Source organism: Natrix helvetica (genome assembly GCF_964273705.1).
Source record: "Natrix helvetica genome assembly, chromosome: 2".
NCBI lineage: Eukaryota > Metazoa > Chordata > Lepidosauria > Squamata > Natricidae > Natrix > Natrix helvetica.
The window spans coordinates 175,070,325-175,142,311 of NC_138552.1; the positions used below are offsets into that span (position 1 = coordinate 175,070,325).

The window sequence follows — 71,987 nt, forward strand, 5'->3', positions numbered from 1 at the left end:
AGTTTGAAGTATGCTGGGATTTGTCTAATAGATTATAAATAAAACCAGCTAACTACTCTCCGAAAATCATGCGTGGTTTTATTTATGACTACTGCAACAAAAAGCAGTGAATCTCGAGGATTACTACTTTCTCCAGAGATTTACCTTAATTTTCAAATGAAAAATTACTAGACCGTTCATTCGAGATTCTACAGCCAACTTTTATTAAGAAAAAAACTTTCTCAAGAAACAGCTTGCTTTAAGCTAGAATTAGCAGCTCTAGAAGCTCCCAGCTACAGTTCTTATTTTCATCTGCATACTGAATATTCCGAGTGAACTCAATGCTGCTTCTCACATTCTGTTCCTTGTGTGTGTGAGAGAGAGAGTATTGCTGAAGCTCCCAGCACAGGAAGGAACAGAAATTATTCCTGGAATTGTTAATGCAATCAAAACCGATACATATGATACACTGCTGGGCAGAGAATTGCACATGATGGATCAATGCTTGTGGGAGGCATCGCCTCCTGGAAGCATTAAAAAGGGAAGGAAAAAAAAAGACTTTGTAGACTGCATGAACCCAGTGTAACAACCAGCCAGGCACCTAACTACCTAGGTGATTTGGTCCAGGCTGCATACTGATTAATTGATTAAAGTAAAATACATTGAAGAGATACACGATTCTTGCATTGTTTCCCTGTACTGTCACGGGAGTTACAAATCTCATTAGTTTCAGCCTGGAGTCAGCTATATTTATGTAAGGTATTTTTTTTTTATGATGAGATTCATTTTAATGATTTACTGTTGCTTTATTAGATTTAGGAAGGATTTTCCATTTTCACCTCGCAGATTCAGTTTCCCCCTCCCTGGCTTCCTTGTGAGGCATCAAAGATATTTACAGCCAAAAGAGGATAAGTAGGTTTGAGGCCTTTTGCTAAAGAAGGCAGAGGAGTCATTTTCAGGCAATCTTAGCTAACAAATTATGACTTTCATGAGCTGATGGATTCCTCAGATCAGATCGATGGCCTTCAGGACTGAGTTCTGCCTTATTTTGCAACACAGAGGATTCATCTCGCGTACGTTGGATGCTTCTGTATAAGCAGTACTGAAACCTGCTGACATACAGACATTTTATGAATATCTAACAATTAAAAATGCAGTCCAAGAAGCAACAATGTATAACCAATCATAATTAATAGCTTTTTTAGAAATATGCAAAGAAGCAAAAACCTTCCTTTATAAATATTTGATTTGTTATTTATAAAACAAGAGGCAGAAGCTGTTTTGGTGCTAAGGAAACTATACTTAGCCTTTGAGCAGAATGCCAAGGGAGTGGATTAGAGTTAAGACTTGGGCTTGCCTAGGTCAATAAAGAATGGTTGTTGGAACTGGGTATGTCTAGTTTAATGAAAAGAAGGACTAGGGGAGACATGATAGCAGTGTTCCAATATCTCAGAGGCTGCCACAAAGAAGAGGGAGTCAAGCTATCTCCAAAGCACTTGAGAGCAGGACAAGAAGCAATGGGTGGAAGCTAATCAAGGAGAGAAGCAACTTAGAACTGAGGAGAAATTTCCTGACAGTTAGAACAATTAATCAGTGGAACAACTTGCTTCCAGAAGTTGTGAATGCTCCAACCCTGGAAGTTTTAAAAAAGATGTTAGATAACCATCTGTCTGAAGTAGTGTAGGGTTTCCTGCCTAGGCAGGGGGTTGGACTAGAAGACCTCCAGGTTCCCTTCCAATTCTATTCTATTCTAAAAGTGAAATTACATTTATTTGAACTAAATGAAATAATATGAATATAGTCACTGTCCAACATTTAATTTTTTTTTCAGTTTGACATTTTAAATTACAATTTGGTGGTCAAAGCTTGATAGAAAGGCATTTGGTGCTGAGGCTTCCAGCTACATTTCTCCTCTAAAATGTATGCACTGCAAAGGACAAAGCCTTTCTGTGTGCTGAATATATCCTCTAATGAAAGGTGACAGCCCAAAATCCCATTTAGGCATTTGTTTCCTCACAAATCCCCTAAGTGTTTGAGGGAGATTGTTTTCCCTGGGATTCCTAGAAACCTCTAGATGTATCTATCAACTACCAGAGGACCTTTAGGTTTTTTTCCCCTTCCCAAAACTGCATAATTTGGAGTTTCTAGAGTGATAACCAGAATAATGGCTTTGTAAGGCAATAGCAACTGAAACAAAATTCACAGTCTCTAGGTTTGGCATGCTGTGCCAGGCAGCTGAGTAATGCTTGCCTGCTTCAGAGCGATGAATTTACAAGTGTCTACAAAGCACTCTGCCAGGACCTGTTGTAAGGTGTTATATGAGAGAAAAATAACAAAATTCATCTGCCTCTCAGGAGTGATAAGAGGAAGCAGTCTGCCTTTAAAAGAGAAGCAATATGCGGATTCTCTTGAGAAAAGGAGAAGTGCTGCATTAAAAAGTAAAGGAAATAATTTTGTATTAAGTTCAGAGAAAAGAGAGACTTTAGGTTTGTCTGAAATAAGAGTGACCAAACATTATGATTGGATATATGGAAACAAGATTTTTTAAAAAAGATAATTGAATTTATACATGCATATGGGTTCCTCCTTACTTTTCAAGGTCACTATGAATCTTAGTGTGAACATTTCCCCCAGTACTGTCTAACATACCCATCTTTCATCTCTACATTTATGATATAAATCCTGAGAGATGACAAAATAATTGCTAAAGGTAATTCAATTGCGGATTTCTAGTTTGAGTCACGCAGTGTCCAAAAGATCAAAGAGAAAGGGAGAGGAAAATGTTGCATTGCTCGCTACACTATGCCACTGCCAACCAAAACACATTTAGGAAGTCCTCTGCTTTCATGGAGGTTTTGGATATGCTAATAATGTATCTGAACAAAAGCTTGTTCATCAAAGCAGAAGCCAGATTAACAATGTTTATATGGGATTTTCCATTATATGTTACTGTACTTAATTTGGTGCTCATGTACTGTATCTGTAGCCACAAATCCCCTTAGCCCAAGTCCAGGAGGAATAACCCAATTCTTGTATTATTTATCATCTTTCCCTTCCAAAGAGGTGCAAGATAGGAAATAATTTATCAGAAACCTTGATCATTTGGAAGCAGAAGGTAGTAACTAATATTATTTACCAATTGTTTTGCCTTTTTTATCTTTAAATGAATGGTTCTTGTTAGGTAAGTAAGCTCCCCGTTAGGAGAGCGAGTGTGCAGAGAAGTGTAATGAGATTGGTGTGGAAGAACACGCACAAATCAGCATGCAGGGACACCGAATAGTAAAAGTAATAGTATTTTACTTATGTAGAAAATAGAGGTATTCAGAGTTCATCAAACAGTCCAATTTACACACGGTTCAGTCAGTCAGTTATCAATGTTCTCAGTTAAGGAGTGGTCCTTCGAACACAGTCCAGTATCATATAATCAGTTCAGCACACAAAGTCGCTAACAGTATAGAAACTCACAGTAACTCACCATACGTCTAACAAGCAGTATTCACTGATCAGCATCTAACCAACAGAGAGCTAACAGCCATTCTGGCTCCATCTTATGGCTGCTTGAGGTAACAGCAACCAATCACATTATAGCAGTACTTAAAGAAACAGTACCACCATCATGGTTTATATATTGTTGACCCAACCGTTAGCCTCCATTCCTAACATTCTCCCCTTTGGGTAAGCAATATATATAACCTTACAGTCTGAGTCCGTATTCATCACAATAATGTTTGTGTTTTACAGTACCTTGGGCTTTGGTAAAAGGATCTGCTATGTTTTCTTCAGACATACAATACTCTAGTGTAACCATTTTACTACTAACATTTTGCCATACATTTAAATATCTTAAGTCAGTATGCTTTGTCCTTGTCTTTATGTATTGCTGACCCAACCGTTAACCTACATTCCTAACAGTTCTGTTCAAACAGGATGCCTACCCTGGGTGTGGCATTAATTAATTTTTGGGACTGATGCAATATATCAAACCAGAAACAGAGCAGATTGGCTGAATTCATACAGTAGATTTTCCTCCTTCCCAAATCTAAATAGTTTATAACATTAACCAAGTTTACTATATTTTGCCAATGCTGACACTTGGTCTTTGTCAGATTGAACATGTTGGAACACAGCCCCTGTGTATATGATGATAATTCTAGGATCATTTTATGATGGATAGGAAATAGGGAATATAAGAGGGGGGGTTGGTTTGGTAAAAATAGAAGAACCAATCTTTCTTTCAAGAATTGCCTATACTAAAATATTTTACGCTGGTGATATTCTAAATCCTATTGCTTTTTGAAACACATGTTTTCATTAAGATGATTTTTCTTCTTAATAATTCTAAAGCTTTAAACCTACTGATAAGTATTATGCTGGCATTATATTACTTGAATAAAGGTAAACGAAAGAAGATAACATCCTAACTCAATCTTGGAAATCTGTCATTTTCAAAATACTTCGAATTTGTGTTAAACTGTAGATAAATATTACCGTATTTTTTAGAGTATAAGACACACCTTTTTCCCTCAAAAAAGAGGGTGAAAATCTGGGTGTATCTTATACACTGAATACAGCATTTTTGGCCTCCTGAAACCCTACCTCCTTTGCAAAAATGCCCATGCATAGCCTTTAGGAGACTTTCAGAGTGCTCGTGGGGGCTGGGGAGGGCAAAAATGAGTGAAAAATGGGTCATTTTTTTCTCCCCGGCCCCTAGAAGCACTCCATAAGCCTCCTAAAAGCTATGCATGCCCTTTAAAGGTCCCGTTTTGCCAAAAATGGGACACCTTTTGCTCATTTTTGCCCCTCCCCAGCCCAGGAGCACTCTGCAAGTCTCCTAAAGGCTATGCATGCCCTTTTTTTTGACAAAAAATGGGGCGTTTTTGGGAGGTCTGCAGAGTGCAAAAACTTTTTTTTAATTTGCCTCTTCAAAATCTTAGTCTTATACTCCGGTGCGTCTTATATTCTGAAAAATACGGTATGTACAATTGTAAAATTTTATTAGCTTACCTTGTCCTACAAAATGCACATGGTAGAGGCTCTCTCTGAACAGTTATTGTCTATTGATTTACATTATAAATTGCCTACAGTATATGACAGATAGAGAAGATACAGTATGTGACCAGGCAGTGACAAAAGGAGAAGACTGAGGTTGTATCTCTAAACATTGGCAATGGATCGCCCTACTAGGCTGCTGTGATGACTTGGGCTGTGGCACAAAGGCAACACATCCAGAGAACCGATATGAGTCCCTTTATTAACACCAACTGTGCCCCCAACGTCCCTTTCAACTCTCCGGCCTGGAGAAAAACTCCTCCAGAAACCTTTGGCTGAAAATACTTCAGTTCAAATGTTATAAGCAGAAAATTTCCAACTATAAATCCAACAAGGCAAGATGAGATAATTAATCCGGCAAGGCAAGCAGGGATAGGGAGTTCCCGAAGTGAAGTAGCATGGCAGTAAATCAAACCAGTTGGGAGGATGCTATGAACTCAGATAAGTAGTTAACACCAGATGATCTCAGGACTTGTTCCCGACAACCGTTCCTCCCATTTGCCTCTCCTTTAAACTCCATCCCCAGGTATGTCTTGTGAAGGGAATCAGGGCCCTTTCCTCCCTCGTAAGCAATGCAACCCACCTTGCTCTCTTCGCCATTCTTCCCTGCGTGCCCTAGGATGAAGAGGGGATGGGCCTTGGTCTTCATCAGAACCTCCTCTCCCTTGATCTACCTCTCCCCTGCTCTGTGCAGCCTGACTTTGCCCTTCCCCAGTTTCCTCCACAGCCAATGGAGACACTTTCTTGCTCTCTGTCAGCTGTTTGTCTTCCATCTCAGTCAGACTGGACAGAGGCCTGACAGCTGTAGACCTCATGTACCCAGCAGGGCCCATCTTTAACACCAGCCTTGCTTGGCAGTAAAGTGTCTTAATTCTAAATTCTAAAACTCAAGTGAAGCTTAATTTCTATTAGAAGCATTCTAATAGCTATGTAGGAATCCTTTCTAAAGAGCTAAAATGTCCTTTTAAGAATAATAAAGAACATGGTTGCATAATCAAACACATTTATGAAAGAAATATTGAATCTTCTCATCTGTATATTATTATTGCTGACTTTTCTTGATCAAAGTTGCTTACTACTTTGGATAATATAAAGCTTGTTGGAACAAGATATGAAATGACCAATCAATAGAAGGGAATATTGGTAGCTCAGGGTTGAACTGTGGAAATTTTTGGCATTCTCTGAGCTTGGTTGTTTGCTTGCACAGCTTTCACTGGTTTAGTTTTAATGTGGGTCCATTTGCTGAGGTAGGAATGGAGAAGTTAAGGCATTAGACACTATCCAGAGGAGTCTGTGAGTTTGGAGAGGAACAGCATCATTTTGCTTTCTGGTAAATTGGCTACTTTGTAAATAGCCACTCCCACTGTGATGACAGTTTTACACATGCACATACAGTTTTCTTTTGGGATGCCCAGCATATGCCCTCCAAATTTCAAGAAGTCTTAGATTTCTTATTGCAAACAAAACTGAGTGTTAATGTCTACAATACCCTCAGCTTTTCTATTTGCTAGTAATTCTCAAAACTTAGGAATGAAACTAGATCTTGTCCATATTGGCTTTCCCATTAGTTAATCAAAAGGACATTTAATATGGCATTTTCTGTATGTTTATGAACTTGGAGGTCACAGAGAAAAACTTTCACCCAATATTGTTCAGATTTGGACAACTTGGGCAAAAGCTGAGTGCATAGAATTATGTACTCACTTTCCTTGTTTCAGGCTGTCCAATCAGTGAGTGAATGCTTTTCTATGCTTTTTGAAATGACATCTGTTCACACCCACCAATAGACTTGTATCGCACCCAAGTCTCTATCATATATGCTGTTCTTTATGTTTGTTCATGTATACATTGGTAGTTTGCAAAGCAGTCATCTCAAAGCCTTGTTTGATAAGTTGTTGCAGGGGAAGATATATATTTTAAAACTAGTGCCTCAAAAGTTTTATCCTGGCTGGTTCTGTATTGTGAAAGTAGCATTCTAACTAATAATATTGCAATGCAGCATGCTTGAAAAATTGGTCTTGCCACAGTGACATCCCAATCTGATTGGGTAATCTGTTAGGGGCGTAATTAAAAATAAGAGCTAAAAATATTTGTTAACACTGATTTCATCTAATGACACAGAGAGATAATTACTGCTCTTTAATCAGGACAGGATTCTGTTTAATTAGAATCAATTTAGCTAATGCTACAGCTATGCCAGTCATTAAAAAAACAACCCTAATGTTGGAAACTGGCAACCAAGCCTTGAGGGTTTAGTAACTGGCAGAAGGGCACTCACCATCTATCTTCTGGAATATGCACCACCCTCTCAGCTTTTCTTCAGGTAACTCTTATCTCATGTTGATTTTCCAGCCAAATTTGCAAGTTGATGGTGTGGAAGAGCAAACTGCTAGAGAAGATTGCAGACACCTATGCGCAGTGGTGGGATTCAAAATTTTTTACTACTGGTTCTGTGGCCGTGGCTTGGTGGATGTGGCAAGGGAAGGATACTGCAAAATCTCCATTCCCACTCCATTCCTGGGGGAAGGATATTGCAAAATCTCTTCCCACCCCACTCTGGGGCCAACCAGAAGAGGTATTTGCCAGTTCTCCAAATTACTCAAAATTTCCGCTACCGGTTCTCCAGAATCTGTCAGAACCTGCTGAATTTCACCCCCGCCTATGCACTTTCCTTTATCTCCCATTTGAGCCTTTCCCCAACATCAACAAGCAGAGTTGCCAATAAAGAAGCAAACTTGACACAAGTGTATCCTGCCCTGGCCTATTTTTGGAGCTCTGCAGCCACCAGTGAATGGCAAAGCCAAAAGAAATGAACTGTTATTTTCATTCAGAGAAGCTGGACAGTCTGAAGAAAAAAAGAAGAAGTATAAAGGCCCAGCAAGGAATAGCAGAATTTGGAAATGTGCAGGAACTCTACAGTACATGCTGGCCATTAAAAAGCATCAACACAGAAGAAGAAAAATTAGAATAAATCCTAGAAAGACAGAACAGGCTCTGTTTGAAGAAGAAGAAAAAATGTAATTGTATAGAAATAATGTAGTACAGGATACAGGAAGTCCTCATAAACAGACTTTTAACTTTTACATATCACAGTTGTAAAATACTGTTTTACAAAATAAAAAGTCTCTCCGTCCCTTATAGGGTGATATTTAGGTCCAATGTTTTTGTGTCTCTCTCTTGAGTCTGGGTCAACCTAATTTGGTATGGGTTAAAAAAAACTGTGACAGATGGATACTGAGATGAGATTGGCTGTCCGGCTGTCTTATATGGACTAAGATAATAGACTTATTCTTGTATTTTTTATTATATGTGACCAATTTTGATGCTAATATGTATAATGTGAAAAAGTATGTATTTAAAAAAAAAGATATTTAAATGCGGTCTTTGTTTATGTCTCATCAAATAACTGCATCAAGGTAATCATGAGGAAAAGACTTTGTTTATAAAGACATCAAAGTTTGCAGGCAGCTTAATAGGTTAGCCAGAAGATGCTCGCCTCCTACTCGGAAGGTTGAGAATTCAATCCTAGATAGTAGCAGATGTTTCTCTCCTAGAGCACAAAGAGAAAATATCTGCTACAAACTCCATGTGGTGTCAGGAAAGGCATCTGGTCAGTAAATCCATCCAGTCCACTGACTCTCCCTTGAATTAAGGGATTACAGGGTCATAAAAAGGGAGTTTATATCAGAAATTATTTAGTGACTAAACTTACCTTTCTAACAAACTTTAGTGCAACTATAAAAACATAGTTGATCTTTCACTAGTTATGCAATTGTACCATATTCAAAAGCTAGGAATTTATTCTACATAATTTATATATTTTTAATAATATGACAGCTGAGAAAAAAATATTCAATACATGGGTTGAATGGGTAATATATTAACTGTGTTTAGATCATCAAATTAACATTTAATTGAATGGAAATTAAATGGAAATTAGCTTTTGTTTTGCTCTGCCCCCTTTCTTCCTGGCCTACCCAATCTTCAGGCTGCAGAATCAGCATACTAAATGAAATTCAAGTGTGGCTTTTAGACTGAAAAAATAACTGGCTTAATCAAGCTTCTTTAAATGCAACTGGAGCCATCCTAAAAGCAGGCAAACATGAAGGCACCATGGAATACCCTGCCCCGAGAGCCAGCACAGTAAAGTTTATAAGGTGTTATCCAGATTAGTGAAATTCCAGTCCAGATAATCAATTGATCATCCACCTCACTCAGTAACTTTGGGCCAATCATTGTCTCAACCCAATCTCTCTTTTAAGGTTACTGACAGAATAAGATGGGAGACCAAGTTCTCAAAGAATAAGAGATAGACATATTTTTTAGAAATATACAGGTAGAAAAATGAAATATATCTTCTAATCAAAATCTAGGAAATATACTTACATATTCAGAATTTCAAGCCTCAATAATACGGTACCCAGAACTGTTGAAAGGATGGTGGTTTAGTCTTCCAACTTATACAATCGGCTTATACAGTACATTTTGGGGATATTTGAAGAAGCTTGTTCAGCATTTATTAATGTCTAGATTGTCCAGAAATCCTTTCTTTTAAAGAAATGTTTAATTGATTTGATAGATGTTTCCTTTTAAAGGATGGAGCTTTGCTAGCATGCCTCTTTTGGGCGTGTTGGAAGTTGAAGAGTTCTGTGTGTGCAAATGAGGATTCCAAAGGGGATTCTAATCTAAGCAAAGATTTTGTAGCAGAAAGGAAATTTATTTACAGAACATGCGTCTATAGGCAAACCTATCACCTAGCTAGCTACATCTTGTCAGAAGAGTCAATGGGTGGGTACTTTTCAGATTTGCAACCTCATAGAGAAACAGCAGGCAGAGGGACAATGAAGGAACACTAGTAAACCTTTAACTCTCTATCTGCAGCCTTTTGTCTATATATCCTGTAGATCCTGCCATAATGAAGACATAGTGTTATTAAATTTCAACCTCCAATATAATGACCAATGTTTTGATGCTGGATTAATATTGTTTTATTTGCTTCTAGGAATTATGATTATCCCTTTCATGGGAAGAATCTATAAATAGATACAATAAGTTTGACCTAGGTATGTTTGCTTCCAGGAGAGAAGATTAAGAAGGGACATGACAACTGTTTTCAAATATCTGAAGGGCTGTCACATTGTAGAGAGTTTGGGCTTACTCTCACTTGATCCAGATGGTAAGACTACAACAAGTGGGTGAAACTTCAAGGATCTAGAACAGGGATGTCAAACCCAATTTCACTGAGGGCTGCATCAGGATTGTGTTTGACCTTGGGGTGGGGGGCAGAGTGGGCATAGCCAGGGGGGGCATGGCCAGCTCAACGTCATTCATGTCAAGGGCGCTTGTGGCGGCCTGAGTGCTCTGCCAGCAAAAATTGTCTCCTGAGCTCCATTTTTGGTGCAACGGCTTCCTGCAAAACTCTGACAGCGAAAACAGAACTGTGTTTTTGCTGGCAGAGGCACTGCGGACCAGTCCTTTGCTGTTTCCAGGGCAGGCCTGCAGGCCAGATCTAAGCAGATCTAACTGATGTAGGGTTTCCTGCCTGAGGAGGAGATTGGACTAGAAGACTTCCAAGGTCCCTCCAATCTCTTGTTATTCTGTATTCTGTTTACATAGAGGTCAGTCATTAGGAAGTACTTCTTGATTGTAAGAAATCTCAATCAAGGGAAAAGGTTGCTGCAAGGAGACATGTCTTCCTCTTCACCTGAAGTTTTCAAAAGGAGGCTGGATGGGAGATGGTGTAGTAAATCCTACAGTATGAAGGGGACTGGATTTGGAGGCATCTTAAATCCATTCCAACTGGTGGTGGGATTCAAATTTTTTTTACTACCAGTTCTGTGGGTGTGGCTTTGTGGGTGTGTTGTGGCTTTGTGGGGGTGACTTTGTGGGCATGGCAGGGGAAAGATGCTGTAAAATCTCCATTCCCTCCCAATCAGCTGGGACTTGGGAGGCAGAGAATAGATGGGGGCAGGGCCAGTCAGAGGTGGCATTTACTGGTGCTCTGAACTACTCAAAATTTCCGCTACTGGTTCTCCAGAACTGTTCAGAACCTGCTGAATACCACCTCTGATTCCAATTCTATGATTCTGGGAATGATCAAATAAAAAATCTTTGCTAGCCCAAAAGAAAAAAGTGTGCATTTTCTTTTGATAGTTTTGAACCAGAAGGAAAAGATGCTTCTTTTAATGAATATATATTAGGTGGTATGTGGGATAGTGCATACCAGAAATAACATTTTAATATTATATTCCATATATATATATATATTAAATGGAACTTACACTAGAGTATTCAGTAATTCTCTGCCTCATTTTTCTGCTAGATTAATTCTATCATTGGGGAAATAGTTCAGTTCGGATACCATGGACAGTTCTTTTTGAAATCTCTATATTGCTGAAAACAGCTTTATTCTTTAAAGAGTACTTGAAATATAGTTAATTCATTTATGTGGCTTGAAGTTTAGTGATAAAACTACAGTTCAGTTGTTTAGATTTCAGAGGGGAGAAATGATTTCTTTTGGTAGGGCATATGTGCTATTCAATATTACACGAGGATGGAGGATGAGCAAATGTGCAGAAAGGTTTTAACTACTATTACTATCAAAACATTTCTATCAAGAGGCACTCAACATGCAGAGAAAGGTTAATTTCATTTAAAAAGAGGGCAATTCCTTCCATGAGTCACAAGGAAAGTCAGTTTGTGGCACTTTTAAAGAATGTCAAATGGTTCATTTAAATATTTTAATCGGAAGAGTAGAGAGTGATTTGAAGATTTCTGCACTTCAGGCTTTAACACTTCCTTGCCTGCGGAGGCAATGAACCAAAAAGAGAGAAGTACTGCATTAAAAGGGGGGGGGGGAAGACACTTCATGATACAAAAAAAAAATCTAAGAAGTGTCAATCATTCTGGACAAATCCAGTGCTTGGAGACCATCTCCCTCCCCCTAAATGTAGGGACAAAAGCTTTTTTTTAATTGAATAGTTGCCTTGAGCCAGGAATTCAGCTTGAAAATATTGGGCTTGCATTAAAAAAAAAACCCAGGAACTGCCTAGGAAAGGAATTATTATTAGGTTTTTGTAATAATCTCTCTGATGGTAGTAATTATCTCTGCCCAGATGTGCACCCATACCTTACAATATTTTAGCTGCTATTTCAGCCATTTCAATGATACCATTTGTATCCCACGCCTTAAAAAATGCAGCAACAGAGCTGAACCATGGTTGCACTTGGGGTGTTGGAAGGTTGCACGTTTGATGGAAAGATCTCAGACTGCTGGGGATTGGACCCATGTGTATATCCTTACTATAGCATGGATAAAACACTGTCTTCAGTAGTTGAGCTGCTAGGATCAGACCATATGATGCAGATTCAGAGCCCTGAAGCTGAAACGATCCCCCATAGTTTTGATGCTTCTTTTTAAAATCAAGAAAAATATTGTCTTGTTTCCTCCTCAGCTCTCTGTCTTCTCTAGAGGCCCTAAGGATAAGAAGGTGGGGAGGGGGGAAATCACAGTGCATGTGAGAGGATGCCCATGTAACTGGAGGGTGAGAGAAACCAGCAGGGAGCAGCCACAATATGTGTTTCCCTCTGAAAGCCTCTTGGCTGTGCATCCTCAACTCTAGCAGGCCCAAGGGCCACAAGTGCTGGTTGATAGACTCATAATACGATATTAAATTTGAAGAGTTCTGATGGAGATCAGTGTGCAAAAAAATGCATAGGGAGGTGGTAAGATTCATTTATAGACCTCCTCGTGAAAAAAGGAGGCCAGTGATTCACTGTATTCCTCCGATTTAAGGAACAAGTAAACAGATCTTGGCAAGGGTTGTTGCTTGAAAGGGAGGGAACTGTCATCTCCTGAGGCTGAGGATATTCTGAAACGAACGTGTGCTTCAATCTCAAGTACACAACTGGTGTGGGGGGGGGAGTACACTCATTCCAAGCATCAGGAAGGTGTAGAACATGCTCCCACCAGGACTAAATTTAAAAAGATGTGCTTGGCAGAGAAGAACATATGCCTAGCATATGGACACAGCTGACAGAAGGGCTTCTGCACAAGTGTTCAAGATGAACACTTACATCTCGGCTGAACCACGGCAAATTTCAGAAATCTACGTCACTTCCTTGCCACGAAGCCTGCATTTAGTCATCTGTTGTCAGAATGTGATAGCAAGCTAGCTTCACTGTTGCCGAAGACTGAGACGTTTAGGTTCAGAGCCATCCATTTTAAATGCATCTCACGGCAAGCAGAACTTATCTGCTCTTTTCCACTTGAAAGGCATAAGTAAGAGGGTAAATAATATGATATCCTTTAAACTCTGCTGATAAAAAACACTACCTGATAAACTCTGCTCAGCAGGTGTCATTTCATTTGGGTCTCTCTCTCTCTCAGTGTGTGTGTGTGTGTGTGTGTGTGTGTGTGTGTCTGTCTGTCTGTCTCTGTCTCTCTGTGTGCATGTGCATGTGTGTTTATGCATTAGAGAGCATACAAGCTTCTGCTCAGTACTTGTTTGCACTGAGATAATGCAGTAGCATTTGATACTACTAAATAAAACACTTGCTGGAGAAGGATAAAGATTAAGTATAACCATATGGTAAGTACTGTAACGCAGTTGGCTCTGTTCTATAAAGATGAAATAGAATTTTTGTGAATATTCTTTAATTCTGTATTTAAAAAACCCAGTAGTGGGAGGAGCCAACGTTGTTAGGAGGCGGACATGCAATCTCAACGCTCTGAGATCGCTGCTGAAACTTTTGCCGCTGGGTGGTCCAATTGGACCTAAACTTTATCGCAGAGACGGCGAACGGGAAGGATATGTCCTGCTGATCTCAGGGACACCGCAAAATCCCTGATCGACCCAGGAGAAGTTCTTCTAACTGGTGATAAAATCACAGCCCCTAGGTTGATGAAGTTGGGACGGCTCCAAATGGAAGGAAATGGAAAGAGAAAGTGTTTACAGCTGGTAAGGAATTTTTACCGTTTTAAAAGAGACTGCCTACAAAAAACTTAAAATTAATTTAAATCTGAGAACAGAAGAAATAAGCAGCGGAATTAAGCTTTGAATGGTTTTGGTCAGTGTGTTATCTTGCTCTTAAATGCTATTTTTATGGATGGAATTTATGCAAGCCTTTTAAAACGAATGGATTAAGTTTTCTTTTTCTATCTTTTATTATTATTATTATTGTAACCTATGGACTAAAATTCTCCTTCCTCATTACTATGTGTGTTTTCCTATTTTCCTCCTCTATTTTACTCAAGAATTTGATTTTTATTTTTTTTAACTTGGAATATATATATATATATGAAGGAAACAAAGAAAATTCTAACAACAGAAGGAAAGTTAGTGCTGCTGCTCGGAGGCCGGAGGCTTGTGTATTGGGAACAAAGCACTTTCACTTTCCTCACTGAACAGTCTGTCTTGGCAATTCAGTCTCACAGTTTGTTTATGTGATAAGAACCAAAGTATGAATTGTTTACACAGGTATCCTTTTGAACTATATCTCTAACCAGAGAAAGTGAAAAGAAGATTTTACTGTGAATTTATGTTTAACCTTGTAAAAATCCTTCAAGTCAGAGCAGCAGTATTTGTCAGCTGGAAATTATGGCACAACTTCAACAGCAAAAAGAAGCTTTAAGTTTGCAAAAGATAATGTTTTAAATTCAGAAATTATCAAACACATTTGAGAGGGCGGAGAAGAAGTTGGAAAATCTAGAGCATCTAACAGTAAAATATGATGAAGAAGAGGGAGATGTTTATCAAGTGGAAAAAGTGGAGGTTAGAGTCCTAAAAACCAAAGAGAAAAATGATCACAAAAAATCAAATCCGCTGATATCTATGGTGATTGGTTTGTGTCTGGAAATGGAAAGAGTGGAATACAGAAAGAGGAATTAAATGGAGGGGAACTCTATCCCACATGACAAGATACAGAAGAAGAAAAAACAAAAGAATTTATGGATTTAAAGAGAGAAATTTTATTAGCAACATCATTGATAACACCACTGACAATTAAAGATAAGTTGATCAAGGAAACAGAAGGGCATCGAAATTACATGAGAGACTCAATAAGCAATGAGTTGTAAAGAGGAGTCCATGCAAATTTGATTAAGGAGTTGATTAGAGGACTGATACCACAAATGGCAGAAGACATGAAATTGTTTCGCTACTGGAAAGATACAGGTTGATAGATGAAAGTGTATAATCTAAAACTAGTGAAATTTAGTGAAATTTAGTGACAATAAATATGGTTAAATAAACAACTGATAATGATAATAATGTATATGTATGTTTTGGTATGACAAGTAGTAATTGGATATGAATATTGAATGGTACCTATGAAAGGAAGATTAGAAATTATTTTGTTATATATAAAGGATAATAAAAAAGAACTAAGTTGAATTTAGCTAAGTTTTTATTAGGGGTGAAAAAATGCTATGATAATGGATAGAGTTAAATGAAGGAGGGATAATAATAATAATAATAATAATAATAATAATAATAATAATAATAATAACAATAATAATAATAATAATAATAATAATAATCTTTAATTTATAGACCGCACCCTTTCCTAAACAGGACTTATAATGATAACAATGTATATATATATGTATGGGTACAACATAAGGAAATTGGATGTAAATTGTAAACAGTGACTTGGAAAGGAGGATTAGAAATTTTTGTTACTAAATATTATTGATGTTTAGTCAGAATAGGCCATAAGGATGTACATAGTGTTATTGGAGGATATTAGAAATAACAAATGAAATGCCAGTATGTGGTCAGGTTTTAAATCTTGGTACATTTTATGATGAAGGATGTTTAAACAATTATAGTCAAATGAAAATGAAGGTATGATGATGGTAATATATATAAAAATATCTGATTTAAAATACTTGAGTTAATACGAATTTTGTGATGACAGTGGAAGAAATGCACGAAACCTTTTTGTAACCAACTGATACACTTTCTACAGTATGTAAAGAAGGAAGATTCTTTACGTTGCGTTTGTTTTGAAAATTTAAAAAAAATTTAATAACACCCCCCCCCCGAGTATTCTACATCATACCTTGTGAGGACTGTAACAGCCGCCATGTAGGACAGACAGACAGACAGAGAGATATAAGTCAATGGAAACCATGCTGCTATTCAATATTTGTTTGTGGTAACCTTCTTATGACATATAATCATCAAGAAAAAGATGTGCCATAGGAAATAGAGCAATATTTTTGTTAGCGTATTTAGAATGTTGACATAATAGAAAATGTCTTCTAGGGAAGGCTTTTCTCGTTTATAAAATGGTTGCCATGATGGACATAGCTTAACTATAAGATCCACCTAAGCCCAAGGTATGGGTGGGGTTTGAATTAGGCTCAAGGTAGTAATATACATATTGAGATTCAAGACCCAAGTTCAGGTGTGTTCCCCCTAATGAGAAGGTGCTACCTCTTCAGGGCCAGAAGTTCTTGGAGGTTGGAGAATCATACCTTAGCACCTGTTAGGAAGAGCTGAAGGTAATACTTCTTCAGAAACAGGAACAGCTGGATGTGAGGCAGTGATAATATTACCCACACCATGTTGCCACTGGACCTGCCATGGTTGAGAATGCACAGGCAAGAAGCTCTCAGGGGAAATAATATTTTGGAGTTCCTGCCACCCCTCCCCCTCCCCAATATGAGCATCCTCTTAAATATACTCTCACTTGTCCATTTTATGACACAAGATGCTTATAATCGGCAAGCATGATTTTTAGCAGACTGCACCCCTGCCCTAGCCTTATCACCTTATTTCAAAGTTGGCTTCGGATATGACACTTTTCACAGGAAAAAAATTAGCTAACAATATACCTATGAATAAGAAGCATTACACACTACACATGCACACACCTACTTTGTACTTTATCCAAGTAATAAAAAGCCTGGCAATAAGAAATTACATTTCCCTTGGAGAGTAGTTTTGCAAGTCAGTTTTGAATTCCGGTTGCTTAGGAAAAAAAAAACCCTGATATTCACACCAGTTATGCTAATTCTATAGGAAATACAAGCTTCTGTTCTATGCTGGGATGCATCACAATTTCCTTTTTCTGTTTTTGCCTTTGGAGATTTAGCTAATTGGAGGTGCCTGTCTTTGTGATATTTAAACACCTGCTGCATCTAGTAATCCAGATAATATTATGCAAAGCAGGGAAGGGGGAAAGCAAGGAGTAAGTTGTGGATTTAATTACATTTGGTTGTATTTTTTTTCTTTTACACTCTGTTTCAAGATCAAGAGAAACTAAGAGATATCATGGGAAACTACATAGAAGATGCCGATTTGTTTGTTTCTAGATGCAGACAGATCAGGTTACTAATCCTCCCCCATCTTCTTGAGGTAAGGGAGCTCCTTGGAAATTTCACAAAATACACAATTTTAAAGAAGACAATGCAGGGATGAGGTCACTTCTTACTACCTTATTAAACTTCTTAAGATGTTCTCTGATCGACATTCAGCTTATCTTTCACTCTGGATAGGTGGGCATAGAACAAAGCACTGTCTCACCAAAGGAAACCAATTTATTTTCTAAAAAAAACCTGTTGAGTCTATGAGTCTAGTTTGTACTTTGCTTTGCAACAAGTCAGTGATATCCATGGAAGGTCAAAAAGGTTCAGATTGTATGACATGTAACCAAAGCTCCATCTCTTTATGTGTCTACAAAAGGGGCAGATCTTTGTGACTCTCATCTTGGCTTTTTTGTTTTATCCCTCTCCACAGACACTTCAGTGTTGAGCCACAAAATAATGCCTTTCTCTACAGTCTCTGCAATCTATCAGAGGACAGCAAGTCGAAAGATACAGATTGAGATCCAGTTCTCACAATGTCAAAAGCACACCGCTTGAAACTACCAGTTGGATGTTACCAAAATAAGGGACAACCAGAAACTGCTCCTCCCTCCACAGAGAGAGTTGTTTCAAGCCCTCTGTGGATGGAAGGGGAAAAAATGTGAGAACTGCAACATGGATTTTGTAGTTAATAGGGCTTACACTTGATGTGTATGCTGGAATTCTTTGTTTTCCAGCTTTTCTGCAGCTCTGCACCTCTGAATGCCTACTCCCAGTTTAAGCACTGTTGAGAAGCTGGATACTGCTCTTTTGATTCTCCAGTGAGAGAACATGGTACAACTAATGTACATGGAAGGTTTTCCTCATCTTCTAATAGATTTAGACAACTTGGCTATGCACAACTCTTCAACACTCCTTATTTCAGCCCTTCAAGTCTTAATAATGTGCCATTAACATTTAGTAGCAAAATGGCCATATTGCCACAATACAACCTAAACCATTTGAGGAGGTGGACAAATGTTAAGTGGCATCCTGCTGCCACTTGTAACATCCTTCAGAAAGCAAAAACAAGCAGACCCAAAATTCAGCCATAATTCTTCCGGTGCAATTATATCACTAGTGCCTTCTTAAAAAGTTGGGAAGTTGAGATGGGATCCCTACCTGTCAAACATTATTATGCCTACTCTATCATTTCAGAATATTTAGTGTTAAAACTCAGAAAGCAGGAAAATAGGTGATAAAAAACTGTTACCAAGAGCTTATCATTTTCTCCCAGCAGGCATGACAATTAGCCCTGAAAAGAGAGATTCATCTTCTGAGAGGCAATTCTACTTCAAAAACTTAACTATGGTCATGCTTACACTGGGGACTTGACAAAATGTTTTCGGTGAATTAAAGGATGCATTACTGCAAGCAGTTGGATAATGCAGTATGATTTAAAAGTATCCTTCCTAAAGAAAAATGTGGAAACTATTGCTGCTTGCCAGCCTAGTGAACTTTCTAAAGCCAGTGGAGAAAGGGAATGGAGAGAGGTTTAGAGTTTTTCAAGGATGGAAGAAAAAATGGCAAATTTCATGTGGAATCTCTCTCCTCCCCCCCCCCCCCAAAAAAAAACCCCAGCCCAATGAACAAAGCTCTGAGAAACTGGGTATTTTTCAGATAGAGTGAACTATTATTTTCATCCACCCAGGTATGATGGCTGAGGGGATGAGAATTATAATTTAATATGCAGATGGCAGTAGGTTGGAAAAAGCTGCTTTCAAGCAGTGTGGAAATAATCACTTTATCAGTGATAAATTATCAGTGATAATTTCCAGGCATCTCTGTTCGTCTGCCAGTCGAATACCCCACCTGAAAATGAGAAGCCATTTCTATCTGATGAATGAGACAATCCTGTTGCAATTTTCCCAAACTGTGAAAAGCCCATTTTTCCCCTATGATAATGTTACAAAATCGCTGAGAGGCTCTCTTGCATTTCAGCAGACTATGGAGATGATCTGTTTCCCTGAAGGGGATTTTCTCCATTTCCTGCCTCTAAGTGTACTTAGCTGAATCATTACATGTTTATGTGAAACCAATATTTTCTTCCTCCTGCCTCTCCCAAGAGATCTAAATGCTCTTCGATATGCTTCTAAGGTTTGGGTCTTTGTTTACAACAGAGTTTCTTCCTCTCATCCCTGCACAGTTATGCAGGATTGAGCATCAAGTCACCAACTTGTAGATATGTACCATCAAGATAGCAACAACAACAACAAAAAAAGGTTTCTGTATGCAGGTTTGTTACTGTTACTGGTTCTGCAGCAGACATCCATTTACCTATTGTCAATTAATGATCTATTCACCTTTCATACAGCAGTAGAAAAACTCAAAGGAGAATTTTCTTGCAACCAGGCAAACAAAGGTAGATAAAGCATGTGTGGAGAATTATGAGAAAATTCATAGCTCAGATCATTGGGAGGTAAAACCTGCTGTCAGGCTCAAAGGATATTTAGCTGTTAGAAACTAAAATGGAGGAAATTCGGGCTAACACATATGCTCTGCAAGCTCTATACTCACAAGAATATGGATTATCCATGGTTATAGTGCAATTAGTACTGACATAGGTCTGGATAAAATGAGATAGCTTATAGATAGACCAGATTTATTTAAATATGCATGGTATAGGTAGTCTTTGTTTAGTGATTGTCTTGGACAGCAACTAGTTGCTGTTACAACAGTAATAAAAAAGTAACTTGTGGCCAATCCTCATGTTTATTATCTTTGCGGCTCATATATATAGCAATGAAGTAAGATCATCAGCATCGTCAGTCACAGTTTCCTTTAGTGACTGTTTTGCCTAGTGTCTGAGTTGCTGACAATTGTGCTCACTGGGGACTGCCTGAAGAGATTTTAGAAACAGAAGACCTGGTAGTCTCAAACTGTTGGTTATACATTAATATACTTTAAAAACAAAAATTGAAAGCAGCACGGCAGTTAAAAATATTAAAACTTTGCAGAGAATCAGATACACAACACACATGGATGTACATGTATCACATGTGAAAAACTACTGTTTTCTTTCTACCCAAAATAACTATTTAATGCACACAACTATATTAAAAAATTCAAGGATAGGAACAAATATCAATTAGTGAAATGACTAGAGTGATATCTGATGTTCAGTGGCTGAGTACTGATACTTGTAATGTAGGGATATATAGAAACAAACAGAACATATATGACGAAGTCTCTGCTAAAGGGATAACTCCATATTAATGCAGCACAAACAGGCTTCTAAAAGATACCCTGAAAAAGATCAAATAGAAACAAGATTATTTCAAAACCCAGGAGAAATCATTGTTTCAGAAAGGTAAGAGTTTATGAAATCATAACATCTAATACTTTGGATTAAAATGATCCTATTTTAAAGGCTATCACAAAACCAGTTCCCAAAATTTCATGATATTACTGAATTTTCACATTGTATTTTGTGGGGTTGATCACCTTTCATTAAATATATCATCCTGCTTTACTTACTTGTTGAACTGAGTGCCCATTTTCGCAAGAGCAGGATTTTCATAAACAAAAGAATATAAATTGCTTTCAAAACATGAAAAATTCTATTGTATTTCCATTTTACTGCCAACAATTCTTTGGATAAAAATACGACAGCAAGAATTGCAGCTGTTCTTAAATGATCTGGAGTTAAAGGTGAGCAAGGAAGCAGAGTTTGTGCTGACAATATCAGATTATTTAGGATGGATCTAAATTAGGAGTAGCAAGTGTGCTTTGCATCCTGAGGCAAAAATACCCAAACCATACATACATTGATTGGATCTGAACTAGGAGTGACTGGAAAAGAAAAGAAAATTGGAGTTGAGGTCTGGAAGTATATCATTAATCACTCCGAGGGTTCCTGTTTCATATAAGAGATCTTAAGGAATGAAAAATTAAGCCACTGCTATAACAATGTCTTGGACAAATGTACAGTATTACCAGCTTGGAATAACAGATGACGTTAGAATTGTCTCTCAAAGAACAGTAGCATAGGATAACATTTCTCTGTTTAAATTCTGGAGGAAAAGTGGCTCTGTTTTTTTTCAGAGGTATGGATAGAAGGAAAGGTGTGGATTAAGTTTGAGTATCATAGTCCAAAGGTTGGCTCAGTGGCTAAGATGCTGAGCTTGTCGATCAGAAATGTCAGCAGTTCGGTGGTTCAAGTCCCTAGCGCCGTGTAACGGAGTGTGCTCCCGTTACTTGTCCCAGCTTCTGCCAACCTTGCAATTTGAAAGCATGTAAAAATGCAAGTAGAAAAACAGGAACCACCTTTAGTGGGAAGGTAACAGCATTCTGTGCGCCTTCAGCGTTTAGTCATGCCAGTCACATGACCAGAGAGACATCTTCGGACAGCGCTGGCTCTTGGGCTTTGAAACAGAGATGAGCACTGCCTCCTAGAGCTGGGAACGATTAGCACATATGTGCCAGGGGAACCTTTACCTCATCTTTACCTTATTATAGTCCAAGGAAAGGCTCTAAGAGTGACAGTATTAGCAATAGATACAGCTAGTCCTTGACTTACAACAGTTCATTTAGTGACCATCCAAAGTTACAACAGAATTTTAAAAAGTGACTTACGACCATTTTACAGTTACTTTTAGCATCCTCATTGTCATGTGATCGAAATTCAGATGTTGGCAACTGGTTCATATTTATGACCATTGTTGTATCCCAAGGTCACGTGATCCTTTTGAGATCGTCAGACAAGCAAAATTAATGGGGAAACCAGATTCTTAACTTCACAACTGGTTACTAACTTACCAACTGCAGTGACTCACTTAACAACTTTGGCAAGAAAAATCATAAAACTCACTTAACAGATATCTCACTTAACAACAGAAATTTGGGATTCCATGGTGGTCGTAAGTCAAAGACTACCTGTATTTATTGTCTGGAAAGATTAGTAGCCTATAGAGCTATAGAGAATACACCAACTCCTGTGTGAATTATCAGATACTAAATGTCATCATGCTGGAACAATTAAGAGAACAGTCCAAAAAAGTTAACCTATCTTGTACCATTAGGGAAACCTATGTACAGCTATTTATTAATTTGTTCAAAGAAAGAAAAAAAATGTTAAGAATGCCCACAACAGTTAGGGTATGTCATAAGGTTTCATCACATCTTAAAAGGCAGTTTAAAAGGGAGAAAGTTGAAAAAAAGACCAGGAATGGGGAAAAAAAATTCTAAAAATTGAATTGGGATGTTTTATTCCAAAGCCTGAAAATAAGATAAAAAGGTGACAAATATATACAACCAGACAAAACTGAAAGGTAGAGGTACTTCCTCCTCCTTGTAACTCTTGTCCACTGAAGTGTTTCAATAGTGAAATTTAGGGAATGAAAGTATCTTTTCACCCAGCAGATATTTTCGTACAAATAAACAAGACAGTAATATTGAATCAGTAATACTGAATCCTATTTTACAATGATTTTACGGTATATACTTCCAATAATCAGATCATGCGAACAGCAAACTATTTTTGATGTTTCACTTTTCTAAAAACTCCCATTTTTTAAAATCTTCATGAAACTAAGTTATTTTGTCTTCTCCTGCTTGTACTATGGAACAAAGCCATATTTCAACAAATTCTGTATTTGTGGGCATTTTCATTTTTACTAGAGATGATGCCTGATGTAGTCCCTGCTTTCCAACTATTTTTTATTCAGCCCAGCCTGGGGGGAAAGCTGCTGAATGCAGTATTGGCAGCACAATGATCTCAGTAGGTTTACTGCTATATATAACAAACCCCACATGCTAGACTGATCTAGCACCATGGAGAAAAGAAGGCATTTCAGGCTTCTCAATCCATATGCTAATAGTTCAAAAATTAGTCTTTACTTGCAAATAATCACTCTGAAAGGTTCTTTTGTAAATGAATACATTCCTACAAATACATGGGAGGATGGATCAGAAGCTAGAGATTTTTGCACAGCTTCTCTGTGAAAGAAAGCGAGGCCCATTTGTTCTTGAAAATCCTGAAAGAACAGGCAATAAACTCAGTGACTGTTAAGCCTGAAATGAGAACATGAACATTAATTGATGAGCGTTCATCAGCCATTGATTGGTTTAAATTAACCAATGACTGGCTGAAAATGCCCTCTGCAAGCTTCAGAAGCCAAATACAATGCCAAAGACGTTTTATAAAACCTGAAGATGGTAAGAAGAATAGATGGTTATGTGGCAGAACTCAAAACCATGATGTCTGTGTATTATTGTCTCCTGTCGGCATGGGACATAAGCAATGAGAGGTGCAATTTCAAACATAAATGAGAAATCCTGAAATGAAAAAGGCTTGGTCTGGCAAATGGGAAAACATAATTATGATTTTCAGAAGCTTATGTATCATTGGTTTAATAACAACGGAATGCAAACACAAAAACAAACACACACACACAAATCTTTTCATCAGGGGAAAAATGTATAGTTTTCCCCCTGATCACCAATTTTCAAATGTTTTGATTTTTCCAACTTTTAACTATTGTTTCATTGTTTTAAAAAGCTCTGAAAACGTTGGAATTCTTCAACTTCTGTCAGGTTTGTACGTCCTCTTGATCATCATGGTTCCAGAATGGAGACATTCTTATCCGAAAATATTGACTGAAAAAAGCTGCATGATAATACAGTAGAAATAATTAACTGATAATGAGAAGCTGTTCGCCGTTATCTGTACATCTCATTGACATAATTTAAGAAAATAGAGGAGTCATTGTTAACCAAAGCTGCACCCAGTTCAAACTGTTACAGTACATACTTATGCTTTTTTATAAGTAATCCTTAACTTATGACCACAATAAAATGTCCTGTCCCTCCTGCAGTCACATGAATGCATTTTGGGTGCTTGGCAACCAGCTGATATTTATGACTAATGCATGTCCCACAATTATGTGACGATGATTTTCTTTTTTTTCTTTTTTTGCCAGCTTCCAGCATTTTTTTTTTCTAGCTTCTGGCAAATTACTCACCCCATTATTCAGAAGTATGGATTCAGATTTACAATCATGTGATTTGCTTAATAACCAACCATAAAAATCATCTCAAAATTGAGTCCAGGCAGATAGGTACCTCATCTTATGACTGTTACAATTTTTGACCAAAATTCTGGTCAAATTGCAAGTCAAGGATTGACCCGTATGCAGAGGTAAGACCACCATGTTTAATCAGACTTAACAGAATTACACAGAACTTCCTATCAGATAAATGAATATAAGGCTGCATATAATATGAACAGACTGAAAATAACTGGCCTATTCCTTCCCCTTCAATTCCTTCCCCTCTCTTTTGTATTCAAGAACTATGGAGAGCTGAGGTGCTAGGGGCCCAAAGGGAGTGACCACTAAAATATAAAGATGAACAAATCACCATTCTTAAGCAAATTCCGAAAAAGATAAGAGAAAGAAGGAGGAAGTATTCCTCTTTATCAAAGAAATTATACAATAAAAGAGTTTGGTTTAGATGATTTTTGCCAGAGGGAATGTTGATTTTTTGGGAGGGAAATAGAATTAGAATTAATACAGTGCAGGAGGCTGAAGCCTTCATTAAAAAAACATTTTTCTATCCTAGAGGACAAACATAGTGAAAAGGGCAGCAAGGTACAAGATATGAAGGGGGAGGCTGTGGCTCCACCTGGGGACAGGGAGGAAGCAGCAATATCGAAAAGGCTCAGGTCACAAAAATAAAAGTATTTGAAATATTTGTAATTGTTGATATACTAAAAAGTGAGAAAGGAAAAGATGATTGAACACATGGTTGATACAATGTAGAATAAGATTCTGTTTTTTGCTTATCTTTTATACCTTGTTTTTAATATTGTAAAAATTGTGAGATTTGGAGGGATTTCTACCACTAGCGTGGGAGCTGCCAAAATTTTCTATGTACCCCTTTTACCTTTCCCCATAAATGTTTAAAAACCAATAAAATTCTTTTTAAAAAAAAGAACTATGGAGAGCAAATAAATTAAAAACAGTGGGGATAACCAGTATAAATGAACATTATAATTTTTTCTACTCTTTTAATTTGATATAAAGCACTACTCTGATAATTGCATAAAGTAATAAGGGCAGTATTTTTTGATACATCTAAATAGGTATTCTAAGATCTAATTAATTTTAGGAAGCACTTATAATTTAAACAATCAAACTAATTTGCTAGAAAAACAGAAGATTCAATTAAAAACAACCATTAATAGTACATTTAGAGGCCTTATTTCATTTTTTAAAAATTCAGCTGGCTTTCTCCATCTCATCATGCTAACAATTACATAACGTAAAGCATTATTTATTAAATGTGTGGGTTGAGTACAGATTTTACGAAGAGTCCAGAGAATTCTTAATTGCTCTTATCATTTTCTAAACACAGGCCTCTTTGCCCACATAAATTATTTTTCTTAAATCGCCAGGTAGGCTATTTTTTTTTTCTGCGGATCTACTACCGGTAGTTTTGCTACATAAATTGGTGATTATGTTTTATTATATGGAAAACATTTTATTGAAATGTAAATCGTGACCTTTCATAATAAGGTATCTGGAGTATATTTAAAATTTTACAAAAAAAAAATCTCACATAGTTTAAATTACATTTGCGTACATATTCTAGTATGCTGTGCATCTACCTATTGGGTAGTTTAACTATTAACTCAACTGCAAAGTACTTTAACAAGGGTCTCTTATGCATTTAATTTTGTGCTATAGCAGGAACTATTTGACCGCTAGGTTGTATGTTCACTTTTCGGAACAATTCTTGTAAATCCACATATGATATACATACATGGATACAGAATATACAGTAAATTGCCAGAATATGTTTTTTTTTTAAAAATAACTAACTGCTGATAATACTTTACAAAATAATTCTTTTACAACAAATAATAATCCTACCGAGCATTTCACCAGCCCCGGGCCCAGGGAAGGGGCGGTGGGGTGGCAGCAATTATTCGGGAGGACTTAGAGCCAAGGGAGTCTACTGTGCCACAGACGTCCGGATGTGAATCCCTTGTTGTGAAATGGGGGCCTGGGAGACAGTTGGGCCTGCTGATAGTATACCTGGCTCCTCGCTATACATCAGCGGCCCTGCCTGAACTCCTCGAGCTGATCGCATCGGTGGCGGTTGAGACCCCCAAACTTTTAGTGATGGGGGATTTTAACCTGCCATCGATGGGAGAAGCATCAGAGGGGGTTCGGGAGTTCATGGCTTCCATGACAGCCATGGACCTGACTCAAATGATTCAGGGCCCGACACACGAGGGAGGACACACTCTGGACCTTGTTTTTGTCTCTGGCCAGTGGCTGAGTGATCTGGGAGGAGGGGACTTAACCATCACTCCCCTGTCATGGTCAGATCACTCACTCCTCCGTCTTGACTTCCCTGGTGCTACCTCCCGCTGCGGGGAGGCGGAACCGGAAAGTTCCAGATGGTTCCGCCCCAGGCGCCTGATGGAACCTGATAGGTTCCAGACGGAGCTTGGGCCACCTCCTGTAACCTTGACCCGCCCCCGGGTAGAGGACCTGGTAGTTGCGTGGAATAATGCAACTACCGGGGCCTTGAACCGGGTGGCGCCTTTGCGGCCTCTCCGGCGGCAACGATCCACCCTAGCCCCTTGGTTTACCGAGGAGCTAAGGGTGATGAAGTGCCGCAAGAGACGTCTAGAGAGTCGTTGGAGATCCTCTCGCTCCGAATTTGATCGAACACAGGCACGAGCCCATTTAAGGACGTACCTTGTGGCATTGAGAGTGGCCAAACGCCAATATTGTACCACTCTCATTGCATCCGCGGAGAACCGCCCTGCCGCCCTGTTTCGGGTGTCCCGCTCCCTCTTGTTTCAGAGGCCGCGGGAGGCCCCCCTACAGGGCAGGGCAGAGGAATTTGGTAAATATCTGCAGGATAAAATCGCTCAAATCCGGAGAGATTGGGTTCCTGTCAGTGATCCAATGGAGACGTCCATGGCGAGTCTTGAGGTATCGATCTGGGAGGAGTTTGACTTGGTTGCCATCGAGGATTTGGACAGATTGCGTGGACGACTGCGACCCACCACATGTTTATTGGACCCGTGCCCCTCCTGGCTTGTACTGGCATCCTGGGAGGTTACACGAGACTGGCTCCTGGGCCTAGTGAATGCTTCGCTGAGCGAGGGGTCTCTCCCGGCCGCCTTGAAAGAGGCGGTGGTGAGACCCTTGCTCAAGAAGCCTTCCCTGGACCCTTTGGAGCTGGCCAATTATCGTCCTGTCTCCAACCTTCCCTTTTTGGCGAAGGTTGTAGAGAGTGTGGTAGCTTATCAGTTTCCGCGACATCTGGAGGAAAATGATTATCTAGACCCGCGCCAGTCCGGCTTCCGACCCGGGCACAGCATGGAGACGGCCTTGGTCGCGTTGGTGGATGATCTCTGGAGGGCCAGAGACAGAGGTTGTTCCTCTATCCTGGTCCTATTAGACCTCTCAGCGGCTTTTGATACCATCGACCATGGTATCCTGCTGCGCCGGCTGGAGGGGCTGGGGGTCCAGGGCACCGTTTTGCGGTGGTTCGGCTCCTACCTTTCTGACCGGACGCAGCGTGTGTTGGCAGGAGAAGAGAGGTCGACCCTACGCCCCCTTACTTGTGGGGTGCCACAGGGGTCGGTCCTCTCGCCACTCCTCTTCAACACATATATGAAGCCGCTGGGTGAGATCATCCGTGGTTTCGGGGTGGGATACCATCTGTACGCTGATGATACTCAGCTGTACTTTTCCACCCCGAACCACCCCAACGAGGCCATCGAAGTGATGTCCCGGTGTGTGGAAGCCGTACGGATCTGGATGGATGACAACCGACTCAAGCTCAACCCCTCCAAGACGGAGTGGCTGTGGGTACCAGCTCCCCGGTTCAGCCAATTAATTCCATCATTGGCCATTGGGGGCATTCAACTTGCCCCCGTGGAGCGGGCGCGCAATTTGGGCGTCCTCCTGTATGCCCGGCTGTCCATGGATGACCATGTGACAGCCGTGGCAAGGGGGGGCGTTCCACCAGGTTCGCCTGGTGCGTCAATTGCACCCCCTACTGGACCGGGACGCCTTACGCACAGTCACTCATGCGCTGGTGACGTCTCGCTTGGACTACTGTAACGCTCTCTACATGGGGCTTCCCTTGAAATGCACCCGGAGGCTACAGTTGGTCCAGATCGCAGCCGCGCGGGTAATTATGGGGAGTACTAGGTACTCCCACGTGACACCGTTCCTGCGCGAGCTGCACTGGCTTCCTGTGGTCTATCGGGTGCGTTTCAAGGTTTTGATAATAATCTTTAAAGCGCTCCATGGCTCAGGACCTAGTTACTTGCGGGATCGTATTCTGCCCCATACATCCCTGCGACCAATCCGCTCGCACAGAGAGGACCTCCTCCAGGTGCCGTCCACAAGACAGTGTCGGGGGGCGGCGCCTAGGAGTAGAGCCTTCTCTGTGGCGGGCCCAGCCCTGTGGAATGACCTCCCTCCGGATATTAGGAATACCTCTGACCTCCGCTCCTTTCGTATTAAGCTTAAGACCCACCTATTCCAAGCAGCTGGCCTGGCTCAACTTTGATCTAACCATATCGCTCCTGACGGGCTTTTACTGGGTATTTTAATTATATTTAATTTAATTATCTAGGGGTTTTTAAAGACTGTATTTTAATTGTTTTATTTATCAGCCGACCTCCTCCTTGTGTATGTCTCGGTATATGTCTCTGTTATATGTTTGTTTTGTCCATATTTATTTCATATGTTTCATTGTACGCTGCCCCGAGTCCTTCGGGAGAGGGTGCGGCTAAGAAATAAATATTTATTATTATTATTAGTATTTATTATTATTATTATTATTATTATTATTATTATTATTATTATTTTGCAATGAAAAGCTAGCTTGGTGTAGGGCAGGGGTATCCAACTGGCGGCCCGAGGACCGGATGCGTCACACATAGGCCATGCCCACCCCAGCTACACAAAGGGGAAAAAAACATTGTGATACATCACGTGACAGCAACGTGACGCAGCGAGTTTGACACCCGTGGTCTAGGGGTTAAAGCACCAGGCTAGAAAGCAGGAGAACATGAGCTCATTTCATGCCTTAGCCATGAAAACCAGCTGGCTCACCTTGAGCCAGTTACTCTATCTCAGCCCAACCCATCTCACAAGGTTTGTAGGGAAAATAGGAAGGAGGAGGTGTGTTGGATATGTGCATCACTTTGAGTAATTTTTAAAAAAAACAATAGATGGGTTATAAATAAATAAATATTATTTTAAATACCAATGTAAATTAAAGGAAACACAGACAAAACAGAACGTGTATATATAATTATTAGCAATTGTATACACTCTACAGCATGCAATAAAACAAATCCTGTTGCTGTGAGAATTTTCTTTAATGAGCATTTGTGAAATAGCACATATGATGGACAGAAAATACTTCAATATGATTTATCTTCCCTTTATAAATGGTACAGTCTTTTGTTTAAACTTTAAATAAAGTTGTATAAAGTGTATTATACAAAGTTCAGATCTAAGAAAGCACTTGGCCCTCCACATGTGGCTGAAGTGCAGCCATTAATTACCCCAGTCAATCTTCTAATAACAATTTTGCAATAAGGTAAAGGGCCCAAAATTGTCCACTATGAAGTACAATGATTTATTAACAAGATAGGTCAGCCTGGTTCCTTCACAATATTTTGAATGGCAACTTCCTGTGACAACTGGAGGAGGAACTTTAGTTTGCTTGCCCTCTGGTTTTATATCTCAAAAGAACAGAAAAAAATACTTTAAATTTCTAGGCAGCTTCAATCTTTTTAGATATAGTAACTACAATAGAAACGTGTACATTGGCTGTATTATTGTCTATGTTTTTCTTCTTCTCATGTTGCTATTCATATAAGCTTGTTTCAACCATGAACAACCTAACAATATCTGATTTGAACTATCACCTAGTAAACCTGACCAACGTTTTAGAAAGTGGAAAACCAGCATCCTGGAAGCTGATTTTCATTTCTACTAGCCCTAGACATTTTTGCATCAAGTATTTCAGTCCAGCTTCATTTTTAACAAATACAGGAAATATTATTTACATTCTATGTACATTCTATTGAATCTTGTTTAGATTATGTAAAGTTAAAGACTATTTTTTAGAATGACATTCAAGATTTTTAAAGAAACACCTTAAGTTTTCAGTCCCACCACATGATCTTGAACCAGCCAATCGTGTATATTCTATAGCAGGGGAATACAACTTTTATTTTATGTAATTACTATGGAAGTGGGAGAAAAGATACACTCTCTAGCATCCAGAAGCTACCTACTTGATCAGATTAGTTATACCAGAAAAAAACTGAAGCCTTTTAACATAGTATTTGGATTATACGGCAAAATAGAAAGTTCAGACAGGACTTGCTTTTTCAACAAGAACAGTAACAAACATCCTGATATTTATCAGTTTTCATCCTGATAATTTTTTACTTAGGAAACAGCTGCCTTCCTACATACACATTTAGGCAAACTATTGATCAAGCACTGACAGATCTCTTCCTCCACTTTTTTTCTGGATGGTAATCTGTTTCCTCATTTCCCTTACCTGGTGAGGGGAATTAAAAGAACTGTGAAACTTAGTGCCTAGGAAAATGTTGAGGTTATTGAGGAGAAAATATTGAGGATAAAAAAATTTATCCAATTCAATGCTTTGAAAAGCTGATAGATAACTACCGGTACACTTAGCTGTGGGATCTATTTTGCTTTATACTAGAACACCGAAGTTAATTAACTAGGGTAGATAGAAATAGCGACTCAAGTGGGCAGACGTATGGTAAGAATTAAAGGGATGCTTCTGAGCATATATTCAACTATGACTGGTATCAAACCAAGAGCCCAAGTTATTTCATTTTTTTAAAAATGTTCCCCACAGTACTTTTTCAGCAACTGAATTTAGGAGAAAATGTGTTTTAGTTGTTGCTACAGTATTTTAGGTCATTTGGGACCTAGAAAAATTGAACATCTGCTGGCAATTGTTTATAAATCTATAGATCTAAACCAGACTCAAGGTATTGTAGTTTTATTAAAACAGAGCAATCCAAGGTTTACAAATAACACATAATCCAAGCTGAGATTTCAATTTAAAGATTTCAGATTAGCACAGCTCTTATCTACTACTCTCCAATATGTTATCATCAACGTATTAGTGAGTTTTGCTTTTCTTTCTGTGGGAGACATTAGTGGCAGGAAATTAAATTAAATTAGTTTTGTTTTCTACATCTACAATATTTCCCATTTCCTACTAGAGAAAATTCTCTAATTTCAAATCTAACTTTTTTTTGGTGTTGAAGACTGTATTCTTACAAAAACTTCTATAATACTGATTACCATTTAACAATTCCAAAGGAGTTTTATTTTGGTTACTATGGAAAGAGATGGAAGATCAATAAGCATTATTTTTTGTTAATAGTGAAAATGTTATCTGCAGAGAATGTTTAGAATTAAAATTATTCAGGAAAGGCAAATTAAATTGCGTTATAGAGATACCATAATGACATCAACTGCATTGAATAGGCTGGATGCTTTACTTTGTATAACTAACCTAAAAATTGTTTTGGCAAGAAAATCTGCTAGGGACAGTAGTCCACCATAGTTTCCTCTGCATATCTCTCCTAGTATGTACCTATATAAACCTGTTTCAGTTCAAATGGAATGAAAGCTGATCAGGCCAACTTTGATCCAAGAAGATACTTAATGTTATGCCTTTTCAACAGGACAAAATTTCCAGAAGAGAACATTCCAAGCAATAAAGATTACTTTCAGGTGCTATAGAATTCTCATGTTGCTGTTTCAAAGGCTCTTTAAACTTGACATAAAAAAGGAATTGACTACAATCTCCTTGTTTTGGGACAAAAATTAGATAACATTTATAAGCACAGTTCTATGATGGAACTAAATCCAAATTTCAGATAAATTGTGATTAATTTTTGTAAAAATCAAGGAAGATTTAAAAAGCTATTCCAATAGGCTAGATGGGAAGAAGAAATGAATTTCACTCTATTCCAATGATGCTAAAAATTCTGGTCATTGCATTGAAAACTGACTTAGAAACAATTGCTGGGCAGATGTATGAACTCGAAGAGTTTTATGAAATAAGCTATTTAGAGAAGTACACAGTGGAACTTTACTATATCTATGTCTAAATGACATAACCAAAAAGATAAGTTAGTTCCTAAAATCTTGAAATGATATTCTTTGATACATTGCAGTGTAATTAGCAGTCAGTGTCCATCTGTTTATGTTCATTTGTTACAGGAGATGGTTCATTCAAAGTGAAGTTTGGAAGCCACATTCAAATTAAATATAAGTCTATCAGTCACTTTGCATCTCTCCCCATTATATCTTTCTATGGAAAAAAAATGAAACAATATACAGTAATTCTTTTAGTAGACATGTTTGCCTGGCATGTCTTTCTGCATTAACAGACATCAAAGATCACTGAATCAAAGAGTTTCTCAATACTTTTGAGTTGTTTAGGTTATAAAAATTGCAGTTCGTGCCTTGAACTAGCTATATAATCAGTCTTTCTCTCACCAGGATTTGAGATCTGACCACATAAATGGAACACCCCAATATTTGCCAGTTAGCTAATTTATTAAAGTCTTGCTATGGTTTCAGTTAAGGATTAGAGTAAGTAATATTAATTAAGCACAGAACTATTTTTGCCTACTTCCTGCCCAAAGGTTATCTGAATGTATAATGCTGTCAAATGATAGCATTCGATTTCATTGGGTAAGCTTGTCATTCAAATATGCAGACAGAATAAAATTAAAACCTATAGCTATGATGCAGACACCAGTCTGGTTGAAGTATAAAAGTTTAAAGAACCCTCATGAGAGCTGTTAGATTGGGTAATGGATAGGCACACACAGGCTTAACGGTAACAACAGCTCTTTATTAAGTACAACAAGTGAGAACAATCCAGCGAAGGTTGAGTCTGACAGCAGCCCTTTTATAGGGAGCTGTCAGGCCCTTCGACCAATAGGATTAAACCTCTGTTCCCGCCGGAACAGAGGACCTTGGTGGAAACCACTGTAGTTAGAGCAAGTATCTAACAAGAGCCATACCAGAGGTCCAGCACAAAGACTGATTATGTATTTAAAGCACAGGAAGTAGCAAGGAGTGTAACCTCTGTGACAAGCTAATGTATTAAACAAAGCTTTAAAGCTTCAAGTGTTTGGTAGCAACAGGATTGCAATTCAAGCAATCTTTAACTCACAGATTTTTCGGGTTTTGTTGCACAGCCCCACTTGGGATCTCTGGACTGCACTAAATGATCATGGCTAGCTTGAGACTGGGCATAAAGAGTTACTGAGAATAAAATATTCCTCTCCCTCCCAATGGCTCTACTGCAAATCCCTTAGCCCATCATCTCTGTTCTACAAATGCATGCCCCAGGGCAGAGGCCAATAATACTTGAATAAAAGCCTGGGGCAAGAGAGAGCCAATGGAGTATGAATTTACATCCTCCAGAAAGCAGCTCAGGGACAACCAATCTCTGATAAACAAAGGTCATTTTGGCAGAGGTGTTGGATGCTGGAAAGTGACAAACCATTGCTTGAAATCACACCAGATCTTCTGGGATTGTTCAGAGGCAACAGGTGTCGTAATCATTCCAGCATATGCACGCGCCTCCCGTGCATACAAGAGAGGCTAAGAGACCTGGTGCATGAAAACATCTAATGTTAGAGAACAAACACAGGTTAAGTCCTTGATAGTTTGGTTAGTGACCGTTCAAAGTTACAATGTGACATGAAAAATGTGACTTATGACTGTTTTTCACAGTTACGACCTTTGTAGCATCCCCATGATCATGTGATCAATATTCAGATGCAAGGCAACTGGATCATCACAGTTACGACTTTTGCCACCTTCTCAAAGTCAATAGGGAAGCCCAATTCACTTAACCACCACTTGGCTACTCATTTATGAACTGCAGCAATTCACTCAGCAACTGTGGCAAGTCATAAAACGGGGCAAAGCGAACGAAATGTTGGGCTCAATTGTGGTCGTAACTCGAGGGCTACCTGCGCATTAAACAGAAAGGTGTCTCCCCACCCCACCCCACCCACTCGCCCTTTCGAGGAAACTCCGCGCAAGGAATTCAAACGTAAAAGAAACCTACGCTGAGTCGGCCAGCTTCAACGTGGTTTTGCACAGCGGGGTAATTGTGGTTGGGTGTTTGTTTTTTGTCCCTACGGGCGGGGGGGGGGGCTGCTTGTAAGGTCTCTGGCAGAGAAGAGGGGAAAGATGCCTGCATCTTTACAACAAGGGCCTTTAGGAAAAGGAAAAGGAAGGAAGAAAAAGGCGCCCGCTATTATTATTATTATTTTTTTTCCCCTCCCGCCGGGAGCCTCCCTTCGAATTCTGAGCGGGTTGCATTGTGACGCCTGAATGGTTGCCGCCAGTGTGGCTCCCGCTCGGCTCCGCTCGGCTCCCGCGCGGGCTCGGCGCAGTCAAGGCGCCGCAAACCAACCCAAAAATGGGGTTCCGCAAAACGGGAGGCGCGTGCACGCTCGCCTTCTTGCTGAACCTGTTGTTGAACCTGCTGCTAGCCGAAGATGAGCACGACCTCGGCTTCAACGACTCGCTGTCCCTCGAAGCGGCTTTAGCCGAGCCTATCGTGAGGCTGGTGGACTCGGGTGAGGAACTCGGGGCGGCGCAAAAGGGAGAGACAGAGCGACAGAGAGCGCGGCTTACCGACGCTCAGCCTTTCTGAGGTTTTCCCGAAAAGGAGGAGCCCGTCAAAGGCGGGCTGTCGAGAAGCACGCTTGTCCTTTGGTTTAAGAAGGGGGAGGATGGCGGCTGGATATCGTGGAACACAGAACAGCTGGGGGGAAAAAACCTGCATATATTAATATATGTTCCTGGTATTGATATTCTCGCAATGTGTGCTTCATCGCTGTTCGAGAATAAATGCAAAGTTGGATTTTGAAAGTTAACATTAAAAGGAGGCCCCATAGAAAGATATACATTCTATTTCTTAAAAGCAGCTTTACATTTAAAAGGTCAAGTAATAATTTAAAATCTAAGCAAAGAATATACACGAAATGTAGCCTTGGGTAACTAAATTGAGGCAGAGTCCAGCCTGCTTCACATTATTTCCGGGGGTGGGACTGGTCCAACTATATTTCATTTCAGGTGAACTGCACTAAAGAATTTAGGAAATACATTTGACTCCAATTAGGGAACTACATCTTACCAGCTTGTGGTAATTCATCCTTTTGCAGGTGAAAATTTGACAGAACCTAAAGAAGTAGAATTTGGAGAATGCACTGTTACATGTGGTAAGCATATATATAAATAATGCTAAGGATAGTTTTTAAAACTAGTTTTGAGTTGCATTTCCTTATTTACTTAATGGTGATTTTCAATAATTGTTAGATATAACTTACAAAAACAATCCAGTTGATTGTCATTAGAAATTTAGGTCAGATCTGTTGTTAATTTCACAGCCTGTAAGCTCCTTTTTAAAAACCCAGTTCCTTTTCTTTATTGGCTATGAGCTGCTTTCACCAAAGTAACAATTTCCCTCTATTTGTGAACATCTGTGAGATGTTCAGAAGCTGAAAGACCTTCTGATGCATCATCTCACAGATGTCTTCCCACTTACAATATTGCCAGCTCTATTAGCACAAATCACTTCTCCGCTATAGCCTATTCAGCACTTATACAATTTATTAGTTGTGTTATGGGAAGTTCTGGCCTCAGAAGGAGTGGAGGGTTTTTTGAAGTAGAGCGCTCATTGTCTAGTGACAGATGTCTGGCTTCATGCAGAGAGGAGCAAATCGGATAGGTGTTTCTCTCAGTGTGTTTATTTCTTAGGTAGCTGAGATAGAAAACAACCTGGCTTGTTTGTTGCTGGATTTATGCAGTAAAACAGGAAATATCCTCTATCCAATGCAGTTAGTAATACTAATATTTAAATTGTATATACACATACACCTTAAAATCATACCTGCCACCCAGTTGGTATCTATTTTATAGTCAAATATTCTCTATTCTTTCTGTATCCAAATAATTCAACAAGTCTTATTTTGACCCACATATTATCCCGGTTCTTTTCATTATACAATGGCTAGGTTTTCAGCTATTACAATAGGATTGCTAGCAGTAACTCATATCTAACTCATCCTCATTTAGAGTTTTTCCCTTCTCCCTGCTTAATCAATAATCTTTATCTGGGTTGTAGTTTATTTCCGAAAAAATATTTTTTATGGTCCTAGCCTTATGTAGCTATAACCTGCTGTTATAAACATTTTAATGACTTCTGTGTTTCATTTAAGAATTCTTTCTTTTTTGTTTTGAATCACTGGTGACTTCTGGTGACTTCCTAAACAGTTTTCTTTGCAAGGTTTTTCAGAAGTGGTTTGACATTGACTCCTTCCTGGGGTTAAGAGTGACCTAGTGACTTTGTGCCTAAGGTGGAATTAGAATTCATGATCTTTTGGTTTCTAGGTGCCTTTAATCATTGGTGCCTTTAAACACTACACTAAATTGTCTCTAGAAACTCTGCAGTCAAATTAATATATATCATCTTTGATGACAAGATTACCAAGTAGGTAACCTGTTATCTTTTTTTTTTCTGTTTCTTCCCACGTTGCAAAAACCTAGATTTTCCTGCCTAAAAGTGGCCTTTTTTCTATGGAAGAATGTTTCCTGTTCTTTTCAAGTTGCTATTTCCAGAAGCTCTTGCTATTTCATTCTAATCCACTTAAGAACTAATTTTTTTCTCTGTCTCTCCTCTCCTTGATCTTCAGAAATCAGTTGTGAAATACATACCTATGATCCAAAGAGTTCTGTTTAAAATCAATGTATGGTAATCAGTTGACTATTTTCTTCAGCTAGATTCTGAATGCTTCCATTGCCCTTAGAAATCATCCAGTCACTTGACTAGTTTCTACAGGGTTTGTATTTATTGTGAATAGATAGATAGGTTGTGTGGAATGGGAGTCTAGGTGTGGATTGGGAGTATATGAGATTGTATAGTTAGTTAGCAAGCACTCCCAACAGCCAGAATTACTTACATATATATAATGAATTTAGTAGAATAAATGTCAGAATAATCTTGATAGTTATAGACCCTGGATTATAATTTGGATGATAATAGCACAAGAAAAAGGATGGGATACTAGAGTATGTTCGCTATCTAAAAAGGCCTTAGGAAGTGAATGGAGACCATTATCTCTCCCATCCCATCTATACTTTCCAAGGACTAGAAGAATCCTTTGTTATCTTTCTGATGTGGCTGTTGCTTCCCCTACCTCCCTACTCTCTTTGTCATCATCAGTTTTTGTTACACTCTCTGACTATGAAAAATATTCCATAGGCTTTCAAAACAAGAAAAATATTTTCAATAAAAGTGTCAATTCCTAGCCATTTACATTTCTAGTTATTGTATATTTAAGTTGAGCCATATTCAGCCGTGTTGTAGAATCCTTATTTTGTGACAGTTGCAGTAAATATTGTTGCTTCCCTCTGTCACATGTTTTATGACTTAACGTAGTCCAAGAAATATTATAGTATCCATCAAGTTGTGCTCAATAGATTCAAAAGTATAAAACACCCCAAGTTATTTTTGATATGCCTAAAATATAATTCAGTATTCCAATAATTATTCTGTTTATCTCTAGGTCAACAAAACATATTTTTTTTAAAAAAATCATCTTTGCTCTCTGTACTGTTCAATAAACAAATGTCTCTATAATGGATGATAATCTGATAACTTGCTGCGACTAAACATCTTTCCTCCCTCGCATTATATGTCATTTTAGCAAGCAGAAAATGCAGTATTTGGCATAAGAGAGGAAAGAAAAAAGCAAAGTAACATAGCATTTGTGTTTAATATCTTTACATTTTTAAAAAATGGCATGGCATTGCTAAATGAAATATTGACAATAGAAATTTGAGATTCTTTATGTGATTTGAATTGCATATACATGTATCTCTTTTCTGTTGGCTGGAATCCTCTGCATAACTAGGAAATATGTGCTTTTAATTGTTTTTTTTACTTATTCTGGAATAAAGAAGATAAGTGAAAATAATCTGAAATGATATATAGGTAGTCCTCGACTTAACAACAATTCTTTTAGTGACCATTTGAAGTTACAACAGCATTGAAAAAAAGTGACTTATGACCATTTTTCACACTTATGACCATTGCAGCCTCCCTATGGTCATGTGATCAAAATTCAGATGCTTGGCAACTGGCTCATATTTATGGAGGTTGAAGTGTTCTGGGATCATTTGATCACCTTTTGCGAACTTTTGACATGCAAAGTCAATGGGGAAGCCAGATTCACTTAACAACTGTGTTACCATCTTAACAACTGCACTTAACAACTGTGGCAAGAAAGATCATAAAGCAGCGACAAAGCTCACTTAACAGCTGTCTCACTTAGCAACAGAAATTTTGGGCTCAATAGGCAATAGTGGCTTGTGCCTCATTGCATCAGACCCATGGCTGTAGGGCAACAATTCATTCATTTGGACTGCTGGACTTTGCATAGCATGTTCATGGCTACATTTCAAAAGTAGGCTTGGTTTGGGGGGATATAGGGTTTTTTAAGAGGAAAAATTGGTCTATTAAAATTTTACAGGTTTTAAAGCACCAGCTTTGCCTCTTGACCAATTTCTCCCACGCCAAACTTGGTACTGTTTTATTCAGGTTTTTTAGTGTTACTGTGATGATGAACAGAGTCCCAACCCTCTTCATGTAAATTATTTCCAGAATTCCATTAAAGTACACATTGCTATAGCTCCAGTTACCAAAACTGGTATATTTTGTCAGATAAATAGAGAATATTTGGCTATTTACCTTAAGTAACACTTTGCTCACTGGCCAGTTAGATGCGCTGTGTGTTCTTGATTGGCCCTTTACTGCTCAAGTTCCCTTTCCTTTCCTTTGCTAATTTGGCTGAATGCAGGCAGAGATTTTTTTTTTAAAAAAGTTGCTTACTTGCCTGTAGTCTTAAGCATTGAATAGTAGGAGTTTGTGTCCTTTTGCCTCACCTCTGAACTTTTTAATATAAAATAGGCTAAGTGGTTGAGATCATTATTATACTGTACTGTGACCAGTGGTGTGCTGAAGTTACTACCAGGTTTCTGATCATTAACATTTTCTGGTGTTTGGCAAGCTGGTGAGAACAAAACTGAGCTATGATACCTGGTATGCAATTCAGTTGATAACACAGCAGTGGCAATGGAGCCACCAATATCAGTGAGGCCTAAAAGTGTGTGGAAAATGGGGTGGGAGGGGAATTGGTTGTTAAATATTCACCTGCACACCACTGACTGGGGCGATTCAAAATCAATCATCTCTACAAATATTGAATTAAAATTAATATCTTACTCTGGAGAATGTAAATTTGAATACTTACAATAATACAATAAAATACAACACAATAGGAGAGTTGGAAGGGACCTTGGAGGTCTTCTAGTCCAACCCCCTGCCTAGGCAGGAAACCTTATACCATTTCAGACAAGTGGCTATCCAACATCTTCTTAAAGACTTCCAGTGTTGGGGCATTCACAACTTCTGTAGGCAAGCTGTTCCACTGATTAATTGTTCTAACTGTCAGGAAATTTATCCTCAGTTCTAAGTTGCTTCTCTCCTTGATTAGTTTCCACCCATTGCTTCTTGTTCTACCCTCAGGTGTAGATGGAAATCTACACCTGAGGGTAGATGGAAACTTGATGGAAATAGTTTTGCCCATCGAAAACCGCCACAAGTACAGATCGTGCATTCCATTATTATCACTCTAAAATGAGGATGAAATTTATTTCAACATCTTAGACCAGGGGTTCCCATCCTTTTCTCTACCCTGCACCCCTAGAACACCTCTGATATATTCTCGCGCCCTTACAAAAGTAAATAATATATGCATATAATTATGCACATGCACTATAATTTTGAAACTTCTAAACCAGTGATGGCTAACCTTTTTGTTGCCGCCTGCCGAAAGCGCACCCATGCAACACCCCGCCCACGTGCCTACCTCCATAATGCAATGCATGCGCAACTCCCTGCATCCTGTTTTGGGCCTGGAAGGCCTCCTGCACCAACCTAGTAGCCAAAATGAGGCACAGGGGTGCCACGCGAGGGCCCAAAATGCAATGCAAGCACCCTGCGCACGCACCCTCCCACACATGCACACTCATCCTCTGCCTGGGCCCCGGGTCCCATGCATGTGCGGCAGAGACCCAAAGACCAGCTGGCCAATAGGAGGCGCGCGTGCATGCACGGTGGAGCTGGGCTGGGGTGATGACTGGTGTGCCTGCAGTGAGGGCTCTGCATGCCACCTGTGGCACATGTGCCATTGGTTTGCCATCAAACCCCAGGTTTTTGCACCCCCTGGAATATTGTTTCACACCCGCAGGAAACCTGTCTTAGACATTAATTTTAAAAACCCTATAAAACATATAATCCATTCAAAGGAACATTTTGAATCCATGTTAACAGAAATCCATGTTAATCCTAAGGACACCATACACATACAGAGTCATACTCACAAATACAATTAGTGAATAATTTAAAAATATCATTTGTCTTACAAGAGTTGTTTAGAGGTTGAGATGAATGTGACATCTGAAATGTCTTTAATTTGTATCTTCTTTCTGGAACTCCTAGATCCCATAACATGTTCACTATTCTGATTTTTCCATTGCTATCAATAAGCATTAAGGATGCTCAGTACCTGATTGGGAATGAGCTCATCAGAGCAAAAATGCTTCAGGCACCAGATGGTGGGTGCTTTGAAAGGCCAGGTTCATGAAAGCTGCAAGCTAACGTTGATATTTAAATTTTAATTAACTTGTTTGTTTCAGTAGTGTACAAAATGAAAGTGCGTATCAAATTCAACTAAAAAGAGAACATTTTTGCATTGTGAGATGATGATTTTAAGAGATTAGGATCTAAGCTGCATTTTACTTATAAAAAGACTTTTCTTTTCCCTGAAGGCCTTTAGATTTTTGGCACTTTTGTTTTAAGAGATGGGATTTCCAAAGAGAGGAAATTAAAAATATGGACTGGGGACATATAGAGATATATAAATAAAACATACAGCTACAGACATACTCTTTTTAATCATTTTGATCAAAGGTATTGGCATTCGAGAAGTTATATTAACCAATGGATGTCCTGGAGGTGAAACGAAGTGTATTGTTCGTGTTGAAGAATGCAGAGGACCAGCAGATTGTGGCTGTAAGTCATGATGTAATGATACATTCTAGTTAGCCTATAAGAATTCTATGGCTCCCTTCCATAATAGCATGCATTTATTTTAAGACTGGTTATTTATTTACTTAAACTTATAGGTCACATCAATCAAAATAAAAACTCTTGGCAGCTCTAACAATGTATAATAGTTAAAACTAAAGCAGCATTCCAAAACAGAAAAAAGAACAAATGGTAATAGAATGTTCACAGTGGCGAGAATAACACAGCTAGTTAGCAAAAACAATACAGAATGCACAACAGGAAGCCAGATCACAAGGCACCCTCTTCTAGAACCTGCATGTAACCCTTGGGGAATAGCATGGTTGCCACCACAGGACAGGTGGTCTAGGATCTGCCATATGCCACTTACCTTCAGGTGGTGTGTGCTCTTTCTGCTGACAGGCCTACCTGAGACTCGTCCAGCTCTTACAATGCTTCCATTCTTGAAATGGTTTTGGAGCATGCTCTTCTGCAGCTAGCCTCCCAAAACCACCTGAAAGCACACTTTGTGCTTGTGCAATTTTGGGAGACCTGGCAAGAACACAGCCCTCACTCTGACTTTCACAAGGTCTGAATGACCCATTCATTTAGCCTCTGCAGCCTCCAAAAATTGTGGAAGAATGAGGTGTGTTTTTGAGAATAGTTATCGGGTGTTCGTGAACATTCACATGTCACCAAAACCTTGTCGTGTGACACTATTGACATGCACAATCATAGCTTTGCCATCACTGTCTTTATAAATGACAAATAGCAACCTAAATTGCATTTGGATGTGGTCCTGTAATGTTTTAGATTGGAGGCACTTTTTTAAAAAAAAGTAAGAATAAGCTGAGTTGCATGATTTTTAAAACTATTTTAATTTTAATTATAATTTCCAGAGCTTTAGATGTTTGGAATGAAAAAGGAGAGGCTAACCTCAAATTGAGCTAAATTCTTGGTGATTACATGGATGTATCCCAGGAGTAAAATTCAATAGGTTCTGATAGATTCTGGAGAACCGATAGCGGAAGTTTTGAGTAGTTCGGAGAACTGGCAAATACCACTTCTGGTTGGCCCCAGAATGGGGTGGGAATGGAGATTTGCAATAGCCTTCCCCCAGGAGTGGGAATTTTGCAGTATCCTTCCCCTGCCACGCTTACCAAGCCATGCCCACAGAACTGATAGTAAAAAAAAATGAATTTCACCACTGATGTATCCATGCAGTTTCCACATGGAAGTGGTTCACCACTGTAATCTTATAGAATGCTTTTTTTCACTTCACTTCTTCAGTTTAGTTTACAGCTCTGGTGGACTCATATCCAAGTTCTAACCAAGCCCAACACAACTTAGTTTAAGAAAAAAAATAATGTAGTGCGTAGTATCATGTAATATTATTTAAATATTTTAATAATATTTTAATAATGTCATAAAGTGATTATTAAAGCTGTTTTCTTTTAGGGGGCAAACCTATTTCTGAGAGTCTTCTTAGTGTGAAGATACCATGTATATTTGTACCTCCAGAAAATCGATTTCAATACATTTGGAAAATGTTGATTCCAGACCAAGTAAGTAATACTGTATGTTTGTATCTTGTGAATTTATTATGTGATTTTGCAAATCATTTCCTACATTTTGTATCTAAATTAATTTAACTATTTATTAGATAGATCTTAAATGAGGCATTATTAGAATGACTACGGATCTCCGCTCCTTCCGTCAGAAACTTAAAACCCACCTCTTCCAGCTAGCCGGCTTGGCCTAATTCCATCTTTCCCACCTCAGTTTCATTTCTAAATTTTTAGGATTGGTTTTAGGGTCTGTTTTTTAATGTTTTTAATTTTTATAAATTCGTACAGGGGTTGTTTAATTTGATTTTTAGCTATGTATATGATTGTTTGTATGTTTTTAAATTTATTCCTGTACACCGCCCCGAGTCCCTCCGGGGAGAGGGGGCGGTCTAGAAATTTAATAAATTATTATTATTATTATAATTATTATTAAAATTAATGCTACTTTTACCCGATTCTAGATCAGAGAAAAAGATACAACCTTGAATGGCAAAATTCAAAGTTAACATGAAAAATATATGAAAAGTTATTTTAAAATGGTTCATTCTTTGTTGCTTTCTGATCTAAATAAGACACTATCTCTACTCCGTCTATCATCCTTCATTATATTTCCCTGAGGAAAGAATTCTTTTTATTTGCAACAAATCTCTCTTTAAGTCCATCTCCAAGTTCAACCACATTATTTTCCTCCATGCCAAGTCCAGATGAATTCTGTCTTTTAAAATATTTTATTTAGGATCAAGCTGTTCAAACCTGAGGCACAAGTAGAATATGAGAACAAATTTAAACTATAAACTATATAGTAGTCAATACTGTTAGCTAGATTTTTATAGAAATTTGTCTCATCTCCATTTTTCCTTATTTAATTAAATAATAATAATTTTGATATTAACATTTTCCTTAAACTTATTTCTCTGGAATATATAGTGTAAAAGAAAATCAGTAAGAGTTATAAAATTATAATTCATTCTATACTTTATCATGATTAACACTCTCTTTGACTTCCAGAAGATATTAAAACCTGGGTTTCTGTCTAAATGGTAGGTCTAGAATATGAGAAGAATATTATACTGTATTTTTCAAAGTATAAGATGCACCTTTTCCCTCAAAAAAGAGGCTAAAAACTTGGGTGCATCTTATACACTGAATAGAGATTTTTGGCCTCCCGAAACCCTGCCCCCTTCACCAAAATGGCCGTGCATAGCTTTTAGGAGGCCTACAGAGTGCTCCTGGGGGCTGCGGAGGGCAGAAATGAGCAAAAAATGGGCTGTTTTTTGCTCAATGTTTCCCCCCCAGGCCCCAGGAGCACTCTATAAGCCTCCTAAAGGCTATTCATGCTCTTTTTTAAAAAAAAAAAAAAAACAGGCTCGTTTTTGCAAAAAATGGACCGTTTTGGGGAGGTTTGCAGAGTGCAAAAACTTTTTTTTTAATTTGCCTCTTCAAAACCTTGGTGCGTCTTATACTCCGGTGTGTCTTATACTCCAAAAAATATGGTATGTGCATTTGCTTTTATGGTTTTGTAATGTAGTTACCTTTTATTTTTGTATGGATTGTTAGCAACCGGATTTATATATTTAAAATAAATAAACAAATTACACATGAGCGACCAATTTTTGACTCTCCAAATGTTGCCAAATAGTTCCCAGCAATCTCTGTCACTGTGGCAAATTGTGGGGTCCTTAGTGTTGTGGTTTGGCAACTTTTAAAGGATCATAGGATCCCTTTTTGTGAACTAAAATGATAATGTGACTGGAGTCTTCAAAATATTTTTGTTTTGGATATTATAAGAGACCACAGGGAGAAAGGCACCAAACTTTTCACAAGATGTTGATGTAAATTCCTAATTATGAAATTCATTTTGTCTTTTTTATCCCCTTTTAATCAATAGCAATCACTCATTATTCCTAATGATTCAGCTATTTTGGAAGTACACAGAGATACTCATCCTGTTGCATTTGAGTGTGATACAATAGAACATGATGAATTGATTGCATCTGTAAAATACACAGTTTACACCACAGCTGGTAAGTTCATGAAATTTGTAACTGTTTAGTCAGATAGTACTTCTCTTAAATGAATCTTTATAGGAAGAATCACACAGTTGTTGATTTATTTATTTTCAATTAAATGTTTAAAGTGCACAATCCTTTATGATTCCCAGCAGCATAAAATATATTAGATTTAAAATAACAATCCACACCACACAATAATATGAAAGGAACATCTGGAGAAAACAGACGCTATCAAATAGATCATGTTACCCACAAAAGGCTCTCCACTGCTTTAGACAAAGGCCCGGGGAAAGGCCCAGGCCTTAAGGGATTGTCTAAAAAATAGATCAGAGTGCGGTCTAGACTGATTTGTATATACTTCCACTTCCTGGTCCCTGTCAGGTAGCATTGCTTAATTTATGGAAACAGGAACTTGCTAAATTTACTGTATCACATAGCACATTTTTGTATATGAGAGACCAGATATCTGAAATTCCATTAAAATAGGAATGTTTGGATTGGATGACCCCCCAAAAATGGCGTTTTTTGTCAGTGTTTCTTTGCTGCCATCTAATCTCAACTGCAGTTCTGCAGTCCAGATATGGTGGCCATAATTTAATGGAAATGTGTTTACACCAGTGCTTGACTCATTATTCTCGTTGAGAACTATATTTGTATGGCACCAGTGCATGTTCTGCTTTATTTATTCATTTATGTTAAGTTTCAGAAATGCCTATTTTTAATTAGTATTGTATAACACTTAATATGGATTTTATCTGTAGCATTTCAGAAGACAAGAGCAACAGAAGTAGCTGGTGTCACCGTACTCAGTTCTCCCCAAGCCCTTTGTAAATATCTTGAAATACAGGTAGTCCTCGGCTTACAACAGTTCACTTAGTGACTATTCAAAGTTTCAATGGCACAGAAAAAGCGACTTATCACCGTTTTTCACAGTTACAACCTTTGCAGCATCCCCATGATCATGTGATCAAAATTCAGACGCTTGGCAACTGGTTCATACTTATGACCATTGCAGCATCCCGGGGTCATGTGATCATTTTTGGCAACTTTCTGGCAAGCAAAGTCAATGGGATAGCCAAATTGACTCAACAACCAGGTTACTAACTTACTCACTGCCGTGATTCATTTAATGTGGCAAGAAATGTTGTAAAATGGGGCAAAGCTCACTTAACAACTTAATGACAGAAATTTTGGGCTCAATTGTAAGTCGAGGGCTACCTATTAACAGAGGAAAATTGTAGTGATACAAGTACCTGTAGCTGTCATCTTGCATTTTGCACCCAGACTATATAATAATTCGAAGGCTTCAAATGAAACCTCCAATCAACATGAAAAAATGCCCCCTTCCTAATGCTGTTCTTTTTCTACTGTAGACTTATTCTTAGCTCTGGTAGGTAGTTTTTTTTTAAGGAAAGCTCTTGAAAAAGCTGCTATATACACTGAGCTTATGCCCCGAAGACAAATTCCTTGTGTGTCCAATCACCCTTGACCAATAAAGAATTCTATTCTATTCTATTCCATTCCTTAAGCTCTCATGGAGGAGGGGGGGAACCAGCATGGAAACAATTTACCGTATTTTTCGGAGTATAAGACATACCGAAGTATAAGGCATACCGGAGTATAAGACACACCGGAGTATAAGACACACCAAGATTTTGAAAAGACAAATTTAAGAAAAAAGTTTTTGCACTCTGCAGACCTCCCCCCCCCAAAAATGTTGGTCAAAAAACCGGCCTGTTTTTCGCTCATTTTTGCCCTCCCCAACCCCCAGGAGCACTCTGGAAGCCTCCTTAAAGGCTATGCACGACCATTTTTGCAAAGGGAGCAGGGTTTCGGGAGGCCAAAAATGCTGTATTCAGTGTATAAGACGCATCCAGATTTTCACTCTCTTTTTTGAGGGGAAAAGGTGTGTCTTATACTCCGAATATACGGTATATTGTCTCTTTGTAAAGAAGACAAGTACATGCAGACCACAATGACAACATATACAGAAGTAGAATAGTGAGTATAAAACAATGCCTTTAATTATTGGGTAGAAGTAGACATTTTATTACTTTAATCTCTATACCTCTGTTAAAGCCTGAGAGTTTCATCTTGGTTTGCATTTACCCATCTTACTCATAATTGAAATTTGTAAAGTAGGAATCAACCTTGACAATTTGTCAAGTAAGAAACAATCGATAACAGAAAATAAAATTGAAATGAATGTTCCAACTCTATTATTCTTTAACTCTTGTTTCTGAGACAGTATTTCATTCAATATATATATATATACACACACACACTCTAAGTGCGCTATTGCTTGCTTGATATATTTTAAGGTAAGTGAGTTCACTGTGATAATGAAAATTGTATTGTTTTTAATATTGCGTAAATCAAATGTTATATCGAACTGATTTCTGCTGCTGGTGGCAATTTTGCTCTCCTCTTCCTACATATAACCCAGATGTTGTATATTCTAGAGAAATGAGACACAAAATATAAAATTCATTTTAATAATGTGCCGCGAATTCACATGTGTATGTTGATAAAAAGTAGGGGAAAGGAACAAGGAATATTACTTAAACTGAACATCTCTATTTTTATCTGCCTTTTGTATACATAACCACTAAAAATTATTTTTTAACCTTTTTTTGAAAAAAAAATAGTTTGATTCTTTTTATTCCTCGTGAGATTCATCCACCTCCCAAAGTAGGGTTACTGATTTTCTTGTCAGGAAAGAAGCATTGTAGAATTCATTTAATTTTTTATTATCTTTTCCCCCTCTTTTACAGTAAGGCACATGGGCTATGGATGCCTTATCTCACAAATGGGGGTTGTGGACATCAAGTGAAAGCATATCCCTGGAAGATAGGTATGGCAGCAACGATTGCCAAGCTGTTACACTAAAGCAGGAGGCAGACTTTGGGTGTGTAGAGCCACAGGTTTCTGATAGAGGAAGTTTGTTCTTTTACCCTTACCATGGTCACTACATAGCTACATGCACTAATAAACTGACTCAGTAACTCTGGATTACATTTCTATTTCTGTATAAACCCTGACTTGTAAAGAAAAGTAGAGACTATTAATATTAATCCAAAGGAAGGCACTGAATTCAAGGCAGAGGCAATCTTCCTTTTATTAGTAAGAAAGCTCAACAGTATAAAGATTTTTTAATGTGTTTATAAACTTTTTTGTTTGATCTCTCTCTCTCTCTTTTTTTTTAGAAATCTGCCTTAAATTCACATTCTAAAACATAAAGATTAAAAGAAACATTTATAAATACATACAAAAATCTTTATGCTCCTGAGCTTTCTTATCAATAAAAGGGTGATTGCTAACTCTCACTAGTATATTAGTATAAATTGACTAGCCACAAGAAATATTTTCTAAATTGTAAGGGCAGGGGGGAAAATACTAACGATTACTGACTACGTTTATATGTCGTTTAAAGCACCACATTTATAAGATTCTCACTTACACAGTACATACACACTTCGTCTATTCTTTCTGATAGTATATAGAGAACTCACATGTATTCATGCAAACGAACACATAGTTATGAAGGAAAAAACTGCAGAAATCTGATTTCAGCCATATAAGCTAGCTTGCTTGTTCTTCCTTCCTTTCCCTTCCCTTCCTTTCCCTTCCTTCCCTCCCTCCCTCCTTTCTTTCTTTCTTTCTTTCTTTCTTTCTTTCTTTCTTTCTTTCTTTCTTTCTTTCTTTTCTGTCTTTATTACTTTATAAGTAACTCAAGGCAGGAAACATACCTCATACTCCCTCCTCCTCCTATTTTATCCACATTAACTCCAAGTGGTGGGTTGGGCTGAGAAAGATTGATTGGCTCAATGTCACACAACCATCTTTCATCGGTTAAGGTAGGACTAGAATTCACAGTCTCCTAGTTTCTAGGCCAGCACTTTCACCATTACACCAACATTCCACTTGTCAATGCCTGGTTCGAAACACATACAGTATGCTTTGTCAAGGTATAGATCTAAATCATGTATGTTTGGTTTGTGAAAATGAGTCTCAGCAGAGGCATTTTGGGGTGAGAAGCCGTTAGGAAAAATCATAGCCAACAGTGAAACTAATAGGAGGCTAGGGAAAGGAAGACACTGTAAGATTACAAAAAATAGGTGCAGATAGACCAGTTGGGTGTGATACGTTTAAATTCAAGTATAGTAATTAAGGAAAAGCATTGACAGGATTTGGGATTTTGGTTTGGCTGAACAGTGGCCTGTGCAAAATGGTTCATTCGAATATTGTATCTGATGAGCCAGAATGTGACAGAATGTACAAAACATGTTTTCCATTTCATTTCATGATTGAAACAAGAAGTTTAATCAGTAATCAGCAATACCCTTGTGCTCAGCTTGCAAGTAACAAGGTCAGTTATGTAAATTCCAGTGAGATGGCTGTTACTTCCCGGAAATTAGGACTTTTTGCCCTGTTCAGTTTGTGTATTAATCTCATTCTCATATCATTCCCACACAAGATGAGTTTCCACCATCAGCCTCTCCGATGATGAGACACCATCAGTTGAGTCTCATAATTTATGAAGAGCGTTTTCATGAATAATACTTGTTCCCCCATTGCAAACACTCATCCTGTACTTATAGACAGCAATGAGAAGAGCAAGGCTCGGCCTTTTCTTGATTTCTTACCTTCCTTTCTAGCCTTCCAACACTTATGTTTGCATTTCTATTGTTGGTGATAGATATGTAAAATTATGTTTTTTCCCTCCATAATTCATAAATAATTATTTGAGACAAAGCAATCATTTTTTCCTGGTAAATAAGGGAATTTTCCCCCTGGGCTTACGGCTATTTATGGATACTTGAGGAGGTGAGTTTTACATGCATACAGTTTCACAATTTTGATGTATTTTTTTGAGGCTATTATAGTTTTGCAGCACTTATATTTCATGATATCGAACTTGATTCATCTCCCACCAGCCAGCCTTATTGTCAAACAGTCGTAAACAAAACTCATATAACAAAAAACCAAACAAAACCAAGTAGCAGTTGAGTAGTTTTTCTCAAAGGATTCTGAGAATGGAATTTTAAAAAATGAGTTGGAGAAAAAAAAAATCTTATTAACCAGCTCTCACCCATCCTTCTATAGGTTATGTTTTTGCTGCTGTTAGTGGTAATTTTCCTACCATTAGTGCCCCAATTTAATGCCATCAGCTAGAAACTCAATTTGGACACAATTGCTATTTTGTAAATAGAGTCTTGTCTTAGTATGAAGAAAGTAGCAGTGCAATTGTCTTTTATTTGCATGCATTAAAAACTAGAGATACAAAACTGTCATTCTTCAAATAGTTGGGATAATATAAACAATGTATCCAAGAAAAATGTATTTTCTTCTACATCATGTGCAATTCAGAAATTTTCATTACGGATTTGAAGGGCAATAGCGCAGGCAAATGTAAAAGGCACATTAACTATTATAAGCAATCTTTCAGTTTTGAGGTGGATTTAAGAATAAGACGTATATACGTATAAAAGCTACCCAAAGGGAGCATTTTGGACAAAGTTCATTTTCCTTGTACTAATCTTTGTTTGTTTGTATTCACAATTAAAGTGGCTTCAATTTCTAATCATGTACTGGCTCAGAAACTGTCAGATTTAAAACTTGTGAGTTTGTTTTTGTTAAACATGAGTTACAGCGACTGGATTCTGTTGCAAAACACAACTACTTCTAATTATGGGCCAGGAAATTGCTTTGCACATCAGAATATACCATGGGCATACCCCGTCTTCATAAAAAGTCACTCCTAAATACTCTACCTCGCTCCAAAAATTTAGGATAGAAAAAAAACATTAATTTTCTAATATGTGGGGTTTTTTTTTAAAAAAAAAAAGCCTATGCTGATACACTACAAATTGCTGAAGATCTGTCAATAGCTCTTGATCTGCATGTTGCCTATACTAACAGGTTACATCTAGTAGAAATAAAATAAAAACCCTTTTATGTTTTTAACTGTTTTCCATCATCTCATTAATAAATGAATTTGGTATATGGGCTTGTTCTTGCACTGCTGTTCTATTTCATACACTAGCCTATTTTGGTTTGTAACTTGCTTTTGACAAAACCAGTGACATAAGGCAGTTTATTCATGTTTTCTGATAATAGTTCTGCGGGGGAAGCTGTGTGTTGTAAGTGAAAGGGATGATTCTTCTTATCTTGCCATGTGAGGAGAGAGCCAGACGAGAGCCAGAGTGTGCTCCTTGTTCTGCCACCCATGTGAGGGAGTGTGTTGGCAACAACAGGGGAGGAGGTGGAGGCGGCAGCTGGCCAGTTTTCATAAATGGCAGCATCTCCCACATGAACATGGCACAGTTGGCTGTGCTGAGGCAATTCCGCACTCAGTTTTCATTAATTCAGTCCATTTCCTTTGCAGGCAAAGGCTGTTGCTTTGCAACACTTTGCCCTGTAAAACACATGTGGCATATTAACTAGATTTGTCATTATCTGGAATGATCTAAAGAGGTTCAACAATAGCGATAACATCTAAAGAACACAATATTCAGCCGTTTTGCTGTTTTGCCGAGAAACAAAATATTTCCCTTTGCCTTCCACAGATGACAGCTGTCCCAGCTCATAATTTTCAAAGAAATCTTCTCTCTCCCCTCCCCTTAGATTAATATCCATGCAGGGATTTCTTTTCCTAGAGATATGAAGTCTTCAAATCCTCAGAAGTTTTTTTTTCCTCCTACAGAAAAGGAAAAGTATTGTTCCATATCACCCTGTATACAGGGTATGTAAGACCCTCGTGACTCGAAACTTGGATTATCAAAGTTGAGAGTTTGCACCACAGCAAAAGATAATATAAAAACAAAAATCTTGGAGCCATGGGCAAGAAAGAGGATACAATGCATCCTTCAGATCTGAAGGAGAGCAGTTTGAAATATTCCTGCTGTCTTTATCACTATTATCAGGTGTCAGTTTTCTAAAATCTTTTTAAAAACTTTGTGCAAAAGTAGAGTAATTTGAACAAAAGCCAATATAAGCCTCATATAGAATGCACTAATAGTATCGGAACTAATAATAGCTTGAAGCCTTAAAAAAAAACTATCAGATCTGTTTTGCTGCTTTAAGTTTTGGGATAAGATCTAATTTGAGAAAGTTCTTATACTCTCTTTAATTTTTTTCCACAACATCCCTCAACCCAGGGTTTTTTTTTTTTGTTACATTGTGTATACTGTACAAGTAAACATTGAATCTAAACAATTCTTAACTGAAATTCTTAACTGCTGTATATATTTTGCTGGAGCATATTTTCAAGTTTAAATAACTTGAAAATAAATAACAGTATTCAGACCCTTGAAATCAAATAACAGTATTTAGTCCCTTTAGGCCCTTGTGGTAGCTTCTGACAAGTAGCAGAGGAGAGTTGCATTCTGCTTTTCTTATTCTGAAGATAATATTCTAGATACCTTTTTAAGCTATTATATTACTGGAACAGAGCAAAGATCAAATGAGAGTGACCCATCTCTTTATTTGCAGCAAAATCAAAAATAGTCCTGATTTGCCCATTTGCCTTGCTTTTCCCTAACATTGGCTGATTTCAGAAATCTCAGTAGGATCATATTTGGTTAGTATTTTGATGAAGATCACCAGGATGATTTCTAGGCTATAAGCAAGACTGAGAAAAACCATTTGGGAAGGCATCTCCGTATTGTAAGAAAACTATATAGACACTCCATGAAATCATCATGAATTGAGCACAACTTGAAGAGAACTTTAGCTTATATTTTCAATTTATATATGACTGATGCTATTTCCACATCTTTGAATCACAGGTATGTCTCTCCCTATCAGCCTAGTCTTTGATCTCTTACCACCATCCCTTCAAGCCTCAGTTTGATTCATTGCACTATGAAACACCAAATTTGGTACCCCGAGCACTCTTGTGTATCTACTGATATATCAGAATAAACACAAATACTGTTTGCACTTTCTTACTCTGAGAATGTTTGATGAGAACGTTGCATATTTGATGAGTGCATATTATATTTTCTATATAAACTATACTTATGGATTTAGGTCCAGAAATAATTTTTGTCTGTGTGCACAGACCAGTTTATTATGTTACATTTACAAATAAAAGCCACCCATCTGATAGATTTCCGTATCACACGTAAGAAATTAGAATAGAGTCTTATCAATTACAGCTACACTTACAGAAGTTTATCATATGTGATACACTTGCCACAAAGAGATGTTTGGAAACGGCCTCAGGGACATCTTGTTCATAATAGCAAAAATCATCTACTCAAAAGTTTCATTTACTTCATATAAGGTGGTTACCTTGTATGAAGTAAATGAAACTTTTGAGTAGATGATGAAACAACTCCTAATAATTAAATTTATTTTACATTTTATTTAATATTTATACTAGATAATGGTGGAAGTACCATTAGGTTTATGAATAAAGTCAAATGGCTTAATTGTCTACAAACATGTTTGCCATTAAAAAGAATATTCAGTTGATTTCTTGATTCTACCCAACCTGCCAAATTGCTTGAAAACCTTTGAATCAGAAAGATCCCTGTATTATTTAAAACAAAACTCATAATGATTATAACGGATACCTTTTCTACAATGTAGAATCCAATCTGCATCCAATCCAATTAATAATCCATTTAAGTGCATGTTGCAATCCTTGAATACTTTTTAAAGCAAAAAACAGGAATCAAATTTTCTAGTTGTATTTTGCTTCTGTTAGAAATGTTTATTATCAAGTCAACGGCACTGATGATTATCTCAAGGGAGAGATTCTGGCTTCTTACTGGTTTCTAAATAGCTACCAGACTATTTGAAGCCAGATGATTACACTGTCCTACTGTGACATCAGATAATTGTGTGGCTCTAACAAGCATTGTGGGTATGAGTCTAGAGAGTGAATGTTCGTAGTCTAATAGATGCAATTGTTATGATTAAAGAGAAAACATATATTAGACAATTACCAGTTGTATTAACATTCTTAGGGGAGTAATATGTAGGTTGAACTCATTGATTACTGCTGAATGAAAATGACTATACCTGTTGTTTGAGCCAATGCAAGTTTCCCTCATCATGTTTCAGGAGAGGACTGTGAACCCAATCTGGAAAGAAATAGCTGTTTGCTATGGTTGTAATCCAACTAAGATATTGCAGTTATAGCTTGCAGTTTAAAAGCCATTCACACAATAACTAATAATGAAATACGATCTGTCCAATCGAATCTGAGCTTGTATTCTCACATTTTACAGTATATGAAAAACCTCCTAACCTAATATCCTTCATGTAAATTTAGAATGCAAATGTCAGAATTTCCGACCAGGTGGGGATTTTTGTAATTCAAATACATTTTGATGTATTCATTCTGAGTGCTCCTAATTATATAAGCACACTAGGCTTGCTGCATCTTATCTTGCCAACACATTTTTTATTAGTTTGTTTGGGGCATCTTTAATAAATGTACTACTGGCCAAAACATGAAGTATTTTCAATATGCAAATGAGGTAATAGTGACTTGCAGAATTTCTGTTTAATTTAAAACAATGTAGTATTTCATGTATTTGTAATATCACTACAATAATGATATTACATCATCCATGACTATCCTAATATATTTTAGTCAAAATTAAGATTAAAGAAATTAGATTTTAACTGGCAAAGAATCTAGGTAGCTTGACAGCTGCAATTGTTATTATTCATTTGAAATTAGACTTACATAGAAAAGAATACAATAGTTTTGCTTCAGGATTATAAAACCTTAGTTGGTCTTTGGTGATGGTCTTCAGGAATATGGCTCCTGCTGATTGAAGAGCAAGCAACAACCACGGAGAAACTTGACAGAAACATAAGTGAGAGACATGGATATGTTTGCCTTAGACAGAAACAAGGTGGGATGGTGTGTGAATTCAAATGATATTAACCCTGAACAAGCATTGCACTGCAAACTGGAGGGTATTGGATGCTGTGTTAGAGAGAAGATAGAAATAGAAAAGAGATTGAAAAAGAGCAATGAAAGAAAGTGAGAGGGGGACTAGGGAGGAGGCTAAAAAGTAAGGGAACAATAGTGGAGAGATTTGGAGATAAAGCCAAATGTTTTGCTGGAGCAAATGTATGACATAAAGATTGCATAAAAATTCATTGAAAGGGATGGGAGCTTGTGGCTCTCTGCATCTTGCTGAACTCCATTTTTTCAACAGGGCTTTGCATCACGATGACTAGTCAAAGGAGAGTAGAAGATGTAGTTTCAGAATTTTGGAGTATTACCTTAACGTGTACCTTATTGGAAGATTGGAAGGTGTAAGGAAAGCTTAGGGTAGAGATTGGTTAGTATTTGAGTTTCCAGTTCTCATTGCCCACAAACAACAGGAAGACACAGCAAGTGAGCTGATCTTTATTAAATTAATGAAGGGTTGTGAACTAGTGTTGTAGGCCAAACGTATTTCAGGCAAGCCCGTCAATCTATAGTTCCAAAGAATTGAGCTGTAGCCTAGAACAAGCAGGGATATCAACTACAGGTATATAATGGAGTGTGTGGATGACCTTGGTGGATGAGGAGAAAAGATGTTGGCCAAGAAACAGTCGGACAAGAGAGGCAAGAATGCCCAGTGGCTTAATAGTCAGAAAAAGAAGCACCCACTTTAATTTACCAAGCAGTTAAAAGTGGTGATGGCACATTTGTATCTTTGAAAATTGCCCTTAATGTAACCTTGCAATAAAGCAGGATTACCTCATCTAGTGGTGTTTTCTGTCTGGTTTACCTGGAAGGGCTGACAGGTATAACTACTAATCATGTGCTTTCCCAGCAAACTTGCACATACGCACTTAATCCATAAAACCTGATGATACACCATTCTTTCCCTTACACATTTGTTCTAGTCATATTCATATGTCTAATTAACATACTACCTCATATAAACATGTAAAAAAGACAGAGAAGGTAATTGTTCCAAACGGGTTATAGTGACTTCCGAAAATGAATCATCGTGGAATATTTTAACCTTAATCATTACAAAGGGCACAGGAAGCTGTCATCTGTATCCAGTTGCTGATTAGGTGGGGGGGAGTAGATACGTCCTGGTTTTAAATCTAGTGGGTGACTTAGTGAGCCCCCAGAAGGTTTATTTGATTAGGAACAACTGCTGTAAACCTGAACTAAATTCATATTTTAAATGTGAACAATTCATCTTCAGACATAAGAGTAGAAAGCAAAAATAAAGATTTTATATCTAGTCGGGACACAATTATATTGTCCCAGTATGCTCGACCAGTACCAGTACAGTATACTACTATAATTTCTTATTTTGAGTTTTAAGCATGATCTTTGAGATGTTTAAATAGAATCATTGAAATGTAGTTCAATCTGGTTAGAGGACAGAGGAGTATTTCTTTTAGTATTTTTTTGAATGTCATCTAGTAATTCAGTCTTGTGACAAATGTGTGCTATTAAGCTGTCATTGTGTATCACCATCTTAAAATAACATTTCAAAAGTGCCATAAATAGAGATGTTCAGATACAGACACCCAGCAGAGTAACATATACTTTTAAAATAATAGATAATGACATGTGAAAATTTCCTTTGTTGTTATTTAGTTCTGTACTAATCATCAACTTGGGAGTACAGCACTTTCCACAACTTTTCTTACTTTAGCTTTTTCTCTGTTAGAATCATTCTTTGTATTATATAAAGAATAACTTCAATAGTCATGACTCGAACTTTACTTCAAATATTATGTATTGTTTTGAACTGTCAGTATGTTATTTACTTAACCCATCTGAACCTCACATCGTTAAAATGTTTTATGTAACACTTCAAAGGCCTATTGCACTTTAAGTCAGTTTTTAATGGAAATCTTACAGCAAGCAATTGTATCTATTTATTTTTCTAGTTTCCCACACATTCTTTTAAATTATTTCTGCTGCTATACTCTTAATCTTATCAGAGTGAGGCAGCTTTTTTCCAACTATTTGAAGGTCAATTTTGCCTAAGAGTGTGGTAAAGCTCTGTCTTGTTATTGATCTTACTATTAAAAGATATTCCTTTATATGTCTTGTTGTATCACAGAAACTTCACAATTTTAATTGAATTTCTTTGTTCATTTGCCATTTGAAAGTGTTCAGTCAATATAAAGCAATCTATGATAGTGAAGGTGTACAGCATCCTTTCTTTGTATTTTTTTTAGCTTTTCATAAATTCTATCTAACTCTTAAAATGCGTGGAAAATTAAGACCCTCTTTTCTAATTTTCATCTAGTTTAATTTTCATGCAGTTTATTTTCATAATGGGCATCACAGCAATGAGACTTTTCTTTTTCTTTAGAGCTGGAAACAAGACGTTTCAAGAAGCCAAGTACAGATATCGTATTGGTATTTGTCCTCATAACTGGAGTTATAGTTTGTGTTGGAGTTATCTTCGCAATAACCTTCATCATTCTTAATTGGTAGGTAGAGCATACCTAAATTTTAATTGCATTAGGATTTGCACTTGAGTAACAGTTAACATTCACACTACCCCTCCTCTCTCCAGAAGCAGTGCTGTACTCAGGAGAGAGGTAGGATGATGTGTGAACTCCAGAAGGTAGCTGCAGTATGTTCAAGTACAAAACAAAAACACTCACACAGACTTGCTTCTCTGGCAGATAAGAGAAAGAACAAGATTTCTAATTGAGATGAAAAGTCTTGCACATGCGCACATATATACATAGCTATGCATATACACATCAACGTGCACAAAAACATAATTGCCTCTTCCTTAATGATATACCGTATTTTTCAGACTATAAGACGCACCAGAGTATAAGACGCACCAGATTTTGAAGAGGCAAATTAAAAAAAAAAGTTTTTGCACTCTGCAGACCTCCCAAAAACGGTCCTTTTTTGTCAAAAAAAGGGGGGCTGCATAGCCCTTAGGTGGCTTGTAGCGTGCTCCTGGGGGCTGGGAAGGCAAAATTGAGCAAAAGACAGTTCTTTTTTGCTCATTTCTGCCCTCCCCAACCCCCAGGAGCACTCTGAAGGCCGCCTAAAGGCTATGCATGGCCATTTTGGTGAAGGGGATGGGGTTTCGGGAGGCAAAAAATGCTGTATTCGGTGTATAAGACACACCCAGATTTTTAGCATCTTTTTGAGGAAAAAGGGTGCGTCTTATACTCCGAAAAATACGGTACTTATAGACCTCCTCCAGAATTTCAAAGCAGGTACTTATAAGGCCAACCTTCCTCAGAAGGCAGATAGAGCTGGTGTAACCTATAATAGAAATTTCTCAGAGAGAGATCCAGGAGAGGCATGACATTATGCTGAACATCAAGAAGATTGTTGAAGAAGAAGAGGAAGTAACTTGACCGTGAGGTAGGAAGAGGGTGTGCTCACCATTGAAAAGTCCATAGCAAAAGCATACAGAAATGGAAGGAAATTAAAAGGCATATTAGTGAAGACGGAAAGGAAGGAACTAGAGAATGTAAGAGGGAATTAGATCAGAAATTCAAATGTTACAACTACATGGTGTAACATGAAACATGGCTGAGAAGACCATTTAGTATCCTTTAGTGTAACAAAGCTACATTAAATAATATACGTACGGTATATCTGGAAACACCTACAAAAATGGTTGGATTGAGAAGTTGGATTTCTCTCTTAGTTAAATAGAAAAATCCATGGCTCAGTTGCTGAGCACAATTTTGAAGGGCGTGTGCCTCAGATTTACTCCCTAGCATCTCCAGTTAGAATTGAGAGAGGTTATGTAAAATGTTTGGGGGTTTTTTGCCAAAGAGTACGCTCAACATTTTTTGGGGATAGGGGAACTGAAGATTACAAAATAAATTAGGTAACATATTCATGATCATGATTGGGTCACCCCCCACACCCCTCTGCCCAATTTTAGAACTTACATTTCTGTTGTTTGTTTGTTCTTGATCTCAAAGTAGCAGAAACTGTGCTGTCCATTTTTAACAATCATGGCTAGATGATTTCTGAAGAGTGCAAAAATAAGATTTGGCTACCCAGTGTGATAGTGCTAAGCTAAAAGAATTATTAGAAATGTACTTACAATGCAGAGAGGGATCCCTTTTGCTAATTTTGTTAATAATAACTTATCTAAAGTATCTAGTATCTGGTGACATTTGCCCAATTATTGTTTGGGTGTGATTTTTTATTACAGGGCTGCTGTGAAAAGTTTCTGGCAGACAAAAGTTTGGAAAAATAAGGAGGAATTCGGTTCAGTGAGAACATCCATTGGGGCGGCAACCACAGTCGAAGCATCTCAGATGTCACAAGCAGAAACCTCTGTGCAGGAACCTGGTTCCTATCAGGAGTGGAATGCAGCAGGTGGAGAAGGGGAAGCAGAAGGGGAAGGAGACAAAGGAAATTATTAAAGGAAAGAGGGGGGAAAACTATTTTATATCAGAGAGATTATATTAAAAGATGCACAAAATATTAAAGAGTACCACTTCTAAAAAGTGACTTTTGCTGCTTTGATGAACATTGCTTTGAAACGTTGGAATAATGTGGTGTGAAACTGTAGGAACCAGATTTGAAGGTGGATTTCTCCTCTTACGATTAATGTGGTTCACCGAAGACTTTTTGCCTTTCTGGGTTCTTGAAAACCAAAAATGAAATATTTTAATAAGGAGTTACCAAACTTGCAACAAATAAATGGCACTCTGATTATAAATATTTATTTTGTTGTATCTTTCTATGATGTATTCATGTTTTACAAAATTATGATAGTATATTTACTGATATATGTGATATTTTAAGGAATTTATGACTTGTGTACTGTATGTGCATTTGGCTATAGGCCAGGACAGACCTTTGTTCCTGATTGCCATGGAATTCACTGCACTATTCTGCAATTATATTTAGCAATCTATGAAAGACTTTTTTATGATGTGACATGTTAAAAATATTTTCGGAGAGATGACATGATGTAATCTCATGACAAGCTTGTGTGTTGCTCACATGTTATAGTAAACGTGGAAAGAGGATTCACATACAGTGTTAAACAACAATAAACATTAAGCATAGATTGTACCAAAGGTGTTTTTTCAGAGGTAACTGGACTTTCTTGTTTTCCTTTGAAGACGTTTCACTTCTCATCCAAGAAGCTTCTTCAGAACTGAAGAAGTTTCTTGGATGAGAAGTGAAATGTCTTCAGAGAAAAACAAGAAGGTCAAGTTGCCTCTTGAAAAAGCACCTTTGGGACAACCATGATCTGGATGACTGAGAATCTCCATAGATATTAAGCATAGGTTGTTGAGTAAGCCATTGTGCCATAGGTCAAACACACTAAGTCAAAATGACCAGGTCCATACATTATGTAAGATTTCCCCAACACATGTTAAAATTAAATGTAATAGAGTATTATGGGTAGCATTCAATCAGGTTCAAGTCCACGGTCAGTTATTACTGAATGACTTTGGATTGCTGACCATCTCTCGATTCAGCCTACCTCAGAATTACAGGGATAACAGTCGAGAAAGAGTACTGTATTCACTGTAGAGTGCTGAGATCTAGGACACTGATGTGAAACTCACGTTACATTGTCACGTGACATATCGTGACTTTTCCCCCCTTCACTAAAACGGGTGGGCATGGACAGCATGTGATACATCCAGCCCTCAGGCCGCGAGTTTGACACTTCTGTCCTAGAAGAAAGGCAGGACCTAAATATAAATAAATAAATACATAAATTGTAGAATCCCGATAACTGATTTTCCATTGTCCAAATAATAGCTACTCTAAATTTGCATATTTCTAATGTCAGGCAAAGGGATTAGAGCATGAAGGTGATTTTTAGATCAATTTGAGATCTTTACAAGCATGTCTTTCCAAAAAAAAAAAAAAACTGTGTAAACTTAATTATGAATAAGGTGGGACATCTTAAATATGTTATAATATATAGCCATTGCTAAATTTAAAATGGCCTAGAATAATTAATATCTGTGCTTAAAAGAGTTATACAGTACAAAAGATATGGAAGCGTATATAGAATTGGTTATGATGTACATAAAAGTCTTCTTTAAAAGTTCAGTAAATAAAAAATGAACAAAAATGTGAGAGTTCCCTGAAGGAAGCAACCCTTACTTATTTTTCTTCAATTCAGATAGTGATGGAAGTCTTCTAAATGCATCCCCTGCAACTCTTTAAAGCACTTATTAACCTATTTCTGTACATTTATTTTTAAGAAACAAAATTAACATTATTGGATATAAAATTCTACATTTAAAAATGACATGTTGTTTTCCCTAAGTAGACTTTGGCAACCAATAAAAAGACATTTGTATTCTGAAATGGGCATGGCTTTCTTGTGTCATTTAGTGAACAAATTAGAGCATCCTAAAATCTGATTGACAGCCAGTTTGGCATAACGGTTAAAAGTGCAGGACTTCAAGTTGGATGACCTTGGGCCTGTCACTCCCTCCCAGCCCTCTCGGGGAAATAGCAAATGTCCTCTTTAAAAAAAGTTGCTAAGGAAACTGAAGGGACTCATCCAGAGTGAAGACTGATTCAAAAGCACCAAGATATACCGGTATATACAATAGTCCTCAGTTAAGAACCATTCTTAGCAACCATTCGAACTTGCAGCAATGCAGACAAGGGGTACTTAGAACTGGTCCTTGGAGTTCTGCAGTCACACAGTCCTTGTGATCACATGATGGTGATCTGGACACTCCTTCCCCAAATGATATCCCAGCCAAGAGGGACAACAGCTCTGTGACTGGAAAATATGGGAGTCTGTGTTGCATTCCATCTGGAGATCTGTGGCTTGCAAAAAGTTCTTGCAGGCAAGTGTGCATATTGTGTGCACTCACTTAAACAAAGGGAGTTTTCACCTAGACTTGATTTCTTTTCTGTCCATTCCTATTTTGTCTGAGAGGGTAATACAAATGAGGTGATACCTCCTTTCTGTTTTGCTATTTTGCTTGGGAGATCTTTTAGTAAAGATCTTGCATTCCATCTGGAGGGGGGGGGGGTGGCTGAGTGGTTAAAAAAGCTGACCTTGACAGCTGGAAAGCTGATAGTCTAGGTTCGAGACCCGAGTGTTACATGATAGGGTGAGCTTCCATTCCTGCCCCAGCTCTTGCCCGTCTTTGCAGTTCAAAAGCATGCAAATGCAAGTACATTAAGAGGTACCACTTCAATGGGAAGGTAGCAGCAATCTCTGCGCCTTTGACGTGTAGCCATGCTGGCCACGTGACTACAGAGAAAGTCTTTGGACAGCGCTGGCCACGAAGAAATGGAGATGAGCATCGTGCCATAAAGCTGGACATGATTGGAATGGGAAATTTTTACCTTTAGTTCATCTGGGACAGCCAGTTTGGTGTAATGCTTAATGCACCAGACTAGAACAGAAGGCTTTGAGTTCTAGTTCTGCCTTAAGCACAAAGCCAGCTGGCTAACCTTGGGCTAGTCCCGCTCTCTCAGCCCTAGGAAGGAGGCAATGGCACACCATTTCCTTAAAAAAAAAAACTTGCCAAAAAAGCTACAAGGACTTGTCCAGGCAGTCTCCAAAAACTGGATACAATTAAATGGAAGAAAATAAAAGCTCATCTGTGTATATCTACTGTGTATTTCTCAAGAAATGGAAGGTGTGTTAATTTCTAGAAGATCATAATATATGAACTAGTTTCACTTGATGTGGGATCTAATCGTGTTTAATGGATATTCTCCTTTTTACAGTTTCATGAATGCCTAACTCAACAAGAAGGAAATGAATCCGAAAGATTTTCATTATATTTTATTACTTAATTTAGTCAAAGACGTTTAATAAAAAACAGGAAAGCAACAGGGATTTCTTTTATCTCCCGTAGTACTTTGTAACACTGATATTTTACCAGTGTTCTAAAAATTTCATGCTTCATAGAACAAATAAAAAATAATCATGGAAAGAAATTATTTAGTACTTGTATGATCCGTGAAAATACTGCATTTTCTCCAGGGTGCTTAAGATTCAGGAAACTATTATTTGAATTGTGAATCACACACTAGTTTCAACTGATCAGTAACATTTCTGAAAGTTTACATTACCGATAGTCCTTGACTTACAACCAATTGTTTAGTGACGGTTTGAAGTTACAACAGCACTAAAAAAAGTGACTGATCTAAAAGTGACCACAGAGCTGCGATGGCGCAGTGGTTAGAGTGCAGTACTGCAGGCTACTTCTGCTGATCACCACTGCCTGCAGTTTGGCAGATCGAATTTCATCAGGCTCAAGGTTGATTCAGCCTTCCATCCTCCCGAGGTCGGTAAAATGAGGACCCAGATTGTTGGGGGAAATATGCTGACTCTGTAAACTGCTTAGAAATAGCTGTAAAGCACTGTGAAGCAGTATATAAGTGCTATTGCTATTTTTCACACGGCCATTGCGCCATCCCCAAGGCCACTTGATCAAAATTTGGATTTTTGGCAATTGGCACGTATTTATGAGGGTTGCAATGTTCTGAGATCATGTGATCTGCGTTTGTAACCACCCAAGAAGCAAAATCAATAGAGAAGTCTGATTCACTTAACAACCATGTTACTAGTTTAACAACACAATGATTCACTCAATAACTGTGACAAGAGAGGTCAGAAAAGGGGGCAAAACTCAATTGTCTTACTCAGCAATGGAAATTTTGGCTTCGAGTATACTCATAAGATGAGCACTACCTGTAATTGCAATTGTGAATGGTATAAATTCAGAGTAGAATTCCATTTCTTTTACCTCCCACATCAGTCTAGTATTTCCAGACAATAAAAAGCACTTGGAAGAAGGTTTCAGACCTTATGATTTTATCCATGTTTATTTAGAAGCAAGTATCATGAAGTTCAGTGGGCCTGAGTCCAGAATAAATACCTGTAAGATAGTTTTTTTAAGTTTGCAGTCTGGTGCCTGTGCAAAATCCCAAATGATCACAATGCTGCTTCTGGATTGACTGATGTAGGGTTATTATACTACATATATAAACCAACATGTTTTCTTAATATAAATCTAAACAATATGGCACTTGTATTTGTATCTGTATTTGAATCCGCCAATTCATATAGAAAATGCCATGTTTCCTTTTCTTTTTAATAGTTAAGTAGATCAAAAAGCTGTCAAAAATATTATGTAAGACAAAAGCAAATATTTTGATACACGCGGTCTAGCACAGTAGTTCTCAACAGGTGTTGTGTACACCACAGACCTCACAAGTAGCTTAGGTGGGAAACACGGTATGCAATTTAAACTTTAAATCTGAAAGCTTAACATAAATTACATTAAAATGGAAGGTCTACCAATTTATAACATCTTCCTTGAGGAAGAAGGGGACAAATCAGGGACTTTGTTGACTACGGCAGGGACAGAACACCTGGGCATCACTGTGGCCAAAGTGGAGGAAGAGACTGAAGCCCAGAAAGTCATTCTTTTTTTAAAAAACTAGCTTCTTTTCCAGCCATTTTATATGCAGGAGACATTGCAGATCAAGGCCATAGTGTGGAAAAGCACATTGTCTGTTTCTGTGATCTTAGTCCAGTAATATCTTAAGGAAGCATAAAGTGAACTTAATTATTCAACTCTATTTCCTTAATCCCTTTATATCCGTAATCTTAATGAAAGCAGGAAACCTGAAACTTTATAATTAAGTAATTTATTTCCTCTGCTTTATATCACAAAAACACCATATAATTATTCCAGGCTTGCTGTTGGGGTCCCCCCCCCCCCGCGCCGCTCTTTGCTTTCTTTTTTCTTGTTTCTATACTACCATATAGAAAGTTCTCTGCACTCCCTTTCTCATTCTCTCCTTTTCACCCTGCACTCCCACCTTCTTGCAACCAACACTCTGCTCCCCCCACCACCACCACCATCAATGCTTCTACCTTTCAATTTGAGAATCTTTACTTCCCACAGATATGATCAATTTGCTGTAGTTTAAGGGGAAAAAATTGAAAAGCCAGAGCAAAGGGCACTCAGGGATTTTCCTTTCCTTTATTCTTTAATCCATTATCCTTTACAGTACTCACTCAAAATTATTGCTTCTCAGAAAAAAGCAGCCCAGTTTTTCATTGCTGGTTGCCGCTGTGTATCCTTCGATGCCTGGCTCAAAAGAACCACCTTTGTTTAAGAGAGCAAAAAGGACTCTAAGACGCAAAACAGAAATTCTCTCATGGTCACTTCTGCCCATGAACACCTAAGAGGGCTTTAGGCAATCTGCTTTACTCAACCTTCCAGCGAGAGCAGCTGAAGAAACAAATCCGTGGGTGAAAACACCAAAGAAAAATAAAGATGACACCAGTCAAAATTTACTGGGAACTGAATGCCAAAGAAAAGCTCATTCCTTGTCTCCATCTTTATCTGGGAAAAAGTGGGATGCTTAGAACAGGGTGGCAGATAGCTAACTCAATCGTCCAACAGTTTTTATATGGACAAAATAATCCTTTGGGTACCCTTGTCTGAGATGTATTGAAAAATCATCTGGAAAGGCTACAGTATTTGGCTGCCTGGCAACTGGTATGACAGTTTTATTCTATAGGCATACTTGTGTGGCTCAAAGACAAGGAGCAAATCTCAGCTGCATCTCTGAGCTTCCAAGAAGCAAAGACAGAAGCGATGGACAACTTCCAAGTCGGAATTTGTTTTCTACAGGACTTTCTTTTAAGCTTCTGATCAAAGGGTTTTGGAGAGGAAGGAACAGATATACTCCTTGCTATCAACAGAATCATAAATAGCCCCTCAAATGGATTCCCATTTATTTCACATGGGAGTTCTGGGAGCTGAAGTCCATGCATCTTAAAGTGGACAAGTTGGAAAAAAACACTGCTCTATATCCACCTACTTAGAAATTTGCTTTTAATTTCTATGAAGCTATTTCTATCACGGATTCTGTTTTCATACAAATAGTTCACAAAGTCACCAACTCTTTCCCCCTGATCTCTGTGACAAATCCCTACGGACAATTTCTCTTACACATATTTTCCTGGATATTTTCGGATTATATATACTGAACAGATAGTAGCCTCAGTAGAGCAGGGTGAGAAGAGGGGAGACTGACAAAAATTGTTTTCTAACATTGTGCTGCAAACTCTAACTCCACTCTATCAGCATTGTGAGGTTACACACACACATATGAAAGGGGTAGAGCTTGCACTTCAAAACTGTGACACTGCTTTCATCCTTCTATTGACATCAGTTAGCTTCTGCAGATGTTCATGCTTGCAGAATCTCATACATTATGCTACATATTAAGTGTCTTCAACATGACAAGAGGGAGAACATTTATTTTCAAATGTGTAGTTCAATCTGCTTGCATCCCTAAGTCTGAAACATTTTTTAACTCACACCACTACTGGGTATATAGAGCCTCTATCTATGAACTTATTGTTGTATTTTACCTTAATTACAGTTTCCAACCTGACTTCAATGATAGGCGCTTGAACACTATCGTTACTGAAATGTAATAGTCTAAACAATATTAATACTTAGTATCTGGATACTACAGGTTAAAAAATGCTTCATTCCAGAAATAGACATCAGGTAGAAATTATTATATGCAATATGACATCACTCTATCTTCCCAAGGGTATTCCTAATTCCAGAATGCCTTCTAAACAAATACAGATTGGAGGACATCCAATTCTATCCAAAACCAAATAAGCTTCAGAATATTCTATCCTCTACCATCTTCTTTATTGTTTACCATCTTTATCTTACCAAGCACATACTGTTTGTTATTAAAATGCTTTATGTGTAATCCTTGACTTACAACCCTTCATTCAGTCACTTAGGACCAGTCTCATCACATCATCCCCACAGTCAAATGATCAACATTTGAGCTCTTGGCCAACATAATGTATTTACAACATTTGCAGAGTTCTGGGGTTATATGATTGCCATTCGTGACCTTCCTAGCTGGCTTCCAACAAACAAAATCAATGGGGGAAACTGGATTCACTTAATGACGATGTGGCTTGCAATTAAAATACTATAAAAACATAGCAAACATAGGTATAAAAATGCAATAGAAAACTGTACAATATAGTCATAGCAGTTGTATACCAACATCCATCACAATAATAAACACATCCAATATATGGGTTTCACCACATCTGGGACTCTATGCCAATGGCAAAACCAAGTCTTTAAGACCTTACAGAAAGCCAGTATGGTTGGGGCCTATCTGGTCTCTTGGGAATGATGCCCCAAGGGGACAGGAGATATGAGAGGAAAGGCAATATTTTTGTGCTCTATCAGCTGGCACTCCCTACCAGTCAGGACCCAGAGCATCTCTCTCTTGGTGGATCCAGTGAGTTGTGTAGATGCTGTCCCCCAAATAATTATTTCCTCTCCTATAACACATCTACAAAACTGATTAGGTCCATGAGGAGAGAAATGCTTCCTAACAACTGGTAGGAAATGCCATTTGGGAAAACCCAAGAAGACCATCTTTTCTCTCATGTCTCCTGCAGATCAGAGAACATCTGACCATTCCAACATTGAAATTCAATGGTGAAAAGAGTAAGGTTCTACATTTAGGCAACAAAAATGAAATGCACAGGTACAGTATAGGTGGTAACTTGCTCAACAGTAGTAACTGTGAAAGGGATCTTGGAGTCCTAGTGGACAACCATTTAAATATGAGCCAGCAGTGTGCAGCAGCTGTTAAAAAAGCCAACCCAGTTCTAGGCTGCATCAACAGAGGGATAGAATCAAGATCACGTGAAGTGTTAATACCACCTTATAATGCCTTGGTAAGGCCACATTTGGAATACTGCATTCAGTTTTGGTCGCCACGATGTAGAAAAGATGTGGAGACTCTAGAAAGAGTGCAGAGAAGAGTAACAAAGATGATTAGGGGACTGGAGACTAAAACATATGAAGAACGGTTGCAGGAACTGGGTATGTCTAGTTTAATAGAAAGAAGGACTAGAGGAGACATGATAGCAGTATTCCAATATCTCAGGGGTTGCCACAAAGAAGAGGGAGTCAAACTATTCTCCAAGGCACCTGAGGCTAGAACAAGAAGCAATGGGTGGAAACTAATCAAGGAGAGAAGCAACTTAGAACTGAGGAGAAATTTCCTGACAGTTGGAACAATTAATCAGTGGAACAGCTTGCCTCCAGAAGTTGTCAATGCTTCAACACTGGAAGTCTTTAAGAAGATGTTGGATAGCCATTTGTCTGAAATGGTATAGGGTTTCCTGCCTAGGCAGGGGGTTGGATTAGAAGACCTCCAAGGTCCCTTCCAACTCTGCTATTGTATTGTATTGTATTGACGTGGAAGGAGTTAACTGAAATTCTATACACATCTCTAGGGATGTCAATATCCAGGTTATGTTTGAAGATATTCAGATACCACGAGGTGCCTATGCCTACAAAGGACAGCATCATGCAGGCAATGATTCCCTGGGACCAGTGGTGAAATTCAAATTTTTTTACTACTGGTTCTGTGCGGGTGGCTTGGTGGGTGGGGCAGGGGAAGGATACTGCAAAATCTCCAATCCCACCCTACTCTGGGGCCTGCCAGAGGTGGTATTTGCTGGTTCTCCGAACTACTCAAAATTTCCGCTACTGGTTCTCCAGAACCTGTCAGAACCTGCTGAATTTCACCCCTGTCTGGCATACTCTGTGAAAACAAACATTGGACTTTGAAGAACCAGGCTAGCAAGAAAAGACTTGGAAAAGACTTCAGACAATACCATAGGTAGCCAAGAATATAAAAATAAGTTATAGAACAAATCAGTCCTAAGGATAACCAGTAGCAAATACTTGATTACAGACCTAATGGGTGCATCATTAGAAGATGTGAAAGGCCAGGTTGGAGACAACACATCTGGAGGTCTATCTCTATGGCCACTAAGAGTCAAGAGCACGTTGTTGGCACATAACTTGGGATACAGGTTAATTTCTGCGGTCAAGGCAAACTGCTTTGCATAGATAGCTCTATTCTTTGTCCTCTAATATCTTGCTGATTTACCAACCCAAAAGAGGGAGCTGCCCTACTCTGCCAAAAAGCAGGGCCGGTCCAACTACACATCAACAAAGCACAAGAGATGTCAGCATAATAGAGGTTCCTGTTTTTTTTTTATTTTAAACAATATGAATAGAGGGTTCAAAGTGTCACTTCGTGGCACTACAAATCCATTTCTATACAACCTCTGAGTTGCTGTAGATTAATTCTTTATTTTGTACAATTTGTTGTACATGGATAAGTGCTACATAAACGTTAATCAGCAGTTGTAACAGTAATAGTAATTCTCAATTACTACAGAGTTTCTTGTAAGGAATTGAACTTGTTTTCATTTTGGCTATGGGGGATATCCTGTGATTTCCGAATGTAGAAAATCATGTTCACTATCTGAACTTGAAACAAGAGCAAGGCAAAGAGGATTAAAAATGTCTTTGTATCAATGAACTAATTTATTTTTATTATTTCTGTGCATGTAATTCCAAAGAGCAGTTAATACCCAAATGAAACACTTGTGTGGAATAATTTTCTATGAAAATGGGGCAATATGTATGATTGGTTAGCACATGCAAGGTAACCATATTCCCCCCCTCCCGCAAAAATATATATTCATTTAAAGGAAACACAAAATTAACAGTTCCTACTTTGTTTATAGCTTTGCTTATTTGGAAGCTCAGATGTCAGCATTCATGCAGAATTAAATCAGAGTCCAAGGCAGAGCTATCCTTAAAGTTCCAATTTAATAAGATAGACATGTTGGCACATCTGTGGAATCCCAAATCTAAAAGCTTCCTGGGATTTCACCCAGTTGAAAGTTCATGATCTTATACCCACACCCATAAATCCATCACATGGTCCAATCTTCTTCGGCCACGCTGGCATCTCCACCCAGCTGGTTCCGGTCAGGTGCAGAGGTGTGGAGACAAAAGATGACCTTGGGCTTCTAGAAAAGAATGACAACAACACATTCCACAATTCTACTCCTTTCTATTCCCCCTCCCAACTACTACACTAATGAAACAGCATAATGAAATAATAGAGAGTGTGGCAGGCCAAAGATCCTAAAAAGGAATATAACTGCAGGCCTGACATCAGAGAGAATAAAGGCTGGCAGTCTACAGATGACTATCTTATGTTTTTGAACATCTCTTTTTCAGAAGGTTGTGGTGAATCAGAGCCATATCTAAACAGGGTATTTTGAACTTGAGCAGATCTATACCCCCAACTATAAAAATCCTTCAAAGTTGATCCAGGTTTGCACAAAGTATCAAACCACCCAAACCATAAAGGTTCAAGCTAACTCAGCATGTTGTGGAATATATTTGTTAGACCTTTACCAAACTTGGAATGTTGTGTGAGGGACGTACACACTAAGGGCAGCAGTAAAGGTTGGAACTTACCATAAATGCAGATCTTTTGTGGTAGATCACCATCATCATCTGGGGTCATGACTTTAATTGGACTATACAACTATAGACTGCACACCAAGAAGAGGGGTCAACTTATTTTCCAACGCACCTGAGGGCAGGACAAGAAGCAATGCATGGAAATTAATCAATGAGCGAAGCAACCTGGAACTAAGGAGAAACTTCCTAACAGTGAGGACAATTAACCAGTGGAAAAGCTTGCCTTCAGAAGTTGTGGGTGCTTCATCACTGGAGGTTTTCAAGAAAAGACTGGATAGCCACCTGTTTGAAATGGTATAGGATCTCTTGCTTGAGCAGGGGGTTGGACTAGAAGATGTCCAAGGTCCCTTCCAGTTCTGTTCTGATTGATTGACCAACATGGGGGGAAAGGAGACAGAGTGAGAGAGGGAGGGATGAGGGACAGGGAGGGAGGGACTGATAAAAGATAGATTTTGTATTTCCAGTTCTTACATATACAGTATACTTGTTCATTTATAAAATAAAACTAATGTATCATGATGGGATGACACTTTAATCAACTGTAATTTATTAGATTTGGAATTCTCCATTGTTCTCATTAATCACTGCATTTTGTAAAAAAAAAAAGTAATAAAATCCAGGCAAGTAAATGTATTAATCCAGATAAGTAAATCTATTAATAAAGCCCAGATTAAATAACGTATTATTGGTTTTGCAAAGGAAAGCACACATTGATTTCCCATATCATTTTATAGTAGCTATAAAGTATATTTTTAATGAAAGTGGACATTTGTAAATAAAAATGAAAGTAATGTAATGATGATATAACACTGCGTGTGCGTACACATTCTACAAATACCCTTGTTTTAAAGAAAGCAAATTTCTTTAAATTATTTAAGGCTAAAATTGCTTTTTTTTGCAAGAAATTTCAGCAGAAAAGCTTAAGAAGCAAAGAATTTTTTTTTAAAAAAATGTTGTTTCTATATTGTGATCACAGGGGACATTTATGTGACAAATGTGGTCCAAAGAAAGAAGAAGATACTGGCAATTCAGCGTTTTGAAAAGCTTTCTGCTTATTCAGGTTGTAGTTGGGCACTCAGGATTCTAATTTTAGGCATCCACCTTCTAAAATCTAGGTCTGTTTTGGCATTAGCTTATCACAAGGGAATTTCCCTTGTCCAACTTCAAGCCTGTTTCGTAACAGCTCTGCAGACGTAGCATTTGTCATACAGAATGCTGGAAATCTGAGAGATCTTTCTTTAAAAAAAATAATAAATAAAGCAGGAGCAGGTCTTATTTCAGATGCTGGAGACCAAAGCCATAAAATGTTACTTGATAGCACAGAAATTATGCTCATTGTTCCTGAACCAGAAATTCATTTGTGGACTAATCCATTCTTCTTCACCAGCATAGAAAATATTTTTCATGCGATTCGTGAAAATATAAATAATTAATTGCAGCCTGGACTCTATTCTGCTTAAGATTCTCCCCTTTCTTATACTGAAAGAGAGGTCATTGTGTTTC

General features: G+C 38.0%; 1 protein-coding gene across 1 annotated transcript; it reads left to right on the top strand.

The window, feature by feature from the left end:
* The first annotated feature begins 34,615 nt into the window (after nucleotides 1-34,615).
* SPACA1 (sperm acrosome associated 1) lies at nucleotides 34,616-60,073 on the top strand. Its single transcript, XM_081942494.1, has 7 exons — nucleotides 34,616-35,036; nucleotides 35,625-35,681; nucleotides 41,495-41,596; nucleotides 43,049-43,155; nucleotides 45,047-45,182; nucleotides 57,479-57,599; nucleotides 59,312-60,073. The coding sequence occupies exons 1-7, from the start codon at nucleotides 34,877-34,879 to the stop codon at nucleotides 59,523-59,525; spliced, it is 897 nt and encodes a 298-aa protein (XP_081798620.1). The 5' UTR covers nucleotides 34,616-34,876; the 3' UTR covers nucleotides 59,526-60,073.
* Nucleotides 60,074-71,987: the final 11,914 nt, after the last annotated feature.

Coding starts and splice junctions, on each gene's coding strand:
- SPACA1 (XM_081942494.1), top strand. CDS start 34,877: ATGGGGTTCCGCAAAACGGGAGGCGCGTGCACGCTCGCCTTCTTGCTG. Junction 35,037..35,624: donor CGTGAGGCTGGTGGACTCGG/GTGAGGAACTCG, acceptor ATCCTTTTGCAG/GTGAAAATTTGACAGAACCT. Junction 41,597..43,048: donor AGGACCAGCAGATTGTGGCT/GTAAGTCATGAT, acceptor GTTTTCTTTTAG/GGGGCAAACCTATTTCTGAG.